General features: G+C 35.7%; 5 protein-coding genes and 1 long non-coding RNA gene across 12 annotated transcripts; 4 read left to right on the forward strand and 2 right to left on the reverse strand.

The window, feature by feature from the left end:
• The first annotated feature begins 1715 nt into the window (after positions 1 to 1715).
• Positions 1716 to 5178, forward strand: LOC109154848 (DNA topoisomerase 1-like). 3 transcript variants are annotated; one of them, XM_019302592.1, is made up of 5 exons: positions 1716 to 2019; positions 2913 to 2988; positions 3108 to 3176; positions 3265 to 3354; positions 5086 to 5178. In XM_019302592.1, exons 2-5 carry the CDS (start codon positions 2953 to 2955, stop codon positions 5161 to 5163), a joined length of 273 nt encoding a protein of 90 aa, XP_019158137.1. In that variant the 5' UTR covers positions 1716 to 2019; positions 2913 to 2952; the 3' UTR covers positions 5164 to 5178. The 3 variants fall into 3 exon arrangements, 2 of the variants coding, with proteins under 2 accessions (XP_019158137.1, XP_019158136.1); XM_019302591.1 differs by having other exon boundaries at positions 1716 to 2001; XR_002049804.1 differs by lacking the exon at positions 5086 to 5178 and adding an exon at positions 3549 to 4220 and having other exon boundaries at positions 1718 to 2001.
• Positions 5179 to 5246: 68 nt separating this feature from the next.
• LOC109154849 lies at positions 5247 to 19830 on the reverse strand. Of its 2 annotated transcripts, none has more exons than XR_002049806.1 (5): positions 19279 to 19830; positions 12416 to 13171; positions 8502 to 8910; positions 6870 to 8417; positions 5247 to 5982 (listed from the first exon to the last, which is right to left on the reverse strand). It is a non-coding gene; the product is annotated as an uncharacterized LOC109154849 (long non-coding RNA). The 2 variants fall into 2 exon arrangements; XR_002049805.1 differs by lacking the exon at positions 19279 to 19830 and adding an exon at positions 14415 to 14780.
• Positions 19831 to 23187: 3357 nt separating this feature from the next.
• On the forward strand, positions 23188 to 24234 carry LOC109154757. The gene has a single exon (XM_019302485.1). The coding sequence runs from the start codon at positions 23188 to 23190 to the stop codon at positions 24232 to 24234; it is 1047 nt and encodes a 348-aa protein (XP_019158030.1).
• Positions 24235 to 24341: 107 nt separating this feature from the next.
• LOC109154758 lies at positions 24342 to 25355 on the forward strand. Its single transcript, XM_019302486.1, has one exon. It carries the CDS (start codon positions 24342 to 24344, stop codon positions 25353 to 25355), a length of 1014 nt encoding a protein of 337 aa, XP_019158031.1.
• Positions 25356 to 34782: 9427 nt separating this feature from the next.
• On the forward strand, positions 34783 to 39207 carry LOC109154656 (pentatricopeptide repeat-containing protein At1g63400-like). 4 transcript variants are annotated; one of them, XM_019302390.1, is made up of 4 exons: positions 34783 to 36875; positions 38059 to 38228; positions 38364 to 38488; positions 38739 to 39207. In XM_019302390.1, exon 1 carries the CDS (start codon positions 34854 to 34856, stop codon positions 36459 to 36461), a length of 1608 nt encoding a protein of 535 aa, XP_019157935.1. In that variant the 5' UTR covers positions 34783 to 34853; the 3' UTR covers positions 36462 to 36875; positions 38059 to 38228; positions 38364 to 38488; positions 38739 to 39207. The 4 variants fall into 4 exon arrangements, with proteins under 4 accessions (XP_019157935.1, XP_019157934.1, XP_019157936.1 ...); XM_019302389.1 differs by lacking the exon at positions 38059 to 38228; XM_019302391.1 differs by lacking the exon at positions 38059 to 38228 and having other exon boundaries at positions 38891 to 39207.
• A 708-nt stretch (positions 39208 to 39915) lies between these two features.
• On the reverse strand, positions 39916 to 40454 carry LOC109154759 (uncharacterized mitochondrial protein AtMg00810-like). Its single transcript, XM_019302487.1, has 2 exons — positions 40305 to 40454; positions 39916 to 40215 (listed from the first exon to the last, which is right to left on the reverse strand). The coding sequence occupies exons 1-2, from the start codon at positions 40452 to 40454 to the stop codon at positions 39916 to 39918; spliced, it is 450 nt and encodes a 149-aa protein (XP_019158032.1).
• Between the last annotated feature and the right edge of the window lie 31635 nt (positions 40455 to 72089).

Here is a 72089-nt window from a genome sequence, read left to right on the forward strand (position 1 = left end):
GAATACTCTTTTTGTCAATAAATCCCCCAAATAGTTAATATAATTGGCTTAATTATATATATATATATATATATATATATATATATATATATATATATATATATATATATATATATATATAAACAATTATTATTATTATTATTATTATTATTATTATTATTATTATTATTATTATTATTATTATTATATGTATACCCTTAGGTCATTTTACATGTTAATCTAAACAACTAATTCTTTCAAATATCTTTTTACCAACCGTTGATATAATTTGCTGGTCAAATTCGTTAATGTAATCCGCTAACTGTTGATTGTCAAACAAGGACATTGCGAGGTAGTTATCACTTCAATTTGTTGTGTGATTTGAATATTCTCTTTGTCAACAAATCTCTCAAGTAGTTAATATGATTGACTTTATTACTTATATATTTTTTTAATATTTTCATGGTATTAATTAAATACTTGGTAAATAAATATATAGCATTATTTTGTATTATAACTTTGATATTTAATTAAAAAATAGTGCACAAAAAAGATAATAGACAATGTAGTGAATATAATCAATTGATGAATTTGAATGTAAAGAATTTTGTAATTGGAGAAATATAAAGACAATATAACAAATAACATTATTTCTCTTAATTAATTTATTGATAATGGATAATTTTTTTTAATAAAGACATTGTAGGGACAATGTAACGAATATAATCAATTGATGAATTTGAATGTAAAGAATTTTTATATTGGAGAAAAATAAATACAATATAACTAATGAAATTATTTCTCTTATTTAATTTATTGATAATGAATAATTTTTTTTTTTAATAAAGACATTGTAGACACATAATTCTAAATTAAAGAAATGCATATGTATTATTTTTTGTTGTAGCTACTAAATTATTATTTAATTTAATAAGAGTAAAATAGAGTAATAATTATGTCAACTTTAATTGGGATGTGGTTCGAACCTAAGACCTTTCTTATTAAAATCAATGAGTAAGTTAACGGTGAACTAACAGAAATTAACGAGAAAGATAATATTTAACAAAAAAGTTAACGGATAATCATATTCATTAAGGATAAATTAGAAAATCTCAAGGAAAAATTAAAATCTGATCAATCTGAGCCATTCATTTGATTAAAAAATTTGACCGCCATTTTTTCTACCGATTATAGGCCTAAAATCTCTTGGGCTCTTATTAGTATAGTAGATAATATAAATTATAAATAAATTATTTTGTATTTTAAAAATAATAAATTTACTTAATTTTTATTTTTATTTTTTTTTGAAAGGAAAAAAGGATTATATTAAAATCAAACTCGCAATACAATCAGGTGGGTGAGTAATCCACATCCCGAAGACAGAGGAAGAAACAGCAACCTGTGCAAGCACATGTACCACATGGTTCGCTGGCCTCTTAATATACACTAGTACAGAATTTAAATACAACGACAGACTTTTAACGTCGGCTATATATATAGCCGACGTTAAAAGTCTTTTAAAATTTTTTTTAAAAAAAAAAATATATAACGTCGGCTATTAGTTAATAACTGATGTTATATGTTATAAATAAAAAAAATAAAAAAATAAATACAATACAATGTCGGCTATTAAAATAATAGATGTCGTAAGTTATTTTACTTTATTTTTTTTTTTTAATTTGTTAAGCCTACGACATCGGCTATTAACTAATAGCCGACGTCGAAGGGATTTTAAAACCCTTCTTGTAAACGCAAATACGCAAATATATTCAGCGGACTTCATCTTCCCAGCCTCCAATGCGACATCATCCTTCACCGCCACTGCGCCCCTCGACACTGGACATCACCGCCACCGCTCACCGCGACACCGCCTAGCGTCACAGCCATCGCCACACCTCCCTCCGCCCAAGCCTTCGTTTCGACGCCTCGAGGTTCACCCGCACAGCCACAGCCACCCACCGCGCATCTCCGCCGCTTCCCGCCGCATCGAGACACCGCCGCCTGCCTTCCCGCATCTCCGAGGTTCGACGCATCTCCGGGGTTCGACGTCCTTTTTTTTTTTTTTTTTTTTTTTTTTTTTTTTAATTATTTATTTAAATTTAAATTTTCTAATTTCTAATTATTTTTTGAATTATAATAAATATATTTGAATTTATTTGGTAATTGTATTTCGAATTTTAGGAATTATTAGTATATATTTTGAATTTTATAAGTTATTGTTTATATATTTGGAATTTTAACGTTATTGTTTATATATTTGGAATTATTAGGTTGATATATTTTTTAGGATTTATTGATATGATATTAGGTTGATATATTTGAATTTTAGACATTATGGTTATATTTTGAATTATTGTTAGAATTGGAAGTGTTGTTTTGAATTTTGCACTTTGAAAGAAATGTTATTTATTACTACGAATATAAATCATTAATAAATATTTTGTAAGAATTGGAAGTCTTGTTAGGAATACTAGGACAAAATTCTAACAAGTTTGTAGGAATTACAAGGTGTTTGAGAGCAATGATTGATAGAAAAATGTTCTCATTACCAATTTTCCTTGAGTTGAAAATATAAAACGCTAAGCAAGGCTGCAATGGCGTGTCATTATTTCTTCGGTGATCTAATCCCTGTTTTCTTTCCTTTTTACTGAACTCTGAAGTGACCAAATTGACTTCTATTTATCATAAGTTGATAAAATGTCATCCACTGCATTTTAAATGTGAAAAAAAAAAAGAGAGTTAAACCAGCTCCAACTGTGGATTGGATACTGTTTGCTTGTATCTGCTTGTTCAGTCAATAGTCATTACACATGAATTTATTGCTAGTGTTCTTTATTTTGAGTTTACAATTGTCTTGTTGTTTATCATTATTATTTCTGTAATCTGTATCAAAAGCTGAACTCAACTAAAGCTTGAAAAGTACTCTTTTGCAGGATTTACAGGTGAAGGCTTCTCCACCTGTTCAAATAATCAATGATCCAGCTATTATTCCGGCAAGTAATGTGCAAGGTTGGAACTAAAAGAGAATGTCTTATCAATTAGTTGTCAACCATACTTGGACACTAGAATGCTGAAAGAACCAACCGGAGTTGATTTTTTCCCCTATTTAATTTGTACTCTTGATTCAGTTGGCTAGGCTCATAAAGGGGGGAGATGTTGCAGAGAAATACGCTGTATATCAATTTTCAAACAAGCAGGTAAAAACAATCCAAAGCCACATCTAAGGTATATTGCATTTGGTATATTGGGTGGAAGAACTTCAATAATTAGTATATTGTGCTGTAGGTGGCAGTGATTTGCAATCATCAATGCAGTGTTTCTAAGACGCACGCTTTACAAATTTCTCGCTTGAATGAGAAGATAGAAGAGTCAAAGGTAAATTTCATTCATCTTTATCTTATGTGCTGCATCAATGGAAGTTTAATTAGTTTTGTGGGAAAGGATAAGTAGGAAGGACCAGGTCTCTTTTTATATTTCGGACTACTGTGGCTGGTTAGGGTGGAAGTAAAAGAAAAGAACACGGAAGAATAATGTTTTTCGACATATTTATGTTTTATTCATTCCAATAGGCTCCAGGTCACCTCTTGAACTGGTAAAAAATGTAGCAACTGTACTTACAAAATGGGGAAAACTTCTGAAGTATTATTTGCCAAGCATTGATGAGGAGATTGAAGTGATATTGAAATTTGAAGAATTGTGCTTGGAATCTGCAAAGGAGCATTCTTCTTTATAAAAAAAAAAAAAAAAAGACATTATCCAAGAAGAGGCTATACTTAAGTGGGCTTCTGAGAAGGAAGAAGCAGATGAATCAGATAAGGTTTTTGTCAAGCAGTCGGAAAAGTTTATTCAGTGGCTCATAGAAGCATCTGAAGAGGAGGATTGAGATTCTTGTTAAGATTAAGATGTTCCCTGTAGACATGCATTTTATCTTACAATGCCAGCTGACTTCAAGGACTTGTACACGAGCGTGCCAGAATCCGCCGCCTTTGAGAGATGGTACAAATCATAGAGAACCAATTTTTTACTTGAAACCTTTCTCCATGTACTGTTGGCTATAACATAGGTCTGATCTTAGTATCTTTCATTAAAATCCCACCTGCATTTTTGTAGCTTTCAGTTTACTTGCTGAGTTGCTGTTGTATTATCATTTATATTTTCTATTGTCTGGAAGCCCAATTTGGTCAGGTGTTTCTCTTGTTGAGAATGGTTTTTTACTAGATAAGCAGCTATAGCTACCTGTACGAAGGTATACTTAATTTTCAATGGTTTTTAAAAAACAAAAAAAAAAAAACAAAAAAGGCTTCAGGTTTATGATCACGTTTCCAATAGGCTCCATGGTCAGACATACAAATTGAATTTGTATGTATATATTTTTTTAATAAGACTTTTAACGTCGGTTATTTCTGACGTGTATACTTATTTTTTTTTTTTTTAAATAAAATATACAACGTCGGTTATTTCGTAATAGCCGACGTTGTATATTTTATTTTTTTTAAAAAAATAAGTATACACGTCGGTTTTTAACCGACGTTAGAAGTCTTATTAAAAAAATAATAAAAAAAATATGTCAGTTTTAATTTAGCCGACGTTGTAGGTTTACTATACAACGTCGCCCAGAACAATGTCGCTTTTTAGCCGACGTTAAAGACCCTAAATAGCTGAAGTCGACGTTAAAGGCCTTCTAGTTTTTAGGTGATGTGATACTAGGATCATTTTTGAAAAAAGAAGAGGTAATTGCATGAATTGAGGATGAATATAGTTATTAATTGCAAATTTAGTGTTTTGGTATTTTGAAAGTGTGGCTGGGTGCTAGACTTTAACCCCATATAAGAGGATAAAGGCAGTTATATTTAGTGAAATAGTGAACAAAGATAATATAATATTTTTAACTATCAAATTAAAAGTCAACTAAAAATGGGGAATTCGTAGCAGCTAAAAATGGCCCAATCCGTTGTTTAAGTGATGTTCATCTAGTTGAAGCTCTCGCGGTGAAGGAAGCTTTATCTTGGGTTAAGGAGTTGGGTCTCACAAAGGTAATCATCTATTCTGATTGCAAGAATGTTTGTAGGCTGCTAAATGACACATCTCAGGATCTATCATATGCAGGTTGTGTTATTCGTGAGTGCCGAGCTTTCCAACGACACTTTGATTTATTGTCATTTCAATATGTATCAAGATCAGTGAATAGGTTTGCTCATGCTTTGACAAGAGCTACTCGTTCTCAGACTCATTCTTTTTGTTGGTTTAATGAAAGTTCCTTTGGTTTTCAAAAAAATAATAATAATAAAAGTCAACTTGTGATGTCCCTGTTAGTTATTGCACTTTCTGGTGACAGTTAAACTTAGAGTATATTATATGTTCAGCCCAATTTTCTCATGTTGATGGAGATCTGAATCCATCCCAGAGGTTCTTCCAGAAGCAGAACATGTCCTGAAGAAAACCAAGTAAACTCCATCCTCCTCCCACAGTAGTTGAGCTTGAAGTATGGTTGCCATTTACAACAGAAGAAGAAGAAGAAGAAGAAGAAGAAGAAGATCCAATAAACCTTGTCAACTTTTCTGACACAGATTGCTGCTTTTCCTCCAAAGATTCTTCAATGCCCCCATAATCGTCATCGTTTTCAAAAACTAAATGTATCCCACACTCCTTCAACTCAATCCCTTGAATGGGTAAGCCACTACTCATCCCTACCTGTATAGTATCTCCATCTTTTAGCTCAGAAACTAATGGCATAAATACAAGTTATCCTCAGCTTTTCTGGGAACCCCAACTAAGTACATTGCACTAGTATATACTGCTTCATTCACCCTCAGGATTTTAGCATGGATATTTGGTATAACAGGCAGCTCGTCCCTTAGATCATCTGGTATTTGATGGTTGACAGAAACAACAACACTCACAATCACACCTTTAATCCCAATGTTTCTTCGGCTCGAGAAGCGAACCTCACCTTGGGATTTCGCTTCCAGGAATGCTGAAACTGTACAGCTTCTTCACAGCATCCTGGTTTCCAAAATTATTTATTTAGCACATCAACATCATGCAAGAAACTGAGAAATTACTAACTCTAATCAGCAAATATCAATTTTGGTCTCACGAGTATTAGCAAAATGATAGTTTTGGTCAACATGTTTAATTCCTACCAATTTGCATCAACCCCGACTATTGTTTTAGTATCAATTTTCATCCCGACGTACTATTGTTTTAATACCAATTTTCATCCATGACTATTATTTTAGTACCAAAATTCATCACACCGGTCACTCCTTCATTTAAAATTTTAAGGGTATTTTCGTCATTTTCAACTTAAGATTTCAATTTGAGCATGAATAAAGGGATTTAAGCCCTAAAATCGATCCAAATTCGTAGTTCTCCTCATTCTACTTTAATTTGAGGAGGAGAACTGTGAATTGGGATAGACCTTAGGGCTTAAATCATTTTATTCACATGCTCAAATTGAGATTTTAATTTTAAAATGATGAAAATACCCTTAATAATTTCATATTTTGGCATGGGGTGACCGACGTGATGAATTTTGGCACTCAAACAATAGTCATTGATGAAAATTGGTAGGAATTAAACATGTGGATCAAAATTGTCATTTTGCTAATACTCGTGGGACCAAAATTAGTATTTGCTCTAACTCTATTAAAGGTCATTAGATGTTGGGCGGAGGCCGGTAAAGGACCAAGTCCAGGTGTCTAGGGGATTTCTAGGCAAAGGTCTGAAGGGTCTAAATCCAGCACCCAACCTCTCGAAAATGTGAAACTGGTATAAAAAAATTAAAGTTGTACCTTTGCTACTATCTATAGTTTTTGACTTAGTGATAAATGGTTGATCATAACTTACAAGTGGTATCATAACCAAGTCATTGTAACATTCAATATTACCTTATGAAGTTTGGTACCAATGAGAGAAGCGCAGGAAGTGCATCCACTCATATGCAACATTCTCAAGCTGTTCATATTTTCAATGCCCGGTACATCTACCAGTCTCTCGCAATTTGTGAGGTTAGATTCTGCAAATTCGAAAGATCAAATATGGTTTCTAATGCTATGCAGTTTGCAGCATTTAGCTCAACCAAACTCGAGGGAAGGGAAGGGAAGGGAGAGCTATTAGCAATTTGCAATGGGAGATAACAAGCTTTTTCAACACACAATTTCCTCTCATACTAGAAGGGAGGCCAGAAATATGATTGTGACTCAGATTCAGTGTCTCTAAGGATGACAATTGCCCAAACTCATCAGATATTCTCCATCCACCAGCATCGAATTCTTCAATTCCAAAAGGGAAAGCTTCGAGAAAGAAAACGAAAGGGTAGTAGTATTAGTGGTGTGAGATATTGGCTGAAAAGGTTTCTTCCCCATTTTCAATACCATTAAGTTTGAAAGCATCCCAAATGTCTTAGGTAGTGCTGCCACAGATGTGTGCTCCATTATGAGATGGCGTAAGTTTTTCAAATGCCCGATCGAGGATGGAAGGCTAGATAGCTGCTTACAATGGTTCAATCTCATGATAATAAGATTTTCTAGCATCCCCAACGATTCGGGCAACTCCGATCCTTTATAGCAGAACTGTACTTGTTATGAACAAGGTGTTGAGAGCCAACAAATTTCCAATTGATTCAGGAAGGAGGCAAAGATGCTTATAGTCTCTTATCTCAGAAGGAAGTCGAGGGATTTCTGTCTTATCTAGTTGAAGCTCAACCATGGAAGATAAGCCTTTGATGGAATCAGGCAAGTTGGTCGGATACCCACACGAGCCAACTTTTAAGGCCCTCAGGTAGTATAATGAACCAATTGATTCTGGCAGAAATTGTATTGCACTGCCATTAAGATAGAGATTTGCTAATGATTTAAGGTTGCCCACAGAACTGGGAATCACAGCCATTGATCTACACCACTGTAAATTCAGTGTGTCAAGATTGCCCAGAGAGCCTATAGAATCAGGTATTAACTCCACTCCAGAAGCATATATAAAGGGAGAGATATTCCAAAGAACACAGATTTCCTATGCATCTGGGTAGCTGTTTTAGTGAGTGGCAATTGGCTAAACTAAGCCTTTCAAGCTTCGTTAACCGAAAAATGCTTTCGGGTAACTTCTCTACAGCAGTCCCATCCACCAGAAGTTCTCTTAAAGCATTCATGCACCCAATGTTTCCAGGCAGACGTTTAAGTCTCGAGCAACCGGAGAGGATAAGAATTTCAAGATTTTTGAGCCCGGAGACATCAGCTGGAAATTCTATCAGCTCTGAACAGCGTTCTAGATTCAAATGGCGTAACGCCTTTAAGTCCCCGATTGATTTGTGGATGCTTTTCAAACAAGTACAAAGCTTAAGTATGTATGAGCTTTTCCAGTGCTTTATGGGCAGATAAATCAGGAAGTGCTGTTATGTTATAGCAACCGCGGAGATTCATAACCTTCAACCTATTCGTCTCCTGCCAAAAAATAGACACGACAATAACTGAGGAATTGAATCGACACTCGAATACGTATAACTAAAAGATCAAATATGTGTATACCTTTTTGCTATTCCAACTCCATTTCCAGTTCCCAACACTTAGTATTGGGCTTTCTGAGAGGTCCAGGACAGCAAGTTCCCTTGGATAAAAGTTAGAAGGAAAGGTTTTTAGGGGACAGTTTCTCCATTGAAGCCATCTTAGTGAGTTGGGTAATTTCCCAACATTTCCTTCGACTTTCACATCGCTAAACTGAAGAAGCCTTAGATTAACCATTGGATCAAATGATTCTGATCTTACTATCACATTGTTTGAATCATTTCTGAGGAAGCCCTGCTGCTTGTACATCTCTCTTAGGTATGTTAGAGCAGAAGTGAAGTTGGGTACTGGCAATCCTTTTGGCACTGCTGATCTTTGAGATTTTCTTCTTCTTCTCCAAGTCCAGGATGATCCCTTCGACTTCTCGAGTTCCCTGTAACAACATGTATACCGTTAGATCAAGTGTTTATCACTACATCAAAAGCTAATGATCCCTGCAATGTTAGGAATCTAGGACCAAGTTCTTATACCGCCATGCATGGCTCCTACCCTTCCAACCCGTGACCTGGTTCTAATACCACTTGTTAGGATCAAGGGTTTACGCTAGAGCCGTCAAAGCGGGTTTTGCCCGCTGGGCCAGACCATCCCCTTTTTTTTTTTTTTTTTTTAACCAACTGGAGAAAACTTCATTAAAACAAATGTTCAATACAAAGAGAAATGGTAGAAAATAACAAGACGAGCCAGTATGAGAATGTGCATCTCTCGCAAATAGCTGCCCGCCAAGGAGCGGGCTTTTTTTGCCCGCCCCGCCTAAGCCCACGGGCCTGGTGGGTCGCGGGATGCCCACCACTTATATATATATATATATATATATATATATATATATATATATATATATATATATATATATATACTAATAAGAGCCCAAGAGAGTTAGGCCTATAATGGGTAGAAAAAATGGCGGTCAAATTTTTTAATCAAATGAATGGTTCAGATTGATCAGATCTTAATTTTTCCTTGAGATTTCCTAATTTATCCTTAATGAATATGATTATCCATTAACTTTTCCGTTAAATATTATCTTTTCCGTTAATTTCTGTTAGTTCACCGTTAACTTACTCATTGATTTTAGGAATAAGGGTCAAATAGGCTACTCAACAGCACACCAAAGTGCAATTAGGCCATCAAACTCAAAAACAATGCAATTGGGTCCCTGAATTACACAAAATCATGCAATTAGGTCCAAAATGACTTGTTTACCTGAAATGCAGGTTACCAATTTTAAAAATAATTTATAAATATATTTTAAAATAAAATAATTAATTAAAATTATATAATTTAAAAAAAAAAAAAAAACTAAAACTAAAACTGCCGGAGACGAATCGTCTCCGGCAGTCTTTCGTCTCCATGGCCGGAGAAGAAAGCTTCGTCTCCGGCCATGGAGACGAAGAGCTTCGTCTCCATGGCCAGGAGACGAAGCTTCGTCTCCCTGGCCATGGAGACGAAGGCTTTGTTTCCATGGCCGGAGATGAAGCTTCGTCTCCGGCCATGGAGACGAAACCTGCCGGAGACGATTCGTCTCCGGCAGTTCTAGTTTTTTTTTTTTTTTTTTTTTTTTTTAAATAAATAATTTAATTTAATTAATTATTTTATTTAAAATTTATTTTTAAAATTGGTAACCGCCACATCAGCACAATTTCAAGTCAACAGGTCATTTTAGACCTAATTGCATGATTTTGTGTAGTTTAAGGACCCAATTGCATTATTTTTGAGTTTGATGGTCTAATTGCACTTTGGTGTGCAGTTCAGTGGCTTATTTGACCCTTATTCCTTGATTTTAATAAGAAATGTCTCAGGTTCGAACCCCATCCCAATTAAATTAAAGTTGGCATAATTGGTATTCTATTTTACTCTTATTAAATTAAATTAATAATTTAGTAGCTACAACAAAAAATAATACATATGCATTTCTTTAATTTAGAATTATGTGTCTACAATGTCTTTATTCAAAAAAATTATTCATTATCAATAAATTAAATAAGAGAAATAAGTATATGAACAGATACTACAATGTAATAGAGCTAGTAGCATTCAAAAAAAAAAAATAAGAGAAATAATTTCATTTTTTTTTTTATTACAAAGGAAGGGGGATACCCATATACTATCTACACCTACACCGAGGCTCAAACCTAAGAGGTCCCACATAAGGGGCCAATCGGATACCAGTGGACCACAAGCCACTTGGTAGAGAAATAATTTCATTAGTTATATTGTTTTTATTTTCACCAATATAAAAATTCTTTACATTCAAATTCATCAATTAATTATATTCGCTACATTGTCCATTCAATGTCCTTATTAAAAACAAATTAGTCATTATCAATAAATTAATTAAGAGAAATAATTTCATTAGTTATATTGTCTTTATTTTTCTCCAATGTAAAAATTCTTTACATTCAAATTCATCAATTAATTATATTCACTACATTATCTATTATCTTTTTTGTACACTATTTTTTAATTAAATATCAAAGTTAATACAAATTAATGCTATATATTTATTTACCAAGTATTTTATTAATACCATGAAAAAAATTAAAAAATTTAAAAATATAATTAATAAACTCAGTCATATTAACTACTTGAGGGATTTGTTGACAAAGAGAGTATTCAAATCACACAACAAATTGAAGTGAGAACTACCTCGCAATGTCCTTGTTTGATAATCAGCAGTTAGCAGTTAGCATTAGCGGATTTGACTGACGAATTATATCAACGGTTAGTAAAAAGATATTTTAAAAAAAAATTAGCCGTTTAAATTAACATGTAAAATTACCTAAGGGTATACATATAATAATAATAATAATAATAATAATAATAATAATAATAATAATAATAATAATAATAATAATAATAATTGTTATAAAAAAATATAATTAAGTCAATCATATTAACTACTTGGAGAAATTATTGACAAAAAGAGTATTCAAATCACACAACAAATCGAAGTGGGAAACTATCTCGCAATGTCCTTGTTGAGCAATCAGCAGTTAGCTCTTCAACATTAGTATATATTTAATATTTTATGCCCTAATTTTTATTTGCTCTCCCTTATGTCCCGTATTTGGTTTCAACCATACTCATACAATTATTTTATTGGCAATTATAATCAATCTTGACTATATTATCTTGCATTTGTAAACTTAGAATTACCTATTTAAATACGCAAATTTAACATTCAATTATCTATGCATGAACAATTCCAATATAATCTTACATTGATATATTTTATAGTACTTATTTAAAAAAAAAAAAAAAAAACATTGGGCATTATCCCAATCGCGCAATGCGCGTAAAAAAAATTAGTATATATATATATATATATATATATATATATATATATATATATATATATATATATATATATATATATATATATATATATATATATATATATATATGTATGTATGTATGTATATTAGACTGTACAAATGGTAAAATTTAATAAAGTAACAATTTAAGAGTTAAGAACAAAAAAAAATGTGGTGTGGCGGGGCTCACCTAGCCCGCGGGTTAGGGGCGGGGCGGTTTGGGCCAGTAAAGCCCAGGCCCGCCAAGGAGCGGGCTTTTTTGTCCCGCCCCGTCCCGTCAGTCCGTATTGACAACTCTATTTATCACTACGCCAAAAGTTAAAGCTAGTAGTGAAGGACATAACTTTTTTTCCTTATACCGCCACACATTTTTTAAATGCTGGGTTCTGGACTTGACCTTTTAAATCCTTTACCGACCTCCGTCTAACAATTTCGAGCCACTGAGTGTTAGATTTGGCCTTTACCGACCTCCACCCAACATATACAATCAAATATTTCATGCTAAATTTTCACATACTTCAAGTAAAGGCAAGCTAGGCTTCATGTGAAAGTTGCATTGATACATACCTTTCTATCCTGCAAGACACTCAAGACATCATCATGATCCCAAAGCCTACTGCGTTTACCTTGATCCGAAAGGCCTTGTTGAACAACAAGTTGCATTCCCATGTCTCTGATTGAATCATGCATCCACAGCTCATCATTCTCAACAACCTTAATCAAAGATCTTGTGGCTAAGGTTGTCAGTGCAACTTCACCTCTAAAACCACACCCCTTCATCACATCTATCACTTCCTCTTTCTTCATTTCTAGATCAAGAAACAAACACGCAACGTCAAGGAATATACACTTCTCCTCATCATCAAGCCCATCATAGCTTACTTTCAGGACGTTCTGAAGAGGGTCTAAACCAATCTGCTTCAGCTTTTCGACGGCATCTTTCCATTCATCCACTCTTCTCTTATCACACATACAGGAAAGAACCAAACACTTCTAGAGCCAACGGCAAGCCGCCCGTAACAGAAACAATCTGTTTGGAGAGAGCAAGAAAAGGCCCTGATGAAGGAGGCATTTCTCTTCTGAATGCATGGTGGCTGAAAAGTGTAAGTGAATCAGAAGAGCCCAATTCCCTTAACTCTTAGCTTTCACTCACAATCTCACTCTGCAAAATTTCTTTGTTTCTGGTAGTGATTATAACCCTGCTTCCTTCAAAAAACCACTCTCTATCACCAGCTAGCGACTTGAGTATGTTCATATCATCAACATCATCCAGGATCAGGAAAACACGCTTCTCTCGAAGCCTTCTCTTGATCTCTGCTACACCTGAACAATAGAACGATGCATTCTGTCTCAACAAAAAACTTAAACTAATAATAATAACAGACCGCATAAGACACATCAATATTGTAGAAGGTGCTAGGTCCTAGCTAATCGAGTGCCCGAGGGACGCCTAGCCCTAGAGTGCCTAGGCAGGAGACCCTCTGTCCCATTTTATCTATAATACTTACTTTTCATGTCAAACCAATTCTTTTTTTCTTTGAGTATTTTCATGTAATTTTTAAATTTGATTTTTTTGTGTTTATTATTATTATTTTTTTTAAAACAATGATTTTTGTGTTTAAATAATACTTTTAATGTAGTTTCTAAATATATAAAATTTACATACTAATTATAATTTTAATATTATAAAAAATTAAATTGCAAATAACTTGAGTCAAACCTCGAGTCGGACACTTAAATGGGATGGAGAGGGCAATAATAAAAAAATACATTGCACACCAAAAAAAAAAAAAAACACTTGTTAGTTGGTCGATTTGGACGCCTAGTCAGCTGACTCACACCCCGAGTTGATCGATTAATCGGTCGGCCGACTAATGCCCAAATAAAGGTAAAATCGCCTCAGGCTAGGGGGCCTAGCCCCTAATTAGCTCCTAGGTTGCCACCTAATCAGCCGATTTAGGTGTTGAGTTGGCAGACTAATGTCCACCTAAGGCCAAAATCGCTTAGGGCGAGGAGCGCCTAGCCCCTAGTAAGCTCCTAGGTTGCCACCAGTCGGCAGCCGCCTAGCCATTAATCAGGGCCTGGACCGATTTTTACAACAATGTTTCACATACGTACAATTATATATATATATATATATATATATATATATATATATATATATATATATATATATATATATATATATATATATATATATATATATATAAAATTACATTCATATAAAAACCGGGCTTAAAATACAAACGTGTGGACATTTCTGGATCATTGGATTTTGGATATCTAAGGTTGTGATTAGTTTATTTGATTTTGTGTGTTGTCCGCCACTGTGCACTGTCGTTCATGGACGTGTGCACACTGGCCAAATACTGTGAATTAACACGTACATATTACGGATGTGTGCACCGTATATGTCCACGGATGTGTGCACACTCGCATTTAGGTGTGTGCACGATATATGTCCACATGTTTGTATTTTAAGGGTGTTTGCATGTGAATGCAACCCTCTATATATATATATATATATATATATATATATATATATATATATATATTAGGGTCAAACCTGCAGTCATATCATCTATAGAAAGCTTTGGCTGGGAAAGATGGTGGACAAGTTTTTCCTGGAGGAACAAGACGCCGCCGTGCTTAGAAGCTGTTTCTCTAACGTTTTCAATGAAGATGCGATGCTCAAACTCCTTTGCTAGTTTATTCAAAACGGCCTTACTCAGAGTTGTCTTCCCAACCCCTCCAATGCCATGCAACACCAAAATCCGGATGCCATTTCCTTTAACATCTAATATCTCCATTATTTCCTTCATTCTAAAATCATGCCCAACAAGAAATGGAGTCACAGCCATTGGTGAATTGCTCACTTCTCTCAACACCTTTTTGACTAGTAATTCAATCAACTCTTGCTCCTCGCTATCACAAATCCAAATTAAGCCCACAGTTAGTTTAAGATAATAAGGTGACGATAATTTACCAACAAGTACGTGGAAATTATAAGTGATAATGTATGTAGTAACTAACATAGTAAGTGATAAATATTTGTTAGCTGATTGGGTTAATGAATTTTATTAGTTAATAACATTAACTGATTTGGTAAATATCAACTTTTTACCTATGAAAATATTTTTCATCAATAAAAATGTGTTGACCAATTCAGTTTTTTTTTTTTTTTTTTTTTTTTTTTTTTTTTTTTTTTTTTTTTAATTTAGTGGGCTATTTTAACTTAATAATATCAACCAGGAATATGTGATTTAATGGTACCCGGGTTGGACTTCCATTTGGAAGATTATGAGTTCGGGTCTCAGTGAAGTAATAGAGCCAGTAGCTTTCAAAAAAAAAAAAAAAAAACTTAATAATATCAATTACTTAAGAAGGTGCAAACTATTTCGTGGATCCGGGCCCACTTTGCAATATGTACCCGAGTCTAAATGTTTACAATTTATCCTTTAAAAATTCATAATTTGTATACTACTAACACACAATGTTAAGTGTTAACATATATGTAATTGATTACCTTGTTTTGTATTCACAAGTTCCTTTTAAATCATGCAGTTACACAATATTAACATATTAAGATTTGATGACCATGTATTGTATTCACAAATTCTCTTCTACAGTTGTTATTTGTTTTGACTTAAAAATACAATTTATATTGTAGAAGTTCACAATTCCAATACTAAAAATACACAATTTATACGTCGTTTAGGACCTGGGTCCACCTTGCAAGTTGGACCCTGGTTCATGGTATAACTACTCTTAAGAAGGGACGTTAAGAGATTAAAAAAATGAAGGAAAGTGAAGAAAAATTAAGATGCGTGATTTGTATACTTAAGATGTGTCAATTGTTGAAACTTAAGGTGCGCCATTTTAAAACTTTAGGTGTGTGATTTGTGTTCTTAAGGTGCTTTGTTTGTGTGCTTAAGGTGCTTTGTTTGTGTGTTTGAGATGCGTGATTTGTGTACTTAAGATGTGTCATTTTAATACTTAAGGTGCGTCAATTCCACGGGAAGTCATCTCCCCACCAAAACTCATCCATACTCATCCATATATATATATATATATATATATATATATATATATATGTTGGAATTTTTGCAAAACCATCATATATACTCTTTAAAACACAAAAACAAATTGTCACCACATTTTTTAGTCCATAAATTTGGACAAAGACAACCCCAATAATGGAGGTCCCACCATCCCAAAATTTGAACAAAAATGTAATAAATTAAAAAAAAAAAAAAGAAAAATTAAATACTTGGTAAATTTTTGGAGCAACTTTAAGGCGAGTGGACCTTATATAGCTACATTAGACCGAAAAAGAAAGCATTGTAATAAATATATATTACAGTATTGTGAGTTTAATTTTTATATTGATATTAGTCTTTTATATATGCGATGGGCAAAACTAAATGTTCAATATTGGTATTTAATGTTAAAATCATAATTATATTAAATATATATATATTTTAAAAATAGTATATAACATAAAATTCATAGTTGTGAACTCATACTAGATATGATAAATGATTAAATATAATTATGATAATATTTAATACTCCATATCTCTTATTTTATTTGTCCTACTTACTATTCATTGATCAAATCAATTATTATTTTTTGTTTATTTTCATTAGTATTTTTTAAAAATAATTTTTAAATTTGATTTTTGTTTAATTATATTTTTAATGTAGTTTCTAAATATATAAATTTTACATACTAATTTTAAACTTAATATTATGAAAAATTAAATTATAAATAACTTCAATCAAGCCTCGTTAACCGAACCCGACACATAATATGGAATGGAGGGAATATATACTAACAGAAGTTCAACATAGTAATTACTTTCTTAACCTGATGAAGCACACACAGTCAACAACGTCTCCACTGAGGCTCAATCTCATGACCTCCCACATAGAAGAGGTCACTAAATGTCATCTGAGCACAAGATGCTTGACCATCACATAACTTATGAATACAATAAATTCAATAATATGATCATTACTTTTGCTTGTCCAGGGTATCACGGTGACTTAGCTGTCCGGACTCATATTGTCTTTACCAATAATTTATTATTCAGAAGTAACTGAGATGTCTGTACAAGCTATATTTTATACTCATGGAACTAATTGACTAGGCCTTATACCGATAAACTAAGCTCACATAAATTAAAGGGGTAAAATAATAAAGGTAAAAATTGTAATATTGAATAGACTAAGAGTTAATTCCAGCAAAGGTCTTCCGACTATAGTGATTTTCCAGATTTAGTCCTTGTCTTTTAATTTGGACAAATTTGACACTTGACTATCAAATTTTTTTACCATTGGTCCTTCCGTCATCTCAGAGTTAGTTAGATGTTAATTTTAGGGGTAAAATTATCTTTTTATTACTTGGATTGTCTTCTTCCTCACCCTACAAGCCAGAACAACATGATAGTCGTGGACGTTGCTACTCCTCAAACTCCAGTCGAAGACACGACTTGGAGTCGCCGGCGGAGGACGGCGGGTGGCAGCAAGGCGAGGCAGCGACGGCATAGCTGGTTTTCCGGCGGAATTGGCGTCGGCGACTGCTGTATTATGGGAACCGAAGATGAAAGAACAGTCGCCTGGCAAGGTTAGGATTTCTTTTTGGGTTTTCTTTAATTTTGAACATTTCTAGTTGATTAACGAAAATCCTGTGCTTTGATGATCTTGTTTAAGGGTACGGTTGACATCCTTCAAAAGTATCTTGTCCCAAATTGCGACATATGGTTCATCAAGTTTGCATGCGATTTCCAATTCAAAGCTACAGCAGCTATAAGTAAAATGAAAACATTCTTTTTCAATTTGACGTTACCATTATCTCTGCCTGCAATTGGTTAATGAATCATTTCGCCAAGTAAACTTTTTGTTATCGAGTTTCTCCTTAAATACGTACATGTGCGAATCTTTTCCTTTGATTTTCAATCTACTAGGGAATAGGGAAGGGAAGATTTACCTTTGGGATCTGCAAACCAGCCCGCCTGTTCTAATTGCGAGGTTTGTCTTCTCTACCCCTGTCTATTACTCGCAAAACTTGTGCTATATGCTTCTCGTTTTATATCTCGGTTGGGAAGCAGCGCCGTTCACCACTATTTTCCGAGACCCCCCTCATCCCTCTGCCTTCTCTCTCAGCCAAACCATTGTTGTCGTCGACGCCAATTCCGCTGGAAAACCAGCTACGCCGTCACTACCTCGCCTTGCTGTCACCCACCGTCCGCCGCCCACGACTCCAAGTCGCGTCGTCGACTAGAGTTTGAGGAGTAGCAACGTCGACTGCTATCATGTTGTTTTGGCTTGTATGGTGAGGAAGAAGACAATCCAAGTAATGAAAAGACAATTTTACCCCTAAAATTAACATCTAAATAACGCTGAGATGACAGAAGGATCAATGGTGGAAAGATTTTGATAGTCAAGTGTCAAATTTATCCAAATTAAAAGAGAAGGACTAAATCTGGAAAATCACTATAGTCGGAGGACCTTCGCTGGAATTAACTCAATAGATTAATGTAAGAATACTACAAGGATAGATCTGGTAGGAATAAAACATGATTTGTCTAAGTTAGGACAAACATTTTGGAAAGAAGAAAAGTCTAACAGAGAACGGGACCTTAGGGTTGGGGTTCAACATTTTGGAAAGAAGAAAAGTCTAACAAACTTAGCTAAAATCACGGTGGACCGCGAGAACGGGTCAAAGCCTACAGATTGTCCTCAGGAAAATTATTATTTGAACCATAAAAAAGTAAACTATTTGTGTATTGAATGTACATTATACAAAATAACATATTTTTCAATACTCAAATAAAGTACTCTCTCTGAATACAATATATATTTTAATATATTAAAAATACATTATTTGATAATATACAAAATAATATACTTTCAGTCTTTTAAATTAAATAATGTACTTTTATATATACAAATAATATATTTTTATTTATGATTCAAACAAGTTTACGGACCATTGTCCACCGCACACAATAATGATTGCTTAGTTCAAACCCACCATTCCGGCCCTCCATCGAGAGAGACTACAGGACGATAATGGTTGGGTGTCCCGAATTGGCCCTGGCTCACATACTATACATTGGTCAGAATTTCCATGGTCTAGAGTCTAGACCAAGGGACCACCTTAGTCCAGGTCGTCTTCTTTAGGCTCGGGTCACCTTTTTCGGCAGGTTATATTCCAATATTTCCAATACATACTATACGTTCGTTTGCTAAATAAGTGAAAGGATGACATGAATTGAAGAGGTGGTAGATTGTTATATAGGATGAGAGGATGATTTTAAGATGGAGATGGTGAAGAGAAAAAGGATGAGAAGATATATATACCAAATAAACAAAATGCTTCCACGAGAAAAAAAAGTAAAAAGTTAAAAAGCTTAAAGGTTTTACCTATCATGGAAGACCCAACCCTTAGTTCCGCCAACTCTTTCCATGGCCTTTCTCCATCTCTCCACATTTTCCACTCCAAACCTTCCTTCATGCTTTTTAAAACCCTCCTCGAACGATCCCCTCTGTCGCCGCACGTCCGACGGATCGACCCGGGAGAACCAGTCGCCGGAGCTCACAAACCCTAGCCAGCTCCTCCAAGCACCACCGCGAAGAAGCGTAGTTGGGCGATAAGATCACAATCGTCGCCGCCGAGTCCTCGATCGCCTCCACCAGTCCCGGCGCTATCTCGTCTTCCTGATTCAATCCGTCGTTGTCCCGGAAAACTCGGACGCCGGCGGAGTAGAGGGCGGTGTAGAGGTGATCGGTGATGTTATCCCGCGTGTCTTCGCCTCTGAAGCTTAGGAACACGTCCCACTTCAGCCTCAGCGCCGGCGCCGGAGCCGACACTGTTACTTCGTCTCCGATTTCCTCCATTGTCAGATAGATTCTCACGCTAGATAAGATGTTCTCTCTCCTTGTCGGTTACCTTAGCTTTTCGCGATTTCATGTCTAATCACGTACACAATGGGTAATGAGTGCTAGCATGAATTATAACTAAAAGAAAAATAACACAAATTGCCCCTATACTTTCTTATAATTCCATATTCATCCATGATAGGATTTGTAGCTATGTAAATAGTTATACTCTTTTATTTACAAGAAAGTCTGTAATTTTTATTCAAATGCACACTCTGAGTAAAATTCGACTAATAGACATCTCCCCATAACCTACGATTCAAATTTAGAACCTTTACCACCTAGGCTTGTCATTATTGGAGTTATAATGAAACGGATTAATTTGGCACGTACTGTTAGCCATATTATTAGTAGGTATATGCCTAAACTTGGAAACATCATTGGTTATTGGGAGACAATTAAGTTAATTCTTTGTATTTGGGGTGTCAAGAGAGTGAGCATTTAGTTATCGGATGGATTCAGATTATGTTGGTGATAATGATAATAGGCTTTCGATCTACAATATAATAGGGCGTTTGGTTGGAGGGGAGAATTATGTGGGAAAGGAATTGTAATTCTATGGGAGTTGAATTACTAGGAATAAAGTGGAAATTTAAATTCCAGGGTTTGGTTGACAAGAATAGAATTACTGGGAATTTCAATTCCAATGTTTGGTATACATGGAAATTGTAAGGGAATAAGTAGTATAAAGTCAAAAATGTTCATTATTGTTGTTAGACATTAATTTTAGGTTAAAAAATAAAGGGTAATTTTGACTCATCACTATTTTTTTTTCCCAGGAATTAAAATCCCAGGGGGACATGCGATTTTAATTCCATGAAAATGTGGGAATTGCAATTCCATGGAATTGCAATTTCCTCCAACCAAACTACGGAATTTAATGGCCTTTGGAATTAGGTGGGAATTAAGTGGGAAGGAAATTTAAAATCCCTCCAACCAAACGCCCTGTAATAGGGTATATATCGCTTTGCTCTAGTGGTGGTCTTATTTGCTGAAGATCATCGGTTCAACTTATTATAGTTTTGTCTACCACTAAAACACAATATATGGGTGTGACTGTGGTAGTTAAAGAGAGTTTGTGGCTTTCAATTAAGTTTAAGAGCAAATTACACTTTTAGTCCTATGACTATAGGGGGCGTGTTAATTTCAGTACTTGACTTTAAAAACTAACAATTTAGTCCCGCAACTATGCAATTTTTAACACATTTGGTCCTCCCGGCCAAATTAACAACCAAATGTCACCGGAAAAATATAAACTATTTTTAATTATTTAATCATGGGGGTAAATCTGTCATTTCAAGCCTTCTTCTTCCTTCCCCTCTGGACGCTTCGTCCATCATCTTAGTTTGTGTTTATTCAGGCAAGCTCCTTAACTGTGGATCCAAACCGACTGACCTCACCAGCTCAACTTACACAGATCTCCTTCATCAACCTCTTTGGGGAATATCAACAAACAGTTTGTGGGCACAACTAAAACAATCCAGTAGAACAGATCTCGTGCAGCCTATTTGCCGCCGATTGGTCCACCGAATACTGGAATTACCGAAATTCCAAATTGGGTAACACAAAATAAAAGGCATCACAACCAAAACGCATGCCAACACCTAAATATCTAATGAACTAATACGAACACTGTGCAGTTTCTGAGTTTGATTAACCCTTGCTTCCACTGGAAATGGAGAAGAAAATTCAATGGAATTAATTTTTCATTTTCTGGGTCATAATGGCAAAACTAGAAAAAAACTGAGCGGTGAGTCGGGCAGCGACTACGAGCATACGTGGACGACGGCAGAGGATGGTGTTCTGTGCTGCAGGATGTCACTGGCGACGACGGGAAGCTTTGGCTTACAGCGAGGTTATCCGACGGAGGATTGTGTTCTGTGCTGTACGATTTCGACCAGATAATTTTTTTTTATTTATTTTTTTAAACGTCAATTGACCATTTTGCCCCTATGAATAAATAAATGAAAATGGTTTACATTTTTCCGACGACATTTGACCGGTGATTTGGCCGGAAGGACCAAATGTGTTAAAAATTACATAGTTACGGGGTTAAATTGTTAGTTTTTAAAGTCAAGTACTGAAATTAACACGCTCCCTATAGTCATAGGACCAAAACTGTAATTAGCTCTTAAGTTTAATTATAAAGAATTGAGTATTAAGCAAGATGGAGTTTAGTTACATTGTGACAGCAATTAAAGTGTCATCTTTTTAGATAAAAATCAAGTATATCATGTCAGAACTAAACATATTCTGTAAGACTTTGCCATACAGGCCTTAATTATATGGTGCGTGAGATAAGGAAAGTTTTGTCCTGGATGGTATGCTTTAATCATACAATTATCTTTAATTTACCAAATATTTATTTGCTTTTATTTAATTTTATACATATTAATTTTGATAAATGATAATTATTTGGTTTAATATTGTCATATTAATACTAAGGACCTTGTGGTCCATTGATATTCAGCTGCTTCCTTATGTGGGAGATTTTGGGTTTGAGCTTCAGTGTTGGCGTAGATTGTATATGTGGGTATCCCCATTCCTTTGTAATAAAAAAGAATATATTACCTTAATTAATATTGTATATACTTTTAGTAAATGTATGGTAATTGCTTGTTTTGGAATATTGATACCATTTAGTTTCCTCTTAATTTTTGACATTAAATTCATAATTAAATTACTATTTAATTATGGGCAAATATTAAGTTTTAAATTTGCTATTTGAATTTTAATTTAATATTGAGGTGCATATTAAATTGCCTTAATTATTGTAATTTATTTAGGATTTATGAGTTAATATTATATTAATATGCAAAATCCAAGCATGCTCTGTATATTCATAAATTATTTTATTATAATTATACATTCATAAAAGCGTACATTAAAGTTGGATTAACATATTATTAACTCATATATAGTCTATATTAAATATCATTCAACCTTGGATCCTTAGGTCAATTTTTGACATTATGACCTATTAAGACAGCTTATTTGGTTTCTATTTAATTTTGAGCATATTTTAGTCTTATATTTCACTTTATGACTTTAAAACCTATTTTGAATAAGCTATTTGGGACCTATATTGAGTCATTAAAGTTTGAATCCCACCATTATTGAGTGATATTTTAATGATAATTATAACTATTTTATCTTTACTTATAATAACATGCTTATTATGGTAATAATATTAATTATTATGCATAACATGTTCATTAAGTTAAACAAAATTCTCTCTCTAGGGTAAAACTAGGGTTTCGGCATTCTCTCTAGGGAAACCTAGTTTTCTTGCGTTTTCCAGTCGATTTTCTACGGCGAGTGGCGTCGGATCTCTGTGACGAGGGGCGCTGGCCTTTTCCTGATGTAGAGCGAGGCAGACAGAACGCAGCAGGCATGGCGGAGGAAAACAGTGACGTCGAGAAGTTGACAGCGCGGTGGGAGGGTTTTGATTTGGAGGATGAACAGGATGAGTTTGTGCCGGTAGGGGAAGGAGTCGGTGCACTCCAGGTGGATGACGAGGAGACGTGGGATGTTGTCGGCAGGTTCCTAACTACGAAGCTGGTTAAATTGGAGTTCATGAAGCAGGTTATGGCATCCGTATGGCAACCGGTGAGGGGGGTGCAGGTTACGGAGATTCAACCGGGACTTTTCTTGTTTGTCTTTTATCATAAGACGGACATAGACTACGTCTTGGATGGGGGTCCATGGGGTTTCGAGAATAATACCTTGGTATGCCGGGAGGTGGTGGCCGGAGCGGTGCCGGGGGAGGTCGAGCTGAATTCAATTGATATATGGGTTCAGTTGCATGGATTGCCGATGGGATATACGTCGGATACAGTACTTGAGCAGGTTGGGAACTTTATAGGCAAGTTTGTGAAACATGATGAGAGGTTCGCGGGGGCACCATGGCTCACGTTCTACCGAATCCGTGTGTCTATTGTGGTAGGGAAGCCGTTGAGGCGTGGCATGAAGTTGGTGAAACGAGATAAGTCGGTAAGTTGGATAACTTTTCAGTATGAACGTCTGCACAAACACTGTTCGTTTTGTGGGATGTTGGGTCATGTTCACATGTTCTGTCTGAAAGCACGTGAGAGGCCGACACCGGTTGAGAAGCACCCGTTTGTAGGGTTACGGGCGGGAGGAAGTAGGGGAGCGCCGAGGGCGGTGGGAGAAAATTGGCTAGTGCCGGTTGGGGGGAAACCGAAACCTAAGGTGAGGGAGGAGGTGGGGGAGGGTGTGGATGGTGGCGGTGCAGGGGGGCGGGAAGAGGGGGAGATAACAGAGGGTAGTATGGGGGTTGGGGAGAGGGTGGAGGGAGTGGTGGCAACTGTCAAGCGCCGCCGAGGGGCTGAGGGTGAAGGAGAGGATGTGGCTATGACCGATGTGTCAAAAAACTTGCGACCGGCGGGAACTGGAGCCCAGTCCCGCCCATCATCATGAGTACGATAAGTTGGAACTGTCGTGGCTTGGGCAATCCACGTACAGTTCGAGAGATTGTGGACCTTATGTCCGGTAAGAAGCCTGACTTTGTATTTCTAATGGAAACAATGGTGAAACGAGATCATGCGGAGAGGCTCCGTGTCAGGATAGGTTTTGAAGGTTTGTTCTATGTGGATAATGTGAGGAATGGTGGGGGTCTGGCTTTGTTGTGGAAGAGGAATAATACAGCTACGCTTCTGGGCTATTCAAAAAACCATGTGGATATTGAGGTCCGTATGACATCAGGTGAGACATGGCGTATGACGTGTTTCTATGGCTTCCCTAAGAGTAGTCAAAGGCGAGAATCATGGGAGTTGCTAAAATCATTGGTGGGGAAATCTCCGCTTCCGTGGGTTGTAATAGGAGATTTTAATGATCTCTTATTCCAGCATGAGAAAAGGGGAACCAATCCACATCCAGATAACTTTCTCCGGGGTTTTAGTGAAGTTGTGGATGAGTGTGGATTGCATCAGTTGCCTATGAGGGGATATCAGTTCACATGGGAGAAATATAGTGGAACGGATCAATGGTTGGAGGAGAGATTAGATAAGGTGCTGACAACGATGGAGTGGTGTGATGTGCATGGAGGGGCGGGTGTGGAGAACATAATTACTAGTAACTCGGATCATTCAGCTCTGTTTCTTGATATGAATGCACGAAGAAGGGGAGGAAGAAGGGTTCCGAGGAGTTTCAGGTTTGAAATGGCGTGGCTGCTGGATGAGGGGTGTAGAGAAGTGGTGGAAACTGCCTGGCAAGGGGGGAGGACAGAGGGGTTGTTGAATTGTCAGCAACAATGTGGGGATAGACTCATGCGCTGGGGCGGTGACCATTTTCATAAGTTTGGAGAGCATATCCGGCGACTCCGCAAGGAGCAGGGGCGGATCCGTGGTAGGAGGGATCCGGCATCTTTGGCTCAGTTCCAGCTGTTGAATAATCAGATCTCCCAGTTAGAAGCCCAGGAAGATGTCTTTTGGAGGCAGAGAGCGAAGCAGCATTGGCTTCGTGGAGCAGATGCGAATACGAAGTATTATCACAGGTATGCTTCTGCTAGAAAGAAAAGAATTTTATTTCTAAGCTGTTGAATGAGAATGGGGTATGGGTGGAGGGATAGGATATGAATAATGTAGTAATCAACTATTTCAGTACAATTTTTGCTACTAGTAATCCTGTGTGTGTGGACCCTTTATTTGATGAGTTTGGGCCCCGTGTGACGACTGACCAGAATGAGGCATTGTTGTGTCCCTATGATGTGGTCGAGGTCAAACTGCTATATTTGCCATGTATCCTGACAAGGCACCGGGACCGGATGGAATGAATCCGGGATTTTATAAGCTTTTTTGGGATATAGTTGGGGAGGATGTGTCTGCTTTTGTTGTTAATTGCTTGAATTTAGGCGAAATTCCGAGTGATTTGAATGCTACCAATATTGTTTTGATCCCGAAGAAGAATGATCCTACAACTGTGGCGGATTTGAGGCCTATTGCCCTGAGCAATGTCTTGTATAGGATTATGGCAAAAATGATTGCCAACAGGTTGAAACCTATGTTGGGGGATCTAATCTCAGAATCCCAGAGTGCCTTCATCCCAGGTAGGCTTATAACGGATAATATACTTGTGGCGGCGGAGGTGGGCCATTTTTTGAATCGTAAACAATGTGGAATGGCTGGGTGGGGAGCGCTTAAACTGGATATGGCGAAAGCCTATGATAGAATGGAGTGGCCATTCTTGAAAAGGATGTTGGAGGTAATGGGTTTTGATGAAAGGTGGATTAAGCTGATAATGACATGTGTTACCACTGTATCATACAGTGTTATGGTGAATGGCGTGAGTGGAGGCCAGGTGCAACCAACAAGGGGTCTCAAACAGGGAGATCCACTTTCGCCTTTCTTATTTATTATTTGTGCTGAAGGTTTATCCATGCTTTTACAGAAGGAGCAGGCAGTAAGTTCTATTCACGGTTGTAGAGTGGCTAGGGGAGCCCCCCCCCCCCCCCCAATATCACACCTCTTTTTTGCTGATGATAGTTTGTTGTTCTTTAAAGCAAATGTCCAGGAAGCTATGGTGGTCAAGCAGTGTTTGGAAAGGTATGGGGAGTTATCTGGTCAGTTGGTAAACTATCATAAGTCTAATATATGTTATAGTAAGAACATTGGGGAACAAATGAGAGAGGAAGTAGCGGACTGTCTGGGCGTGGAACGGGCGAGGAATTTTGGAAAATATCTGGGGCTACCCTCTTTTATAGGGAGAAATAAAAGGGCTGTTTTCTCTTATATAGAAGACAAAATCAGACAAAGAGTTTTCTCGTGGAACAAGAAATTGTTATCACAGGCTGGTAAAGAAGTGCTCTTGAAAAGTGTGGCTCAGTCTATGCCCACATTTTCAATGAGTGTTTTTTTGCTCCCTGAATCAGTTTGCGAGTCAATACAAAGGGCCATGAATAGGTATTGGTGGGGGAAAGGGCCAGACGGAGGAATCCACTGGAAAGCATGGAATAAATTGTGTATCCCTAAAAAGTTTGGTGGATTGGGGTTTAAAGATCTGAGGAATTTTAATCTTGCGATGTTGGGTAAACAGGCATGGCGTTTCTTAACAAATCCGGGATCTCTGGCAGCACGAGTGTATAAAGCAAGATATTACCCTAAAACTTCTTTTGTTGATGCAACGGTGGGAAATAATCCCAGTTTTGTTGGCGAAGTATTATGGCTGCTCATGAGTTTGTTATTGCCCACGTCCGCAGGAGAATTGGAAATGGCCAGGAAACTTTGATATGGGGTCATCCGTGGTTGCAGGATAATCCTAGTCCACTTGTTCAAACAGTGATGCCTGAACCATTAAGGGATGCAGTTGTGGCAGGTTTAATAGATCAGCAAACAAAAACATGGGACCCTCATATTTTAACAGATCTATTTGAACCTGAGGATGTGGATCGTATTTTGAAAATACCTGTGAGCCCAGACTATAAAGACACATGGTATTGGCATAATGACTCAAATGGTTGCTACACTGTAAAAGATGCTTATAGGCGTCTAATGGGGGAGTTTAGTCACACTTTGGGGGAGTTTAATAGATGGATTACATTGTGGAAGTTGAAAGTCCCACCCAAATAGAAAACTTTTATATGGAGAGCGGTGTGTGATATACTCCCAACCACAACAAATTTGATTATGAAGAGGGTAGAGGTGAACCCAACATGCATGTTGTGTGGTCTTACAAATGAGAATGTTATGCATTCATTAGTTTTATGTGATTATTCTAGAGACGTATGGAATATTTCAGGGTTGCCTATTATGAATATTTTTTCTACGTCTTTCCCGGAGTGGCTTATGACTGTTATGGATATGCTCACAGGCGAACAGGTCAGACGCGTTGTGGGGGTCCTCTATTTTTTATGGATGGCCAGAAACGAGGCGGTCTGGGAACATGCGGTACGGAGGCCGGAGGTGGTGTGGCGCTGTGTAGCGGTGGGGGAGGCGAGCTACACGGCACTCCATTCTCGTCCAGCGGCGACACTGGCCGGCGGGGTGCAGGCAGTGGCAGCCGGGCGGTCGACATGCCACGTCGATGCCGGATACGATCCGAGAACTGGAAATGCAACCTATGGGGCTGTCTTAATCGGTCCGAATGATTTGTTCAAAGCAGCGGCAAACGGAAGGCTCCCGGGGTGTTTAACCCCTCTTATGGCAGAAGCACTAGCATGCAAGGAAGCCTTGTCTTGGCTTAAAGACCGAAACGAGAACGAGGTGGATATTCTTACAGATTGTCTTGTCTTAAGGAATGCGGTTCATGCAGTTACTACACCGAACTTATCTTATGTTGGAATTGTGGTGGAGCAGTGCAGGACAGCTATTAGTAGTTTCGTTCACTGTTCGCTTAGTTTTATTCCGAGAACTTTAAATTTACATGCGCATACTCTTGCTAGTTTAGCCTATGATCAGGAACATTCTATGTACTGGGATTTAATCCCTCCTGACTCTATCATTCAATTTCTGAATTAATATACTAGTACGCCATATTTCAAAAAAAAAAAATGTTCATTAAGTCTTAATTATTACTGACTATCGTATTTTATTAATGATATTTATTGTTGGTAATAATATTATGTTTGGATATATTTCAATACTAGACCATTTTATATCCATGTCATAGATTTTAGGTTGTGCAAGCTGGGCTACCGCACAGGGCCCCCAATTTTAGAGGGGCCCCAAATTTTAGAGGTCCAATATTTAATATTACCTAACTAGTTTAGAAATAAAGATTAAAAGTTTTAAAATAAACTTAAAAGGTTCCATGAAGAGATGGCAAGAATGTTTATTTATTGTATTTTTACTTGGAGGTCAAAGGTTCAAAACTTACATGTATTGATTTTAAAAATTGTAATTTTGATAGGGTCACATTTATTTACAAGAACAGGGCCACACAAACTTAAAATACGGCCCTGGACTCATTAGGGTTTATGGGTCTAATTGGAGTGATTAAGTGCTATAATTATAGTTTTGGTCCTATTTATGAGCCATTAAAGATTTGAGGATTATAGTTGTTATTTTGGCGTTTAAGAATTATAACTATTGTTTAAGTTGATTACGTTTTTTAATCTATCAATAGTTTTCAGGGCCTTAATAATAATAATAAGTCTTTAAGTTTATGGCAAAAGTAATATAGTTGGTAGGGAAAATGACACTTTTTACCCCTGAGTTATATACCTATAGCATTTTTTCCCCCTCAATTATTTAGGTAAGCACATTAGCCCCCTCAATTATTCTAAAAGTGGTGCTTTTTCCCCCCCTGATATATTAAATTGACATTTATACCCTTAAAGTAAACATTTTATTTATTTTACTACTCCAACAAATTATTGCGTATACGTAGGGATGACCACGGTTCGGTTTGAATTGAACCGGATACTAAAGCAATCGAATTAATAGTTTACGGTTATAATTCAGATCTAGAACCCAATATTTAAATGTCAATTTATTAAACTTATGTATCAAAAAAATTGAATCTTGAACCGTGAACCGGCGGTTCCGGATCTGATTCGCGATTTTGAACCGTCTTTATTTTAAAATTGTATTTTTTATTTTAAAATTGTCTAAATTCAACAATAAATGTATTTTATTTTTTCAGTTCGGAACATGAACCGTCCGTTCCGGTTCACGATTTTAACAAACTCTGAATATCGAATTTCGATTCTAAATTGTAATTGGAATATTTCGGTTTGATTGCTATAGTGTTTGTTTAGTTTGAACCAAATTATGGTCATAATTTGTTGGAGAAAAAAAATAAATTAAATATTTAGTTTAAGGGTAAATATGTCCAATTAACATTTCAGGGGGAAAAACAACCACTTCAATCATTTAGGGGGAAAAAATGCTATAGGTATATAACTCAGGGGGAAAAAGTGCCATTTTCCCTAGTTGGTATATTGACTTTGAAATGGTAATTTGGTTATTACCTTAATTTTAGTCTCCCTAAAAGACATTATATTCTTGGTTAATTATTATGTGGTAATATGAGATTGGCATTCGGTATCCCCTTAATTATAGTTTTACCTTTTTATTACAGTTAATAAATGACATTATTAATTACTGTTATTAAATTTAGGGGCTAATCTCATTTATTACCTTTCATAATAATAATTATTGCTTGGTAATCTATTATGTTTGAAAAGATTACCTATTTGGTGGTTATTGTTACGTACCATTGGACGTTGCATTAAGGTTACTAACGGTGAAGATGGGAGAGTTTTAGCACTATGGGAGATGCGATTTGCATCATTATGGTAAGTCATTAAGTTTTATCATTATTTTTGGTAATTAGTGCTACAGTTATAGTTTGATTGCTATATTTTGAAATTGCCACATTTTATTTCTTTATTTAAGAAAAATAGAAACATTAAGAAGGTGTATTACCATATTTTGGTTGTTATTATTAAATGCTAATGGTGATTACAAGGTTACTTATTACCATTAATACTTTAATGATAGCATTATTATGATTTTATTTATGAATCTTGAACTGTTTTTAATTGTGTTAATGTGGCAATGTTTCAGATAATTTTTTTTTTTAAAAGGCAACTGACTATTGTCATTACTGTACATTTATTCCATAATTCATTTAGTCTTTGAATTATGATTAATGTTTCTGCCCATATTTAGTTAAGTATGAATAAATGAATATTTGGTGTATTTTAATACTCTTTAGATTGTTTTGTGCATTTGATTACATTAAGTGCATAATATTGAGTTTAATTATGCAATTAGGTTTTGTGAGAATTTTGAATTAAAATGATAGCATATCCTTTTGCTTGATATTGTTATAATTTTTGAATTCAGATATTTCTCATAAATTTGATCTTTATGCATTAAAATATTTTGTCATGGGCTTACAGTTTAAAATTCAAAGTATATCCATTACATCATTATTCAAAATGCTGGGTCCCTTTTGGTTTGAACTCATTAGTGTTTGAATATTAAGTTTATACTTTGAAATCTCATATTGTAAATTTGTAATACCCCACTTTTCTTAACACTAAACCACAGTTACTTAACTTTCAAAGATAAACTTAACGAGATTAAATCTATAAATAAAACATCCGACAAGGGTGTTATCGTCACAGTCACTACCCACAGTGACTGCACATGCTACAAAAAGAGAATATAACTGGAGTCAAGCTCTTATTGAGGTGCTACATAATGTATATCCAGGTGTGTATGTTTCCAATGTATATATTAATGGATGCCCTCTGTAAGGAGGGGAAGTTGGAAAGTGCAGAAACTATTATTCAGATCATGATTCAAAGGAAGATTTATACTGATGTCATCACATACAACACTCTTATTGAGGGGTATTGTTTGCAAGGACGGATGGATGAAGCGAGGAAAGCTTTTGGTTGGGTGGTAGAAAGTGGCCTCCAACCTAATGTTAGAACCTATTAACATATTAATTAATGGATACTGTAAAATAAAAGAAATGGATGAGGCCATTCATCTGTTTTGTGAAATGACTTAACAAGGGTTTCATCCTGATGTTATTACGTATACCACAATGTTGCATGGAAAATGAAAATTCAAAAGAAAGGAAAAGGAAAAACAGAAAAGGAAGGAATAGAATGGAAAAAGAGGTTAAAAAAAGGAAAGTTTAGAAAGCTGGAATGGTGATGGTGCCTTGGCTCATCGCTCTAGGTGGGGCACAAAAGGGTTTTCCCGAGAAAATACAAAGCTCTGTACGGGCTTGACTTGCCTTTACCTAGAGGGTGGGTTCCTTTGTTTTTATTGCCCTTGGCTCTAGTATAAAGGGTTCCTCTGATTTAAAACACAGTACGCTATGCAGGGGGGCTTTCTTTAGCCTTGGGGGTAGTTCCCATTGCTTAGGTTGAGGACAAAATGGGCTCTCCGGCAAAATGTAGTTCGCTACACGGGGATGCCTATCATTATTGGCCTAAGGGTGGGGGTAAGGGATCAAAAGTGGATCTCTATAGGACTTTGCCATTTTGAAGTGTGGGATGGACCATTGTGGGAAGAGTTGAAGGATCGGGGGTAATGTAATTGCTTGACTAACAGATTTGGAGGGTGGCAACTACCTATAGTGACTTGCATATGTGAGATCCGAGGTCAATGGTGAAAAGCATGGAGCACTGGTTTAGACTAGGTCTCACCTCTTGGATGACTTAATTGGGGGCTACGACATTGTGGGTGGAGCATAGTGACGCTATGGCAATGGAGTAACATGGGTTGATGCATGCTAGGGCCGGTTGTGAGACTATGTGGAGCAGCTAAGGTGGAAGCAATAGCCATAGAAAGTTGATTTTTTGACCATTTGATTGTATAGTCAAATAACTTAGATTGGTAGTTCTAAAACTCTAGATCACTTTTGGATCTAGAGTCTTGCATGACATTCTTTTGGTGTGAAATAAATGATACTTTTCCTTTTAAAAAAAATAATAAGTACTTCAAAGTATATCAATGCAATATTATATAGGAGATTTTCTTGCATAGGTAATTGAATGTTGACTTTGTTTAAAGTATATAAATGCAAATAAATGTTTGCAACTTTGTAATAACGCTAGTCTAAATATTGATATTTGGTAGTGGTAGTTTTTCCCTACATGTTTCTTGTGTTGTGAGATGTATGTCATAGATTATCATGTGAAAGTATTAAACAAAATATTAATATTTATTATATTTCTATAAAATACTTAGTAAATAAATATATAACATATTTTGTAGTATAATTTTGATATTTAATTACAAGATAATGTAAAAAGAAGACAATGGACAATGTAGTGAATATAATTAATTAATGAATTTGAATTGAAGGTAAGAAATCTTTGAATTGTAGAAAATAAATATTTTTTTTTGAAGGTTGTAGAAAATAAATATAATATAACTAATGAAATTATATCTCTTTTTAAATTGTTTATAATGAATACATTTTTTTTTTAATAATGACATTATAGACATCTAATTCTAAATTAATTAAATGCATATGTATTTTTTTTTGTAGCTACCAATTTATTTAATTTAATAAGAGTAATAAAGTGGCGTACATACTTTTCATCAACAACATTAAAGTCATTAATTTTTTTAATTTACATTCGTTGTTGAGATAAATTGTTTTGGAAGTTTGTCAGTGAAAATTGCTACAATTGCTGTCAATAGATGATGATAATAAATAATTCAAAATATATTGTTACAATAGATATCGTTATAATGATATAATAAAAATTAACTTACAGATTTTTTTTAGAAGCTTTCATACATGGATAAAATTCTAAGAATGATGTGTAAACTTGTTCAATTTGAGCTAGTGAGATGTAACATTGTCAATTATTTAGAAAGTTGTCTTATCATTTTAGAGTCCAGGTGTAATTGTATTTCTGATCAACAACTTTGTAATTAGGTCGCGCATGTCTGGCAATGACGTAAGAACAATTTTGTCCGATAAAAAAATAATATTTAATATTTGTAAAGTAATGTACAATTGTACCGTTATAAAAAGACATACAAAAAAATATTAATACCATAATGAGCTAAATCATTTCAATAATACAAAATGCATAATTGAAATATTGAGTTTTGTTCTAAATAATCAAACGAAGATTAATTAAACGAAAAAAAAAAATTTAACCTAAATTTGTTTGTTTGTTTTTTTTTAATGCAAGAAAATGATTTTTAAAGTTCATGATTTATAATATTTGATGCTCAACTTTACTTTGAATATTTTGTATTTAGTCGGGTTAATTATTTGACCAAAGTCTATGTTAAATTTTATATTGTACTTAGTTTTTTAATACTCCTGTATATTTTAACATATTCGTAGTATATATTTAACAATTATGCCAACTCTGATTGGGATGAGGTTCAAACCTAAGACCTCTCTTATAGAAACTAATGAGTAAGTTAAGAATAATAAATAGTTAACGTAATATTCCGTTACTAAAGTTTATACTAACGAAATCCAGGATTATTTAATGGAAGAAAATAATATAATAGATGGTAAATAAGGGAGAATCATAAAAAAAAAATACTAAAATTAAAATAATATGAACCAATCATTTCAAGAAACAATTACACTTACATTTTTTTGTTCCAGTTAAAAGCCTAATATTATTGGCTCTTATTATATTTGTATGTAGATATAAATTCAAATATTTTTAAAATATTATAATAAATTCATTCCGTGCACGTGTGAAAATACTAGTTAGATATTAAGAACAAAATCAATAAAGCTCCTTTACTCAAAGTCGGGGTCCGTTTACTAATAGAAAACTGTTCTCTGTTTTCTATTTTCTAATTTTTCAATTTTCATTCTCTGTTTTCTCTTGAAAACTTGTTTACTAACCGAAAACTGTTCTCTATTTTCTGTTTTTTAATTTTTCAGTTTTCACATAAAATTTAGTTTAGATAATATTAATATTTTTTGAGCTAATATTTAAAATATTTTTTGGATATATTCATTTGAATGGCATGTATATGAATATATAACTTTTACTTTAAATTCTAATATATGTGAGATTTCAATATCCGATATCTGAACCGAACTTGTATTACGATGTAACATAATTAAAAAATATTCGAACTAATAATCTATTGAGTTTAATCAAAATCTAAAACATTATATAGAGTTTAATTTTTAATTTTGATAATGTAAATAATGTCTAACTTTAAAGTGTAAGCAAATAAGTTATGTTTAAATAAGTAAAGTAAGTAGAAAAGATAGAAGATAATGATAAGTAAAATAAGATAATAATGAATGTAATCATATTAATGTTATTATAGTGACATGTAACTAAATAGAAGATAAATGGTAGATGATAGATGATAGATGATAGATGATTATGTTTTCTATTTAGAAAACAGTTTTTAAGAGTATTCTAATTTTTCACAAACTTTTAGAAATTATTTTCAGTTTTCAAAATAAAAAATTGTACTTAGTAAACTTGTTTTTGTTTTCTATTTTCCAGTCTCAACAAATTTCCAGTCTTAACTTTCTGAGTTTCTTCTTCTTCTTCTTCTCTGTTGGATGGAAACAATTTTCTTTCTTTACTCAAAGCCCTAACTTTCATTTCATTTTCATTCTTGAAAATGAAAACAAAGAGAAATGCTTTGTCTTGGTTCTTCACTAACCTGAGTTGGAGGAGAGTAAGAACAGCAAGCTCTACTCCCATTTCGCCCAATTTTGCGGCGGAAACAGAGGCAGGTACGGTTTCTTCAAATCATAATAACTCAGTTTCTTCGAATCAATCCAAATTCAAAAAAAGCTCTAATGATTTAGACGATGCCCTAAAGTTATTCCGTCAAATGGCTCATACCAGGCCCTTGCCCTCTGTTATTCAGTTCAACAAACTGCTTTGTAGAATTCTGAAATTGAAGCATTATTCCGTAGTTGTTTCCCTCTTTCAAGAAATGCGCATTAAGGGCATCCCCATCGATGTGTATACCATTAGCATTCTGATGGATGTGTACTGTCGCTCAAGTCGAGTAGATTGCGGGTTTTGTGTACTTGGTGTGGTCTTCAAGTGTGGATTTGAGTTTGGTGTGGTCACATTCAACACTCTGATTAATGGCCTCGTTCTGGATAATAACATTGCGGAGGCTGTAGGGCTATTCAAGAAGTTGGTGAGGGAAAATGTGTGCAAAGTTGATCAAATTACTTATGGTATTCTTGTAAATGGGCTTTGCAAGGCAGGTCATACACAAATTGCTCTTGATTTACTTGTAGTAATGCAAAAGGAGGGACCTAAGCCTAATACTATATCCTATAACACTGTAATTGCTTCTCTATGCAAAGACAGAATGGTTGATCAGGCTCTTGGCCTTCTCTCTGAGATGATTGAGGGAGGAGTTCCCCCGAATATCATCACATACACTTCTCTGATTCAAGGCCTTTGCAATTTTAGCCGATGGAAAGGGGTTACCAAGTTAATGAATGAGATGGTTCTACATAATGTATATCCAAATGTGTATGTTTTCAATGTATTAATGGATGCCCTCTGTAAGGAGGGGAAGTTGGAAAGTGCAGAAACTATTATTCAGATCATGATTCAAAGGAAGATTTATCCTGATGTCATCACATACAACACTCTTATTGAGGGGTACTGTTTGCAAGGACGGATGGATGAAGCGAGGAAAGCTTTTGGTCGGGTGGTAGAAAGTGGCCTTCAACCTAATGTTAGAACCTATAGCATATTAATTAATGGATACTTTAAAATAAGAGAAATGGATGAGGCCATGCATCTGTTTTGTGAAATTCCTCAAAAAGGGTTTCATCCTGATGTTATTACTTATACCACAATGTTGAAGGGGTTATTTCTGGTGGGTAGAAGTTCTGCTGCACGCGATGTATTCAATGACCTCATCTCTACAGGGCAACACCTAGATGTGGTTACATACAATGTAATGATATATGGGCTTTGTCGAGAAGGATTTTTAGATGAAGCCTTAGAGTTGTTAAGGAAAATGGAGAAGAATGACTGCTTACCAGATACTGTGACTTATAATGCTATTTTGCAAGAATTTGTTAGACAGGAAAAATGTCACGAGGCAAATCTACTTTTGGGTGAAATGGTTGGTAAGGGTATTTCTCCAAATGAGCACACATTGGTCTTCATAAACGACTTACTTGCACTTAACAGTGGAGATGAGACAGTACTAAAGGTGATGCAGAAATTTGCAGCAAATTGTGTAAAGTAACTACATATTTGGAATGTTTTAGCTTCTCTGCTTGTTCATGGATTGCTACTTTTGGAGGAATGTTTTCAGAGATTTCACTCCCAGTTCATTTAGCACTGTACCTCATAGATTCCACAAGTTTGGGTCTCAGCATCTATGCTTTTAACAACATAATAGTTCTTGATGTTAAAAGAGTATGATGAAGTAAAAAATAATTTAATTACATGAGAAGGAAGAGGTGCTCTGCAGATAAGGAGCTTTGGTGCATCTTTGCTGATTTGATGTAGGGAGCTCTGTTATGTAAAAATTTAGAAGTGTCTCATAGACTAGCTAAAGGCAGAGGGACATAATGTTTCTTGGAACCCCAGTGGGGTTATTTGGACAAACATTTTCTTATTATATTTGTGCAGCTAAGTCACCGTGATTGATGGACTGGTAAATCTTTTGTACCCTGCAACAGAACCACTCCATTTAAGAACAATGACATACTGATATCTTCAGTTATTTTATATCGTTCTTTTCTTTGCTTAGTATACGGAATTCCATTGTTGTCACACTGCATATATTTCCCTTTCACTTAATGTGATGCATGATGATCCATTGTCTTATATTATAGTAAAAATAATATACCATCCTGTAGGAAGTAGCAGTAGCTTTCAGATATTTAGTTGTGGGAAAGTAAGGTTCAAATGGCATTCTCTGCAGGTCAAAATAATCCCCTTAAGTTAGTAGTTGAGAAAGCAGTATCTTTCATAAAAGGTTTGTGTTCCATCTTCTTGTTCAAATGTGTGCATATTTCTTGAGTCAAGTCTGTTAGTTGCAATAGTACATTAGTGAAATATTCTGTTGTGTTTAACTAAAGTGTTTTGAATATTTTTTCCAGCCTTTTCAAGAATACAGTAGTCAAATTTTATAATCTACTATTTCTTCTTAAATAAAATGTTTCATTAGTTTTTTCTTTTCTGAAAATTTTATAGTCAAGTCTGTTAGTTGCAATAGTACATTAGTGAAAATGTTTCATTACTTTTCCAGCCTTTTCAAGAATACAGGACATTTCTTTGACATTTCCATTTCATCATTCTTGTATTTTGTCATCCTCAACTGCTGCATTTTGTTTTCTTGAGGTTCATTGCAAGTATTATTTGCTTAAGCACTCTTAATCTACAGTTAAAAAACGCCAAGTAGGCAGCTAGGGCTCTGCGTTAATGATAGTCTATTTCTTTTAATGATTTTAAAGGATTGGAAATATTCATCCACCGTCATTTTAAAGCTTCAGCTAAATCATCATCATTTTGAAAATAAATTGTTAGTACATGTACACTAATGTTGATTTGCTCTCAATGTTATGTATAATTGTATATATTATACTGGCAATTTTTCCCCTTTCATTTCCTTTTGTCGGGAAAATAGTATCCCTGCAAACTGGGAGGAGCTGCAGTGTTACTTTGATCCTAAAAAACCAGTGTAAAATTCTTCAAAGATGTATATGTGTATACATATTGCCATTTCTTAAGTTTTCCTTCTGCTGCCTGCTGTTGATTGGGGAATCGTGGGCATGGCCAAAAGGCATGTCTTGTTTCATAAAATTACTATTCTGCACAAAAATCTCCTTTTGCAGTTTCATCGAAGTCACTTTTGCGAAGACCAATAGCCGGCTCCCAACTTCCAAGTGCCATTTTGTCCCTTAGAAAAGCGATTGTCAGACAGTTGGTCATGTATTGAAGCAGCTACTTTCAAAGTTCGAGGAGAGAACTATTTTCGATAAGCAATTGCACCCATCTTATTAATGTAATCATGTGTGAGAATTTTGGTTGTCTGTGTGTATAAGAATCTGCATCCATCTGCTCCCTAGTAATATCATTTATGCCTGCCTGTCTTGCTTTGCAATTCCATTTTTTCCCATTTATCTATATTCTGTTGCAGGCATAAAAAGATGGATTTTGCTCCAAAAAACGCAGCATATTACCCCTTTGGTGATGATGTATTTTTATATCTCAGCTTGTGGAACTTCTGGGAGGCTTCCACCTATAATTGACGTGAATCTTAAGGTATCACTTATTTCATACACTGCCCTTCTTTATTTGTAAGTTTGTTCTCTCAACACTACGATGAGCTGTGAAGATTAATGACACCAGTCTTTTTATAAATTTAATATTAATGACAATAACATGGCAAAGATGATCTATTTCCTTCAGATATTTTAAGGAATGCTATGCTAATGCTTTCTGATACTCCAAAAACTTTAATCTACATAACTGCCACCCGTGATAATGCTAATTTGGTTTCTGGTTTGTCTAGGAAGGGATTTCTTAGATAGGCTAAAGCTTTGCATCTTGGATTTTGGGCTCACAATTCAGACAAGCTTTTATGTTCATTCTTTGCAATTGAAACCAATGCTTCTGCCATTCTTGCTGATCAAAGCTTCTGCTGTTGTGAATGAAATGAAGCAGGGTAACAAGTCTGAAGAATTGCCAGAGCAGATGTTATGTTCTGTGAGACAATGAAATTGATTACTGAAATTATTAGTAGCTATGTGGTCTATTAGTCTACTCTTCAGCCCAACTAGAATCTGCGTAGTTCTAGGTCTCGGTTGTCATGTTTTCTGAAGTGCAACCCAAGACCTGGTGTCATTTTGAGGTACCTTGGAATACGATAAACAACTTTCAAGTGACATTCAATGTATGATAAACTCTTTTTATGGCTGGGGAGTAACATTTGTACCCCTTTTGAGTACTAGAATACCCACCTAGTGAAGATGCACTTATGAGATTTGGGGACATGCTTTGTTTTTTTTTTTGTTTTGTTTTTTTTTTTTTTTGTTCATAGATATGGACAAAAGAAATACATCTGAAGAGTTTGGGGTCATGGTTTGTTCTTTTGTGATCATTTCCAGAAATTTTGAGTGGCAATTATAAAGAAAAAACTAAGAGATGCAGGAATGCTTGTATTAACAGAGTTCATGGTGTTTTGAACCTTATAAGTGACTAGGCATATAGTTTATGAGGTGAGTGACAATAGATACAACATAATTTGAAAATATGATGCATCGAGAGACTTCAAGGAGGTGCTTATTTTTTCTTTCAACGATGAGGTTTGAAGTCTATGTTGATTATTCACAATACATCGTACAAGAGAATATACAAGACATAAAGAAGAGTTCTAACACATCTCAACAGGGTTGAGGAGTAGCCCCCTTCCAAGCACAAGGTTGAGGAGCAGCAACATTGAGCTTGCTACGAAGAAAGGTAAAACGTGAGCCCGAGAGAGGCTTAGTAAAAATATTAGCTAACTAATCTTAGGTCAAAATAAAATGAATCTGCAACTCCTTTTTAGCTACCTTGTCACGAACAAAGTGGTAGTCAATTTCAACGTGCTTGATCCGTGCATGAAATACCAAATTATCACACTGGGTAGTCAATTTCAACGTGCTTGGTCCGAGCATGAAATACCGGATTACCACACAGGTACGTAACGCCTAGGTTATCACACCAAAGCCTGCGCGGAGAGGCAGGAGCCATACCTCAGTGAACAACGAGACCAACCACGTAACCTCAGCAGAAAAATCAGCCAATGCCTTGTACTCAGCCTCAGTCGAAGAGCGGGCAACAGTACGCTGTTTCCGACACACCCACGAAACCAAATTCTGGCCTAAGAACATCGCCAAGCCACTAGTAGATTTCCTGTCAACCGGATCACCGGCCCAATCGGAATCTGAAAAAGCATGAATGGCAACAGAAGTAGACTTACAAAAACACAGACCAAGATGAATAGTCCCCTGAATATAACGCATAACCCGCTTAAGCATAGCCCAGTGCTTAGTAGTCGGCGCATGCATATGCTGGCATAGTGACATAACCTATTCACCACAAACGAAAGATCAGGCCTCGTAATAGTAAGATACTGTAGAGCCCCTGCAAGACTCCGATACGGTGTGGGATCAGCATAGGGAATCGGATCATCACGACCTACACGAGTCAAAGAAACCAACGTGGCAAGTGCCTTGCAATCCACCATACCTGCGCGTTTCAAAATGTCCCTCATGTACCGCTGGTGCGATAAAACCAGAGCATTTGGAATATGAACCGTCTCAATACCAAGAAAGAGGCACATCCATATCACGGATCTTGAACTTAGCACCCATTTTAGACACAAGAGCATACACATGAGCTGAGTCAGACCCCATAACCAGGATATCATCCACGTAGACCCGTATATACAACTGAACAGACTCACAAGTATAAATAAATAAATAACGACACAACCATTTTGACAAGTAATTCAATCAACTCTTGGTCCTCACTATCACAAATCCTAAGCCCATAGTAATTAGTTTAAGATAATAAGGTGATTGTGTTGCTATTTGTACCACCTTAGGGTGTAAATAATCTTAAAATTCTAAAAAGGTAACAAAATCAACAATTTTATAGATGATGAAAATAGCAATTTGAGTGTAAATATGGCTATTTACACCATCCTAGTCAAATCAAATTTAATTACACAAAAAAATAAGGATTGAAATTAGAGTTTCAAAAAAAATATTGAAATTAGAAATATTATTTTTATAAATTTAAATTAAATAATTAAATTTAAAAATTAAAACATAAAAAAAATTGAAGAAGAAGAAGAAGAAGAAGAAGAAGAAGAAGAAGAAGGGGTTATTTGTGTTTATGTTTTTGTTTTTTTTTTTTGTTTTTTTTTAAATGTTTTTATTTTTAAATTTTTAAATAATTATTTAATTTGAATTTATCAAGATAATATTTCTAATTTAATATTTTTTTTTGAAAACTCTAATTCTAATATTTAAATCTATACTATATATAAAAACGAAATAATGAACTTTAACTTCCCGCCCAATTCCTAAAAAATCTCGCTTTTTAATAAAATATATTGTTTTCTACTTTCCTATTTGTACTATAATTCTATGTTAAAATTCATATTCTAATATTATAAAATAGTGTAATACAATTCCTATTAGAATATATTGTTTTTACTTTCCTATTCGTACTATAATTCTACATTAAAAGAACATGAACCACAGAGGCTAGACCTTTGCTTACTGCGCACAAGAAGCCCCCCTCACTCTCTATGACTCGTTGAGCTTTCCAGACTAAAATTCCTATTCGTAATACAATACAATTCCTAATTGAAAAATTATAAAAATACTCCGTATAAGATAATAATAGTATAACTCAGGCTCGCGTCGCCGCCCAGTGCAGAGAAGCTTCGTTGCTCACTTGTTCTCCTCCACCTCTCCGGTCCGGTTCCCGGGTTGGGCTCTCCTCCATCTCTCCGGTCCGGTTCCCGGGTTGGTTTCGACTCCATCTCTCCGGTCCGGTTCCCGGGTTGGTTTCGACACTCAGGTAATAAAGCTTCTGTCTTTAGTTAAATTTTGTTCTTTTATGTTAGTTTTTAGGGTTTCTAAAAAAATCATGTTTTTAATGGCTTGATTGATCTGGAACCTAGATTCTTATTATTCGTTAACATTTTTTGTAATCTTTTTGGATTATTTTGAAGATATGATGTCTAAAAATTTCTCGTGAGTATCAATTATTCTGATATACTAAGCAAAATTTATTTGGTGACAGAAAATTTTCAATTTAGATTTGGAAGTGGATTGATTTGGTGACCAATCGTTATGTTGTGCATCCGTGTGCAACATGCATGATGCATACGGATGCAAAAACGACGTCGTTTTGATTAAAAACGCGCGTCCCACTTAAAAAAAAATTAAAAATTCAGTTTCGATTCCCCTCAACAGTATTATGTTGTTCATTCATTCTGGATTTTTAGTTCATAGACTCTGGATTTTTAGTTCATAGATTCTGGATTTTTAGTTCATTGATTCTGGATTTTTAGTTCGTTGATTCTGGATTTTTAGTTCATTGATTCTAGATTTTTAGTTCATTGATTCTGGATTTTTAGTTCGTTGATTCTGGATTTTTAGTTCATTGATTCTGGATATTTAGATGGAAATCGAGATTGACTTTTTTTTCCATTCATACTGGATATTTTTAGTTCATTCATTCTGAATTTTTAGTTCATTGATTCTGGATTTTTAGTTCATTGATTCTGGATTTTTAGTTCATTGATTCTGGATATATAGTTCAAATTATGCACAACATAATGCTGTTGCCGGGAATCGAACCTGATTTTTTTTTTTTTTTTTTTTTTTTTTTAAGTGGGACGGGCTTTTTTAGTCAGAACGACGTCGTATTTGCATCCGTATGCACCATGCATGGTGCACACGGATGCAAAACATAATTTTCCTTTGGTGACAACAAATGAACACAAGGAGGTAAACTAGTCTTGGTTGTCCAAACAAAATCATCCATTTTAACTTCTCGCTCAAAACAGTCCTATACTATTTTTTATCAATTTTTTTAATCGTTCTTTCTGATCAACATTTTTTCTTCTGTTACATTGAATGAGTTGTAAAATACCGTCAGATAGAATTGGTTACTATATGATGTGAAAATTCTTCCAAAATAGGTCGTTGACCTAATTTTGAAACCAAATAAGCAAGCTGGTTGAGCTGAGATTTGGAAGGGAGGCTGTCATACAAGCTTTGAAGTTCTTTGATGGCAATGAAGGCTTCCCATATTTTTTGGGGGTTGATCACCATTCAAATTTGATTAGCAATTAATATACATTTTTCACTTCTGTAACTCTTATTATTTTAGACCCACATTCATAAGTTGCACCAGAGCTGTGGGATTGGTTGGGAGACGAGGTGCATCATACACATTATTGTTTTTTCCATTTTATAATTACATTTCAAAAAAAAAAAAAATTAAAATAGTGTAATATAATATATTGTTTATTACTTTCCTATTCGTACTACAATTCTATATTAAAATTCCTATTCATAATACAATATAACAATATTAAAATTATCATGTAACTATATTAGATTGAAAATGTTATAGAGTATAAAATATTGTAAAAACATTTTACATGTCGATCATTATAAATTAGAAGGCATGATAACATTTTTTTTTTTGTAAATAAAATAATAAAATTATTCCGTCACTACTCCAATTCAACAATATTATTCTTATTTTTAATCGTACTACAGTCTATCTATATTATTATTAAAAACAAAAGTCTCCTTCCTTGCATTCCCGTCCAATTAATAGAAAAGGAAAAAAATTACTAATTAATAATACTAATCTATACTATTAATAAAAACAAAGTCCTCAATTTTAACTTCTCACGCAAAACATTTCTATACTATTAAGGTTTGCGTAACATTGTAAAATAGGGTAATATAATTCATAATAGAATATATTATTTCCTCCATTTTAACTTCCCGTCTAAAAGACTCCTATACTATTAGGTTTGCATAAAATTGTAAAATATGGTAATACAATTCCTATACGTACTGCAATTGTATATTAAAATATGGTAATACAATTCCTATTACAATTTTTTTTTTTTTATACTTCCCTATCCCTAACACAATTCTAGATTACGATAATTGACTTGGAATAAATAATCTCACAGAAATTAAGCTAATTGGAAAATGAAATTAATGTTAATACTTGATTACAAATTAAAAATGATCTCAAATTGACTCAAATGAGAAAAAGAAATACTCATATCGCCCAAAAAAATAGTATAGATAAATTGAAAAATGCATCTGTTATTAATAATTGACTGAAAATATTAAAAAAATAATATGTTAGTAATAATTAACTAATTGATATGTAGTAACTAACAAAATAATAATAATTGACTGAGATTAAAAATGACACGGAAATTAGGTCAATTAAAAAAAGGAAATGAATATTAATAATTGACTGAAAATTAAAAATGATCCCCGATTAACTATTTCGAATAAGAAACCAATTAACTATAGTATATGTATTATATGAGATACATATGGATCTGAGCTCATTGATTTCCCGGAGAAAATAGTTATGCAATGGGCATGCTATTTTGAGAACACTTTGCACAGAGAAGATTGATACTACGTTATTGCTTGACTATGTTAATTATATGTCAATTGAAAAAGGAAATACATATTAATAATTGACTAAAAATTAAAAATTATCCCGATTAACTATTTCGAAAAAGAAGCGACTTAACAATAGTATAGGTAAATTGAAAAAGGAATTTATTATTAATAATTGACTGGAAATATTAAAAAATAATCTGTTATTAATAATTAATTAATTTATATGTATTAAAAAAAATTGATTGAAATTAAAAAATGATTTGAAAATTAGGCTAATTGAAAAGGGAAATGAATATTACTATTTGACTCAAAATTCTAAATGTTCCCCGACTAACTATTTCGAAAAGGAAACGTATTAACTATAGTATATGTATTATATGGGATACATATGGATCCGAGCTCATTGATTTTCCAGATAAAATAGTCATGACATGGGCAAAGTATTTTGAAAATACTTTGCACAGAGAAGATTGTTACTACGTTATTGAATGACTATGTTAATTATATGGCAATTGAAAAAAGGAAATGAATAATAATAATTGACTGAAAATTAAAAATGATCATTGAACTATTTCAAAAAGGAAACAGATTAACTATAGTATAGGTAAATTGGAAAATATATCTGTTATTAATAATTGACTGGAAATATAACCCGCAATTATATTAATAATTATAGTATAAACTAATTGATATGTATTAAATAAATTTTTTTAAATAAATAAAAACATTTGACTGAGAATAAAAATGGAACGAAAATTAGGCCAATTGAAAATGAAAATAAATATTAATAATTGGCGCAAAATTAAAAATAATCCCAGGATATAACTCACTGAATATAAAACGATCACAAACTCACTGATTTTCTACCATTATATAGTTTTGATTTTTCTCTGCTATTTCTCAACTTTTTCTTTATTGTTAGTCATGTAGTCAAATTTTACTGCATGTGATCTATCTCCAGGACAATGAAAAGTTCTATAAGGCTCTGGTTATTTGTCCAGGAAATGTCAATGCACAATCGTCAACCACAAAACACTGATTTCATGACTCTAAGGTAAATATTGCATTTTTACATTTTTTAAACAGTATTGTATTTTAGTGATATTAGATTAATATCAATTAATATTAATATTTATGTTGTATGTTGTATGTTAAACAGTCATACTTCAATATACATCACATAATGAATTTGTTCTCCATAAAATATAATTACAAAAAAAAAAAAAATTTGTTACTCACAGAATATAAAATTTATATTATTTATTTATTAATATTAGAGTAATACTATAGTTTAGACTCATACTATAATTTAAACTCATACTCATATTATATTGGTTGAATATTTTATTTTAGAACACTGAATTTATGCTTTATGTTGTATTTTAGTCATACTTCAATACTGAAATTGCACCGTGATACTTTAAAAATAAAAGCAATGTGTTTTTACTCGTTAATTAAGTTATGCACCAGTTTCGTTAATTAATTAGACTTGTTTAAGCAAGTGTAAATAATAACCTCAGAAAGCATAAAGTAAATTAAAAACACAAAGAAATTGTTACGCAGTTCGGAGCTCCTTCTCCTACGTCTGCGGGGCAACCCACGTCTACCCAATCCACTATAGATGTTCACCAAAAGGAGTATTACAAGAGGTAAATGAAGATGACCTCCAGCCTTTACCACTACCACTCTTTCTAACACCTATCCAGGACTGACACACGAACACCCGAACAATCTTCACAAAATACTTCAGCAGTACCACGTACTGATCATGTAGTACAGATTAAATATTCTTAAGAATTAAATAATAAACCACATTAACAATAATAGCTTTGAAAATCAGTATAGCTCTCGTAAATGATAATCTCAAATTGGCAATGTCTTCTTTCGAACAGCACCTTTTTATAGCACATAATGAGCTTCCTTTGTGATCCTTGAATGTAGTCCTTTTCCTTGCTTTTCCTTGTTCGAATAAACCACAGCCACATACTTTTATTTCTTTGAAACCTTCATACGTAGACTTCATTCTCCAAGGCATGCCATCCACACATTTAAATATCACATGGTCCAAAATAGAATTAACACTAATAACTCTAATTAAATTCTTTAATTAAAAACTAATAAAGCTACTACTAAATAAAATAGCCAATAAGTTTAATGTGTAAATAATTTTACACTTACAATCTCCCCCTTTGGCATTTTATTTGGTAAAACTTGAGTATCAAATACTTTGGGCAAGAATCAATTAAATTTTATTAATAGCACTTAGTATAGGTACTGAACAAGACACAAGGATATAATAACGAAAAAGAAAAACCTTAATTCCTTTTTGGACCATTTGTGAATAGTGTACCTGATTAGAATTCTTCAAGCCTTGGATCACAACCAGTAGAATTGAATACACAGCAGACCACATCATAATTCAACTTGTTCATGTGAGTAGTAGCGTAAAAGAAACATCCATTCAAAACATCCATTCAAATTGTTAAGAGCACCAAAGAACCTACTACTCCCCCTAACAAATATAGTCCTATTATTTCCATAATTAGGGATGGCAACGGGGTGGGGCGGGGGCGGGGAGTATACTCCCCGTCCCCGTCCCCGACGGGGAATTGAAAATATTCCCCATCCCCGTCCCCACGGGAAATTAGGCGGGGACGGGAATTCCCCATTCCCCGTCAACTATTAATCAAAATGTTAAACAATTGTAATTTTTAATAAAAAATAAATAAAATCTAAGTTCTAGTTTCAAAAATTAAAGTACCAAGTCAACAAAGTATATATATATATATATATATATATATATATATATATAGTATACTGTAGCTCATTACAGTGTTACAGTGTTATATATATAGCTCATTACAGTGTTAATGCACTGTACAGTATATATACTATATATATATATATATATATATATATATATATATATATATATATATATAAAATTATTCGGGGACAGGGCGGAGGGAATCACACGTATTCCCCGTCCCCGTCCCTGTTTCCCGAAAATTTTTCACATTCCCGTCTTTGTCGGGGCGGGGATCGGGGATCCCCGTCGGGGACGGGGCACATTGCCATCCCTATCCATAATGTCGGAAACTTCCAAAAACATACCATACTCCCCCTTACTCCAAAAACTCTCCCTTTTTGCCAAATAAATGACAAAGGAAGGTGAACATCATAAAAGTGGATTACCGTGCAGACGGGGTGCCCGAGTCTGAGTCGTCGTTAGTATCATCAGTTTCATTGGTAGTAGCGCCAGTATCAGTCTTCATATTTACTTGCTGGGTTACACCCATGTATAATAATTTTTTTTTCATATCCAATCTTGCATCATACTGATCAGTATCAAATATCATATAACAAGAAGATAAAGCCTCATAAGCAATCCCATCCAAAATATTCCTCATAAATAATCTCATCAAGTAGATAATCCAGAAGAATCCAAATAAGGTGATGATTATAGAATGAGACCCCAGAGATTATGATGAGCCAAAAAAAAAAAAAACGATAACCCAACGAGATAATCCAAAAACTGATAGAGTCCAGTAAGAGAATCCATATATTTCCAAGAAAACCAATATAACCGAAAATACCCAATAAATACCCAAATGGAATTTGTTCATAAGAGATTAAGAAGAACTCCCCCTCAAAATGTACATCATGATTGTTTCCTTTGACCAAAAATTTCACATTAGCTTGAAGCTGTAATTGGGACTCCATAATAAGTTATTTGCTTTGTTTGAACCTGCAGAAGATTTAAAAACAACGAGAGCCCTAGAGCCATGCACACGCAACTTGCAAACAACTCAGCAAAACACATGAGAAAGAAAAAAATCAGGAATTTTCAATTTTCAATTCGAGTCAAACAGATTAGCAAATAAAACAGTAAGCACATTCATGTAAAGCAAGCCAAAGATTCAAAATAAATCAAATTCAGACATAGACACATATATACCAAATTTAGGCACAGATTCAGACCAGATATCACGAAAAACACACACATAAACAATTTAGGCACAGATAGCGCGGGAAACACATAAAAAAATACGGTCATGACCGGACCAAACAAAACACAAGCACATAAACATAAAGTAACACAAGAGAATAAACACATTAATCAAATTGCACCAAACTAAACGAACAAAAAGGAACACTTTAATCCATGCAAATTAAACGAGCACTTTAAAGAGTAACCCAGGCAAATTAAACGTAAAAAGGACATGTAGTGAACATACAGAAACAGCTAATAACAAAACATAAAAAGTAACCCAGGCAAATTAAACGAACACTTTAAAGATAAAAATTAAACGAACAAGTAAAGAGAACGAATCCAGAATGATCAAATGTACCTGATGTGTGAATAAATTCAGAGATACACAAATATAGGAGTTGGAATGGATAATTCATGTTCAATTTTAAAGCCACTCACATAAAATAAAAGACAAAATTCATCTTAGGCACATTTAAAAAAACAGAGGAAAAAAAAATATAAATGGCAAACGAAGACTGCGAAAGAAGATTGCCAGTAAAAAATTGTAACTCATTAGGATTCTCAAACTCAGGTATTGAGGTAATACCAATTAAAGGAGGAGAGTTAGAGTGTGTACCAACTTCCTGAGTGTTTGAAGCTTTCAAAGTACTGAGGAATTGTTCTTCGTTAAAGTCTTCTTCCTTCGTTAGTTTTGCGGGGCCCCTTTGATTTTGAGCCGGATGGAACTGGTATAGTTGGTGATTCAGTTAGGGCTCGTGACCGAGTGAGTCTGGGTGAAAGAGTGGAACCCCTCCTTTGATGCTTACGGTCAGATTGAGTTTCCACATCATCTAAATGAGACACCTTCCTCTTTTCTGCAGTACCTAAAACAGACAGTTTCTCCTTTCCCTTTTGGGAAGTTTTAGACAGAGATACAGTGATAATGGGAACCGAGTCTTGGTTAGGTGAAACAGAAATGTGCGCATGTTCAGACTGAGTTTTAGAAGCAGAAATAGTAATGGGGATTGAAAAGGCCGAACAAGACACGGATAGAACATAATCAGAGAAATGCTGGGCAATATTGCAAATAGCAAAGGTAGAAGGCAAGGAATTCACCAAATCAGACAAAGCTACTAAATTTTCAGTACTTCTAGGTAAATTGTGAGTTAAAGGATCATATGGATCACCAGGTAAAGGCAGATTCTGTACGCCAAAATTATCATGAGATACGGTAGACACAAATTGATCAGGCAAAGAAACACAAAAAACAATTTGTCTAGAGGAAGATAGATACGACACAGTGTCTAAAGAAGCAGAAGAGACGGGAAATACCATATTGTGAGAAGATGCGAGAGACACAGGTTCGGGTAGAGGAGAAACCGGAGCAGCGGCTGTCACAGGTGGGATTGTCCAGGGTGTAGCGGTGATGTGCCGAGCCAGTGCAAGCATTTGTCTATGTTCTTTGGCTGTGAGCCCTTCAAGGAGAAACACATCCGATTTGATAGTGGCAAGAACCCTATCCGTAGCTTCAGGGGATAAGGGAGAATCGACATCAATTATCTTGCGAAAAAGAGTTGCCCTTTCGGATTGAGATACGAAGGAGAAAAAGATTTTCCATTTGAGAAGCTTTAGGGAATAACAATGGTGGAAGATGACGGGTTGGAAAGGATGATGGTGATGATCTCGGCTTAGTGGAGACAAAGTAATAAATGTGTGATGTGATGTTTCCCTTGAAAAGACGTGTGGATTTGATGGCTACAACACATAGATGTGAATATTAATAGGTAGGTAGTTGAGTGTAAGAAGGAGAAGATGTTGGTGTTTGACTTGAATGGGTCTTCTAGGAGTAACATGAAACGTGAAAAAAAAGAAGCTTATAAGAGAGAACAAAACGGCCAATTAAGTTCGAAGGTTATGTCAACAACAGTTTTGTCCCTGCAAGACATACTTACGTAACACAAAAAATAAACTGTTAGATCACAAAAAAATTTAAAAAAAAAATACCTGCTTGAGGGAATTAGACAGTAAGAGTGCCTACGCCAGTCACCTGACCTTTGACACCGTCACCAAAGGTAACTTCACCTTTACTGGTATTTACGTTGTTCAGGAATTTGACATTTCCTGTCATGTGACGGGAACACCCGCTGTCAAAATACCATTTCACTTCTCTTCCTGCACTTTTAGAATGAAACGAAACAAACGATATATAATCAGTCTTTTTAACCCAAATTTGTTTTGTGAAAGGTTGTATGTTCTTGTGCCTGAACTTCTCGATTCTTTGATCCTTGTAGAAATAGTAGCATTCAGGTCTGGTATGACCGCGTAACCTGCAATAGTGGCAAACAGGATTATATAGTTTATAATGCATCTTATTTGCGCTTACTTTACCATAGGGGCGTTTCATAGTGCTAGATTCAGGGATGTCGTCTAGATCAGGTCCGGATGCTTTGACAAATATAGTCTTATCTTTGGAGTTAATTCCAGTGAAGCCCAAACCAAATTTTGCAGAAGACTTTCTGCTAGAATCAAGAATCTTATCAAGTGTTGAAGTGGTATCCATCATTTGGATTTGTCGTTTGTAGGTGCTGAGCTCCTGTTTCAAGGTCTGTACTTCTTGCTGGAGTTTTTCTTCTCGGCCAGCGCTTCTTTAAGCAATACATTCCTATCAGCTACTTGATTTTGATATACTTTATTTGCATTGGTTACAATATCTATTTCACTAGCTAGTTTGCAGTTCATTTTTCTTAATGCTTCCCATTTGGGGTACAATTTGTTAAACTCAGCTTCAAAAGATAAAGTATTTAGTTCCACATCTTCTGCAGAGACATATTCACCACCTTCTGAGTCTTCAACGGGTTCTGAACTACCAATAACTCGTGCCGTAAATGCAACAAAATTACCCGAGATTTCTTCGACATCCGATCCAGTTGGTTCAACGTCAGGCTCGTCATCACTCCAGGTAATAGCTGACATAGATTTTTTGCGTCGAAGATAGGTGGCACACTCAGCTTGTACTTGTCCAAAGCCCTCGCACTCATAACACTTGATTCCTTTATTGTTGGACTTTTCTTTGGACTGTCCTGGACGTGAGACAGACCGTTTGAAGTTTGACGCCCCTGTCCTAGGCGCAGTTTTGAACGACGTTGCTCCCTTTTGTGAATTCCTGTTGCGTGTGTTATTTCTGTTTGAGTCCACTCAGTCTCAGGCTTAGCTATTTCTGTTTCGTCAGTGCTGGAACTGGGCTTGGTGGGATGTGTCCAACCTGCCACCACAGACCGCCACACAGCTTCACCTTGAGCTTTTAGATGCGTACGGGTGCGAGCCTTCCAATATGCGTAGTTGTCGCCGGTCAACTGGGGAATGACTTTAGTACGATCCATTCTGTAACACTTAACACCCCGTGAGATCAAACAAATAAGCAATAAACAGATAAATAAAAATAGCCGCTGAAGAAATGAATTCAAGATGCACGGATTCGCCTGATCGATAGACTAATAGATTAAGTCTACAGGCTCTGATACCAATTGAAATTGCACCGTGATACTTGAAAAATAAAAGCAATGTGTTTTTACTCGTTAATTAAGTTATGCACCAGTTTCGTTAATTAATTAGACTTGTTTAAGCAAGTGTAAATAATAACCGCAGAAAGCATAAAGTAAATTAAAAACACAAAGAAATTGTTACGCAGTTCGGAGCTCCTTCTCCTACGTCTGTGGGGCAACCCACGTCTGCCCAATCCACTATAGATGTTCACCAAAAGGAGTATTACAAGAGGTAAATGAAGATGTCCTCCAGCCTTTACCACTACCACTCTTTTTAACACCTATCCAGGACTGACACACGAACACCCGAACAATCTTCACAAAATACTTCAGCAGTACCACGTACTGATCATGTAGTACAGATTAAATATTCTTAAGAATTAAATATAAACCACATTAACAATAATAGCTTTGTAAATCAGTATAGCTCTCGTAAATGATAATCTCAAATTGGCAATGTCTTCTTTCGAACAGCACCTTTTTATAGCACATAATGAGCTTCCTTTGTGATCCTTGAATGTAGCCCTTTTCCTTGCTTTTCCTTGTTCGAATAAACCACAGCCACATTCTTTTATTTCTTTGAAACCTTCATACGTAGACTTCATTCTCCAAGGCATGCCATCCACACATTTAAATATCACATGGTCCAAAATAGAATTAACACTAATAACTCTAATTAAATTCTTTAATTAAAAACTAATAAAGCTACTACTAAATAAAATAGCCAATAAGTTTTAATGTGTAAATAATTTTACACTTACAAATACACATCACAAAATATACTTACAGAATAGATTTGTTATCTATAGAATATATTCATAAAATGAATTTGTTACTTAAAATTTTTTATTATATATTTATTAATATTTATTTATGGGTGGCGGTGCATAAGGGGTATCGTTCCAGTGAAGGAAGTTCTCCGGCAACGACATGTGTGGATCGGCGGAGGTTATGCACTCTGCGACTGTCACTTCGAGACGGCGGAGCACGTTTTCTGTGAGTGTGTGATAGCTAAGCATCTCTGGGCAGATGATGATGTGTTACGAGGAGGTGCAGTACCGGATTTGTGGGAGTCTCTTCTCAATAGCGCTTCTAAGCATCAAGTGATCCGTGCGGCTGCCATTTTCTGGGTGCTATGGAAGGCCAGGAATGATAAAGTGTGGCGGGAAATTTCAATCTCCTCAGCCTCTTTGATGATTCAGGTACAGACTTTTCAAGCCATGTGGACTTCGTCCAGGCGTTCGTCTGGGGAGGTTCATGTTACTACAACGTCAAGCGCTCTTTGGTCTCCACCTCCACTTAACTGGTTGAAGTGTAATGTGGATGCAGCCTTATTCACGGATGGAGTAGGCTTTGGTGCCGTTGTTTTTAGTCACGATGGTCGTTTCGTCGCGGCTAAAGGAGGCAGGCTTGGATGCATTCACGATCCGCTATTGGCAGAAGCTTCGGCAGTTGAGCAAGCTCTGGTTTGGTTACGTAGTTTAGACTTAAATAATATCATTATTGAGACTGATTGTTTACTTTTTTCTTCAGCTTTTAATTCTCGTCATTCTGATTTTTCGTATGTTGGTTCGATTGTAAAGCAATGTATTCAACTTGCTAGTGACATAGGGACCGTTCAGGTCCGCCATGTCAAGAGGTCAGGGAATCACGTAGCTCACGTTCTTGCACGGGCGACGGATTCGTCATCTGTCCTAGGGTCGTGGTTAACAAACCCGCCTTCGTGTATTGCTGCTCTTATGAGCTATTAATGGAAGTTTAGTTGGTTTTCAAAAAAAAAAAATGTATTTATGGGTGATTCCCTTAGAGAATTTGCATCCATTTACATATATCAAAAGAATTTATCAAAAAATTCAACAAACTCTTAAAGGAATGAGAAACACATTCCCAAGCGCGAGATATGACAAGCTTGATGAGTCGCACCTAGAAGGTCGAGCGATTCTCTCACCGACTTTAGATGTTGTTAATTAAATTAATCAGTACGTGTGCGACATGAACACTGTATAAGGTCGAACATATTTAAGTTGCGACTCTTTGTGTAAGGCAGAATCAAATGGCGAAAATCTATCAGAAGTACACACTCCTATATTCTTAAATAGTTTGAGATTGACTGATCTTCCTAATCATTCATTGACATTAAAGGTTGGTGCACCTGTTATGTACTTATGTTATTGCGGAACATAGACCACTCTTGTGACACCCCAAAATCCGAATTCGATTAAGGGATTAATTAAGTAATTAATCCTATTTCAATTTGTAATTTAATTCCTTAAATTCCTGAAATTCAATAGTTGGGGACTAGTAATTGACTAGTCAACCCCAAAGTCAAAGTTGTACCTTAAGCTTTGTAAGGAGTTCCCTTGTTCCTTACACTTCCTTATGTTAGTAAGGGTATTCTTGACCTTTCACTTGGTGTTAGTATTGTAACCTAACTTAGTAGACCATCTTCATTCTTTCCTTACACTTTCTAAAAATCTAGCTCCACCTTCTCTCTAAAAAGGTAGATAGCCTTTCTTCCAAGCCAAGTTGGAGCCTTGCCAAAACTTCAAGAGTTGCTTCCAAGATTCAACCTTTCACATATTTGGGCATCTAGGAGGTAAGATCTAGGTTCATCTTGTGTTTTTGGTTTTATCTAAGGTGTCTTTTCTTAAAGATGGGATCTTTATGATCTTTTGGTATGTTCTTGAAGTGGGTTTGGAAGGTGAGCCTTGAGAGGAGCTTGTTGAGGTGTAAAGTGAAGTTTTTAGTCTACAAGAGGTAACCCATGCTCTACAAAATCTATTTTGCTTACCTATATGTGATTTCTTGGATTCTACATGTGTTTTGCTATGAAATGTGAGTGTTTATGCATTGTCTTGTGAAAATGCATATCTAGAGCTTGTGTTTAGGGTTCTTTTATGCCATTGCTTGGCTATTCCTTTGATTCAAGTCATTTTGTTGTATTGGGTGAGATTTGGCATGTTTTGGACTTGAATTTGAGCTTGGAGTTGAAAATCCCCGAAGGGATTATTTGTGCAGGTATACGTACCCGCGGGCGGAATGACGGGTAGAGGTCCAACCCGCCGCCCACCCGCGGGGTACAAGGGCCGGTGGGTAGTGTACCCGCGGGCGGAACCACGGGTGGGAGCCTACCCGTGGGTCCACCCGCGCGGGAACACTGTGGTGTTGTTGAGGGATTTGTTCCCCGTGATTCTTTTGACTCGGTATTTGGTCTTTTGACTTCCCGATGTTCTTTTGTGGAACTATTTGAGTGTCTTCTTGATGTTTCGTATGTCTAGAACTATATGGTAGGAATCCATGTAGGTTTTGGTGTCGAGAATCGTGCTAAGTGTGCAACATTGTGATTCGTTGAACCGTGATGAGTCTTGTGTGTTCTTCGGAACTACGTTTGATTTACCCGTTTGATAAGCATTCTAGTTCGGTATTTAAATGCTAGCGTGTGTGTTGTTTGTACCTTCTTAATGGTTGATGATAACTTGTGTTATTCATCGTTGTTGTTGTTGGGCTGTGACCCATTCCTTGATTGAGTATGGTTTCATATCTTCGTTGTGATCCGTTGATTGATTCCTGTTGAGGTGTGATGTGTGTGTGGCTTTACCTGGATTGCACGATTAGTGGTATGGAACACTAGTCACCAAGGTATTGCAGTGGTCTTCGTGGTGGCCGTGACGTGATTATGGAGTTATGACCTTTGTGTAAGGTTCACGTAATTCTTGGGTGGCATGTGTTGCCGTGTGTGTGTATGGTACCCTCGTGTACTATGAAATTGGTGGTCTCGTTGGTGGTCGTTGGTGGGGGACGACGGTCCCAGGAGGGAAAAGGTTGGACTTTGTTGTACAGGGGTCCTGGAGGTAATGGTTGGAAGAAGAAATAAGGTTGGGAGTAGCCATAAGGTTGGAACCGGGCATAAGGAAGGCATATCAACTCGTGATGGGTGATGTCACGAGGGCTCGTGTAGCCGTTGTTGTGAGTTCTTCTCTTGTGACATGTGTAGTCACAAAGGCAAGTGTTGCCTTGGCATGTGTTGTCGTGGGTGAGTCTTATTCCTTTGCGTTGTGCATGTCGGGTTTTGATCTATTGTGTGATGATAGATCATGCCTTGAGCCGTTCTTGTGCGTCGTGTTGTTCTTTGTGGTCTTGGGATGTGTTCCCGTGTTGTTGTTGAGAGTGGTGAGTCTTGTGTTGACTATTACTCTTGGTTTTGTACTTATATACTTATGTATTCCGTTTCGAAAATGGCTTTACAACTTATATCTTATCTATGTATGTTATTTCACATGTATTGGTGGGTTACCAGCATTATTCGCTGACCAGGCGTCGTCCAATGTTTTATTGTGTTCTTTCAGGTGATGTCTAGGCGAGTGCGCGGTCTAGTACTTGCTAGTTTAGCTTCTCCCTAATGTTTTGTGGCCTGTGTGCCAGTTTAGATGTAGAACTTTGAGACTATGGGTTTAGATGTAAACATTGCAGATGTTGCCTGTGCGTTCATCCTTTTGGTGAACGTGGCATAGCACCCCGTGTTCCAGATTATATATATCTATCTATCTTTCAGTCTTCCGCTGTGATTGTTGTTTGGTTTAGTTATCTGCATGTTTAAGGCTTTTATATAGCATGTTTTCAGGGGGTGTTACAACTCTCTTGGTATTTGCAATGGTATGTGTCTCATTGTCACAATATTGACAGATCAAATTGTCAAAACAAGAATAGTTAATGGGACACAGGAAGGAACCAAACTTCTTATCCCCCGAATATCTCTCACTCCTTCTTATACAAGATTTCCCTTCAAGTTCCAGCGTAAACAATTCCCACTGACGCTTGCATATGCCATGCCTATCAACAAAAGCTAGGGCCAAACACTAACTCACGTTGGGTTATTGTTGAAAAAATCGGTCTTTAATCACAGTCAATTGTATATGGTTTTTTGCCGAGACACTCATCCTGGTGGCCTGAAGGTGTTAGCTCTAGACGAGGATGGACAAGATTCTATTGCTACTACCAATATCGTCTACAAAGATGTTTTCAATAATGTGTAATTCCAATAAGTGATATTATGTTTTTTTTATGCACAGATGACAAAATTGGAATATATATCTATACATAAAATATACATTCCATACAAATAAATTAGGATAGCAAATGATTTCTATAACTGAGTTGCTAGATAACGAGCAAATTTGCCCAACTAATACAAATCCACTTATATATAAAATCTCTAAAGTTTCAGCACCGGATGCATACATCTACACAGGTTATTAATTGGGCAATTATTTGCTCGACTTCAAAAAATGATAACAACAGAAAATACAATCGATCAAACTCAATTCTTCAATCGTATTATACAATATTCGATATTATAATTTATATAATTGTATATCGATCTAAATATTCTTAAAATATTATAACAAATCAATTCCATGCATCGCATGTGTGAAAATATTAGTTTCGTGTATTTGGTAATTTGTGGGCAGGGGCGGAGCTACAGTGGGGGTAGCTGCCCCCTCCCCCGCCTCCAACCCCACCCCCCACCCCATATATAACCCTTATATATATATATATATATATATATATATATATATATATATATATATATATATATATATATATATATATATATATATATATATATATATATATAATTGCACTCTTGTGCGAATATGCGAATCCCTGATATCCGTCCACGTGTCCAGATCTAATGGATGAGAAACACTGATTTTTTTAAAAAAATGCGGTGGCATATTCGTAGATAATTGAACATCGAAGTGCAAGTAAAATGTATTACAAGTGCATGTAAAATGTATTATAGGTGCAAGTAAAATTTACACTGAGCATCAATACTAAGTGCATCTATAGTTATAAGTAGTTACACCTATAGTTATAAGTAGTTGCACCTAGGTGCATGAATGTTTGCGGGTGGTTATCACGGGTACTACTACCCGCAAGAACAAAAACGATGTCAAACAGAACGAACTCAGATCAATGAATGTTAACATGGCAAAATTACATGCACTTGCAGGCAAAAGTAGGTGCACTTGTAGGAGAAAGTAGGTGAACCCTATCAATGAATGCAGGCAAAAACTACATGCACTTGCAGGCAAAAGTAGGTGCACCCGATCAATGAATGCTGACACGTGGCGCGCGCTGATTCATTCGCATTTCTCTCCTGAACACCTATCCGCAACTGAACGCGACCCTATATATATATATATATATATATATATATATATATATATATATATATATATATATATATATATATATATATATATATATATATATATATATATAGAGAGAGAGAGAGAGAGAGAGAGAGAGAGAGTTAGGTTCAAGTGTGGCGGGGTCCTCCCGTGCGGCGGTGCGGCGTCACCAACAGTTGAGCGATTATACATCATCAACGTTATGGAATGCACCGCAAAACACACAAAAATTAGGTACATATCACAAAAACACACCATTAGGTGTGAGTAAACGCACTGTTCGGAAATGCATTTCATTGTGGTGTATTTTCTTACACTGTTAGTGCATGTTGTTAGCACTGTTGATGTATTTCTGGAACCCCCGCCGCATATGAGCGCTAATATAGTTGGCAAAGGAAGTGTTTAATCGTAAAGCCAGGGTTCAACATAGCTTTTGTACAACTTTTCTTTTGAACACAGACACACAATTTCAGCGTTTCTTTTGAACACAGACACAGTTTCATTATGACTTTTAAAACACGCACAGGGTTCAACATAGCTTTTGTACAGCTTTTCTTTTGAACACAGACACATAGTTTCTTTATGACTTTTAAAACACACACACACACATATAACCTTCTTTTATATTAATAATGAGATGCGTAATTTATTATAATATATTTTCTATTACAATTATTTTATCAAATTAATTTTGTTTTATATTTTATTATGAATATTTTTATAAAGTTTTGATGTGTTTTATTTTTCGCCCATATCTAATAATATTTATGACTATACTTCTTAAGTGTTTCATATTTACCGTTCCGATCTAGCCCACCACCTTGGTACAAGCATGTAGCAATTGCCCTTGGTTACGTTAATAATAATCATTATTGAAAAAGTGCCGTGAATCTTGAATTCAATTATACCTTTAATGTTCTACTTGTTTTTAGAAGAGATATTACATTATCAATTAATTAGGTTATTTAATGAACATAAATAACGAAATATAAATGCATAAAAATAAAACAAGTACTCAGAGATTGATCACGCAGTTCGGAGCGCTTCTCCCACGTCTGCGGGGCAACCCACGTCTGCCCAATCCACTATAGATGTTCACCCAGGAGTATTACAAGAGGTAAGTACAATTGACCCTCAGCCTCAATTTAGTATATAGAAATCCGTTCTTGAAAATAATAACCTGGAAAGCCGTGGGCTTCATTGAGATGTGAAGCTTTCCTTTTATAGCACATTCCTTTAACAAACTTTCCAAATCAAAGCCAGAAAATACTCTTTAAACGAACTGCCATCCACTCATTATTTTAGCCATGCTTCAAATGCCATCCACTCATTATTTTAACCATGCGTAATACCATATCAAATCTTTTGATTTGTCAACCATGAATTCCTCAAATATAGCTTTGATTTCATAAACCCATTGACTGCCATAATAAACAATTTCTCACATGTAAAAAGCTCTTCAATTAACACCACTTGATCCATGAATATGTTGACTTAATTTCCAAGAGAATAAATCATGCATTTGATAGGAGACGGTCCATGGTCTATATGTTAATTTCAAATAAATGCTCTAATTATTTTGTCAATTAAATTAGCCAATATAAACGGGTTTAATGTGTATCATTTGTACACTTACAATCTCCCCATTTGACAATTTAATTGGCAAAATCTAAGACATCTATACTTTGGGCAAATAGAAAGAAATAAACAACATTTTTATTTATAAAGAGCCCATAGTATATCAGTTTGACAAAACACTAAGCATTAGAGTTATTTGAATTACCATGACCAATGAATCGTAGCTCCATCCAAATAAGTCCCTTTCAATTCACTGTAAGAGGAGTCAAAACTGTAGACTGTGTAGGCTGTTTCATCCAAAGATAATCCCAGTATAGTCCATCATAATATTATTAGAAATCCATTATAGTAGATAATCCAATCCATAATGCAACCGAGACCCTTATACCAAAACAGAATCCATAATCCATTCACGCCAAATACTAAATTAAACATAACAGATTCCATATCCCAGAATTAACCAAAGCTCCCCCTTATTCCAACCATACTCCCCCTTAGTATATACTCCCCCCTTTTGCCAATAAATTGACAAAGGTGAACATCTATATTAGTGGATTGAGACTGACAGAGCGCCCGATAGAATTGAACCTGCATAAAAAGATTAGAAACAACAAGAAAAGTAAAACGTGATAACAATTTTAACAAATAACATATAAGCACAAGTCAAGTTGTAGCAGATTAAGTAGATAACACATACCAAGTAACAAACGCATTCAAGCACAAATTCGTAGCAAATAACACAAAATGCACACAATTGGGTCATTCAAGAAAACAGATTGGTAAATAAGACAGTAAGCACATTCTTTTTTGTTTTTTTTTTTCCTGGTTCATACTCAATCATTCTTTCTTAGCACCGACCGCAGTGTCTCCCAGATCCACTCGGTTGCTACACTTTTCGGTCATTCTTTACCGCAGTGACCACTCGAATGTTCGACCTTTGATGCGTCCAGGATTTTTTAGGACTTTTTTCTAGGACCCAGGACCGGTTTCTTATTATGATCCATGTTCAAGGGTTCAAGGCTCAGCAGGGTCAAAGGCTCAAGGCACAAGGCAGGCTCATGGCTTTCGACTGGGTTAGGCTCAAGGCTTTGGGGTTTGGCTTGTGGTACAGACCCGAGGTAATGGGGAGGCTCATGTTACAAGGAGACCCGAGGTGTTGGGGAGGCTCATGGTACAAGGTATGATACAACCCAAGGTACCGGGGAGGCTCATGGCTCAGGGCGAGCTCAAGGCTCGGGCTTCGACCCAGGGCTTGGGGTGGCTTCGACCCAGGGCTCGGGGTGGGAGGGGTGGCTTCGACCCAAGACTCGAGGGTTCGACCCCGGGCTAGGGGGTGGGGCTCGGCCCGGGGCTCAGGGCACAAGGCTTAGGACCCAGGGCTCAGGGTTTAGGATCATTATTTCACCTTATTCCGACCCATGCTTGGGCTGGGAATCGATCCTGGGACCATCCATTTGAAAGTCCATACCGGATACCATCAGACCACAAGGGAGATGGTACAGTAAGCACATTCAGATAAAGCACATTTACACAGATTCATATAAAGCCAAGTCAAGCACAGATTCATACCAGATAGCACGGTAAAACACACAAACAAAACAAGCACGGTCATGTAAAGCATATTCAGCCAGAGATTCAAATAGATCAAAATCAGGCACAAATTCATATAAATCAACTTCAGGCAAGAATTCATAACAATTAGCACAATAAGTACACAAGCAAACACAGATACGGTCATGACCGGACCAACAAAAAAAACATTCACATAGTAACACAGGAGAATACAAATATTACACAAATTGCATCAACTTTTCATTCAAGTAACCACAGAGAATTCAAAGATTCAACACAAGAAACACCAATAAAATAACCTAAGCAAAAATAGGTTTATCAGTTCAAAAGCACTCAAAACAACGCAAGGAGTACATTTAGTAACCACATAGAAAACAGTCAAGAACAAAACGCAAAGAATTAACCCGCAGTTTAGTAAACACATAGAGTAGTAGGCAACGAAAAGGACTAATTGCGAGAAAATTAAAACAATAAAATAGAGGGAAAATCAATCATAGACACACTCCAAAAAAAAAGACATAGATGCAATGTGAGAGCATGTAGGAACAGAACCATTAATTCAAAAGATAAAATCCCTGATCCTAAAACAGATCATATCACAGATGCAGAATATTACACTAGCAAAGATAAAGAATTGTCAAGATTTGATGAATGCAAGGATATTGAAGTAGAGAGCACCAAATTAGGTAAAGGAACACATAAAAACTCAGCTTTAGACATAGGAAAATTTGCAGGTATTTCACAGGACACATTAGACAATGACACCCTAAAATATTCATGAAATCAACAAGAGGAATTAGAGAGTAATGAACATTTAGGTCTTATCACCAAAGATGATGGCAAAATTAATTTTGAAGATGAATGATCTATTGTGGATGCGTGTTGGAATGTCAATGTCGTCTTGATCAGTATCAGATTCTGATTCTGGTTCTGGGTCAGGAGTTTCAGAACGATTTGCATCAGGTTCTGTCACTGACTCAGGTTGTGAAAACTTCAACAATATCATTTGGTTGATCATCAATTACAACATTTGTAGACTCCATGATGGTCTTGGTCACTTTGTTGTATACACGATATGCACTGTTGTTCGTTGAATAACCGGGAAAGATCCCCTCGTCGCTTTTTGGTTCAAATTTTGCAACAGGATTTCTATCCTTCAAAATAAAACATCGTGAGCCAAAAATGTGAAAGTATTTAATATTCGGTTTCTTACCTTTCCATAATTCATACGGTGTTTAACTTGTGTCTGGCCGAAGATAGACTCGGTTGGGGATGTGACATGCGGTGTTTACAGCTTCTGTCCAGAATTTTTGAGGTAATCCTTTGGCGTTGAGCAGGACTCGTCCCATTTCTTGAATGGTGCGGTTTTTTTTTTATTTTTTTATTTTTTTATTTTTTTATTTTTTATTCAACGACTCCGTTTTGTTGAGGTGTCTTTGGTGCTGAATACTCGTATGTAATTCCTGATTGATTGCAAAAGGCATCGAACAAGTTGTTGTCGAATTTCCGTCCGTGATCACTTTGAATTCGAATAATAGGTTCATTTCTTTCCTTTTGGAGTTTCAGTCCAGTGTTTTGAAAGCTTCATGTGCTTCGGATTTTTCCCTGAAAAAGATTACCCACGAAAAACGTGAAAAAACATCAACACATACTAGTATGTATTTCTTACCTCCAAACCTCTCTGTTTGAGTAGGACCAATGAGATCCATGTGGATCAGTTCTAGGCAGTGACTCGTGTTTATGGTATGTTGAGCTGGATGAAATGATTTAGTTTGTTTCCCAGCTTGGCAGGCACCACAAATGGTTGATTCGACTTTCGTCTTAGGTAAACCACGAACACCTTCTATCTTCATTAGTTTATCAAGTAGTCTGTAACTCAGATACCCCAGTTTTTGGTGCCATAGCTCAGCTTCATCTATGCTGGTCCTGCAACAGAAGATATGTTAGTTAGAATATAGCAATTGTCAATTGACCTTTTACCTTCCATAACGCATTGATTTGTTTTGTCCAGGACACTGCAGTTATTTTTGGTGAAGCACACGTTCTAGTTTTGGTCACATAGTTGATTTATACTTATGAGATTTGCGTGAAGTCCACTGACTAGCAATACTTTTTCTAGTTTTGGTAGGCCAACTACATTTAGCGTGCCTATGCCAGTGACCTGACCTTTAATACCGTCACCAAAGGTAACTTCACCTTTGCTTGCATTTACGTTACTTAGAAATTTGGCATTTCCTGTCATGTGACAAGAACACCCGCTGTCAAAGTACCATTTCTCTTCTCTTCTTGCACTTTTAAAGTGAAAAGAGACAAACAAAATATAGTCAATCTTTTTAACCCAAATCTGTTTTGTAAAGGGTTGAATGTTCTTGTGCCTGAACTTCTCGATTCTTTGATCCTTGTAGTAGTAGTAGCATTCAGGTCTGGTATGGCCATGTAACCTGCAATAATGACATATGGGATTATAGAGTTTGTATTGTTGCTTGTTTGACCTTACTGTAACACTGTTATGTTTCGTTGAGCTAGATTCAGGAATGTCTCCTGGATCAGGTCCAGACGCTTTGACGAATACCGTTTTATCCTTTGAGTTGCTTCCTGTGAAACCCAAACCGAATTTTGCGGAAGTTTTTCTTCCGGAATCAAGGATTTTGTCAAGTGTTGAAGTGGTGTCCATCATTTGGATTTGTCGTTTGTAGGTGCTTAGCTCCTGCTTCAAGGTCTGTACTTCTTGTTGTAGTTTTTCTTCTCGGTCGACCGCTTCCTTAAGCAGTACATTCCCAGTCTGTACTTCGTTTTGTAGTTTTTCTTCTCGGTCAGCTGCCTCTTTAAGTAGTACATTCCTATCAGCTATTTGAGTTTGATATACTTTGCTAGCATTTGTTACAATCTCTATCTCACTAGCTAGTTTACGATTTGCTTTTCGTAGGGCTTCCCATTTGGGATACAACTTATTAAATTCCACTTCAAAAGACAAAGCATTTAGTTCTAAATCTTCCGCGGAGACATATTCACCACCCTCTGAGTCAGCTCCTTCAACAGATTCAGAATAGCCAGTGACACGTGCAGTAAACGCGACAAAGTTACCCGAGATTTCTTCGACATTAGATCCGGTTGCTTCAACGTCAGGCTCGTCGTCACTCCAGGTAATGTCTGACGTAGACTTTTTGCGTCAAAAGTAGGTGGCACACTCTGTACAAAGCCTTCACATTCATAACACTTGATTCCTTTATTGTTAGGTTTTTTTTTGGACTGTCTTGGACGTGAGACAGACTGTTTGAAGTTTGACGAACCTGTCCTAGGACCAACTTTGGATGATGTTACTCCTCTTTGTGGATTTTTGTTGCGTGAATTTTTGGATACCTGTTTCAAAATTTTAGAAAACTGTTTAGTCAAAAAGACAACTGTATCATCACCTGTTTCGTCTGAATCAGATACAACATTATTTTCTTCAGCGGCAAATGCTACATTTTTTTATTTTTTCGTTTTTGTGTGATCAGTTAAAATTTCCATTTCATAGGTTCTAAGATTTCCCATTAATTGAGTAACAGTTTTGTTCTCCCAGCCGTCGTGTTCCTGAATAGCCGTGACTTTTATTCTGAACCTCGGGGGTAAGGATCTCAGTATTTTCTTAACAAGCTTTGCTTGCGAGAACGGTTCACCAAGGACCATTGCACGATTCGCCAGTTTTTGTACACGTGTGTGAAAGTTGATGATAGTCTCATCCTCATTCATTCGAAGCTCTTCGAAATCGGACTGGACTAGCTGCAGCTTTGATTGTTTCACCGACGTAATTCCTTCGTAAGTTGACTCAAGAGCTTCTCAAGCACCTTTAGCTGAAGCAATACCTGCAACTATAGAAAACTTACTTTCATGCATAAGAGAGTAAATCGTATCTAAGGCCTTATCATTGTTTCCACCGTTAGTTATCTCGGTTTGAGACCACTCAGTCTCAGGTTTAGCTACTTCCGTTCCGTCAGTGCTAGTACGGGATTTGGTGGGATGAGTCCAACCTGTCACCACAGACCGCCACACCGCTTCATATTGAGCTTTTAGGTGTGTACGAGTGTGAGCCTTCCAATAGGCATAGTTGTCGCCAGTCAGCTGGGGAAGAATTTTAACACGATCCATTCTGTAACACTCAACAACCCGTGAGATTGAACAAATTAACAGAATAAAGAAAAGCAATAAAAGCCGCTGAAAGCTTGAGTTCAAGAGGCACGGAATAGCCAGATCGACAGACTAATAAATTAAGTCTGCAGGCTCTGATACCAATTGAAAAAGTGCCATAAATCTTGAATTCAATTATACCTTTAATGTTCTACTTGTTTTTAGAAGAGATATTACATTATCAATTAATTAGGTTATTTAATGAACATAAATAACGAAATATAAATGCATAAAAATAAAACAAGTACTCAGAGATTGATCACGCAGTTTGGAGCGCTTCTCCTACGTCTGCGGGGCAACCCACGTGACAAACATTATTTTTATTATTATTTTAAATAATCTTTAATAGTTAAGTTGTAATAATTTATTTATTTTATATCAATTTTATTTATTAATTTTATATTTTTTTAGCTTTACTAATATTGTTTAATTTTGGGTTGTTTTTGGTTATTAAGTTTGTTTTATTATTATAATTGTCAGTTTAATAGTTTATTGCCTGTAGATTATTATTATTATTATTATTATTATTATTATTATTATTATTATTATTTAATAGATAGATTGTATTAGCTAGTCAATTCCTACGAGAGAAAGGCGCAGAGCTCCTAGAAGACCAGAATCATATTTTGCAAATCAATTCTTCCGGCGATCCGAATGAATAGCGGAAGATCGGAAGAAATCGTTGAGTCCAGACAATATAAATAGAAGCAATTCCGAAGAAGCCAGGGGATCACCGACCTACACAAAATTCATTCGTCATCATCACCATTCTTCATCATCAATCATCACGAACCGGACACCATCTTGACACCCAGAACCAGTCCTTCATCACCATTTTCTTTCACAAAATCCACTCCGGAATAGTACCGGCTGGCGTTGTTTTGGCGATCAGAAATTTCTCTACGGTGGTGGCGAGATTTCCGGGCGAAGAATCTTGGTTGCTAGGATTTATTTGCTCTCGGCGGTGGTGCAGTCGTTCTCATAGCAGCGTACGGCATCAATTTATTTTTGGCAATATAATTTTCACTCTCCAGGTTCTAGAATTGATGTGTAATTTGGCAGTTGTATTTATCTATTAGTTTATGAAATTAAAGTCTGTGCTTTGGGTTGTCTGCTTAGGGATTCATGAGGTTATTGTTTCATCTTAGCAGTAGTGTTAATTAGTTAATATAATCAAATTGCTAGGTGGCTAATTCTTCTGTCTAGTAATATGATATAATAACTATGAAGATTTTGCATTAATATGTGTTTTTACCAATTAATTAAGCTTTTATCTTACGGTTTTGTATTGATCGATTAATTAAGTTGAATCTGTCCAATTTAGCGTCTATTAGTCTATTTGAGAGAAGTATTAAGTAAACACCATACCCTCTTAATTCCATGTTCCTTAGGCTTTGTTCAATTTGATTGTTAATTTGATAGTGTGATTGCTGGTTATTTCTCCGTTTACTTTTCTTAGTCTTGATTCAATTACATGCATTTAAGTTGATCTTAATTATTAATCCTTGTCTTTGAGCACTTTTTAAATTGTCAAGATCGTTATTTTAATTTGATATTCCCTTGATGCTATTTCATTTCGTTGTTCTTATCTTTTCTGCCTATATTTTCTACTTGCATTCTGCTTTTGTTAAGTACATTTTGACTCTTAATTAGCTTTGAACCGTTAATTTGTCAAATTTGTCATTTTATTTTCAAGATTAGAAATTGCATATTATCAACTCCTCTTGGGTTCGACCCTTGCTATTGCACCATATTACTACAGTGACTCGTGCACTTGCGAGGACATAAATATTAAAATTGTCCAACAATTTTTGGCGCCGTTACCGGGGAGTTGTTTATTTTGCAATTTATTTTCTGTTCTACCTCATTTTTCTTATTCTGCGATTTGTTTATTTGGTTTATTTTCCTTTGCTTAATACTACTTTAACATTTATTTCTAATTTGTTTTTTTGCTTTACATATCTTGCTTATCTTGTTTCTTTATTTGCTAGCTTATTTTATTTAGTCAAATTATTAATTTATTAATTTGTTTTTGCTATTTTATTCGTTCATTCATTTATCTATTTATTTTATGCATGGTCGCCGTTCTTTACAGCCTGAACTATTGCCTGTAGACGATCGCATCAATAGAAAAAAGAAAAATAGTTTACCTTTTGAAACAACCACAACCATGGCTGAACTTCCTCTACCCGAACCTAATCCGAACCTAGGTTGATGAAAGACTTTGGTAGGCCCCAAGTAGGAACTTCACCTTCTTGTATAGTGCTTACCAATGCAGCCAGAAATTATGAGCTGAAAACGATCCATTACAATCAGTTGCCATCTTTTCATGGTTTAGCAACCGAGGATGCCCTTACCTTCGTCCGGGATTTTTACGGGGTAGTCCAAAACTTTCCATTGAATGACCTGCCAGAAGATGAACTATGGAAGAGGTGTTTCCCGTACACTTTAAAAGATGCAGCAAAACAATGGTTCATGTCTCTAACACCTGGATCCCTTCGGACATGGCCGGAGGTTTACAATAAGTTCATAGGTAAGTTTTATTCTCATGCTAAAACTTCTGAATTACGGAGAAAAATTGCGAATTTCTCGCAAGCTGAAGGCGAACCGTTCCATGAGGCATGGGAAAGGTTCAAAATGTTGCTCATTCAATGCCCCCACCATGGCTACCCATTGGAGCTGCAAAATCAAACCTTTTATGATGGTTTGACCCAAACCAGCCAATCAATTGTTGATAATGCGGCTGGAGGTGCCATGGGGGAAAAAACTGCGGAGGAGACCTTAGCATTGTATGAAATGCTAGGAGCGAACTCCCAACAAAAAAGCATAAGGGGACAGACATCAGGTATGTATGAAGTTAATTCAATTACTGATTTGAAGATTCAAATGTCTGCGATGGATGAAAAAATGAATAACTTGTGTTCTATGCTGGCTACGAAACAAAGTACTGCATGTATGATTGGAGAAAATGATAGTTTCGAACAGGCTAATGCGATGAACAATTTTAATCAAAGGCCTAGAAACGACCCGTATTCTAACTCTTATAATCCGGGTTGGAGGAATCACCCTAACTTTTCTTGGGGTAATAATCAAAATAATTTTCAACCAATTGCTCCACCTCAACCAAAAAAACCATCTTTGGAGGATACATTGCAAAATTATATACAGGTTTGCAATAAACGGTCGGAGGCAGATGAGAAACGGTTCCAACAAAATGAGGCTTCACTTGCAAGAAATGAGGTTTCCTTAAGAAAATTGGAAGTTCAAGTGGGGCAACTCGCAGAAGCTATGCAAGGTCATGTGCCAGGTAAGTTACCTAGTCAACCTGAAGAAGCTAAAGTTATGATTGTTTTAAGAAGTGGTAAAGTTATTGAAAAAAGTGTGAAAGCAAATACCACTTCTACACCAATTGAAATAGTTGAGAACTTGCATGTTGACGATGATGTTAATAAGGATGAACCCAAGTTGCATAAATCTGATAATCCTTATGTGCCCCCTAAGCCTTATGTTCCTCCAGTTCCATTTCCTGGTAGATTGCAAAATTCAAAATTTGATAAATCATTTTCTGAAATTTATGATTTGTTGTCAAAAGTGCATGTGAATTTGCCTTTGTTAGACATGATTAAAAATATGCCTGCCTATGCTTAGTTTTTGAAAGAACTGAACACTAGAAAACGTAAGTATGAACATAATGAAAAAGTTTTCATGTCTAAAACTGTGAGTGCTGTTTTGCAAACTGACTTGCCCCCAAAATTAGAAGACCCCGGTAGTTTCATAATAACTATTACTGTGGGGAATTCTAAGAAAGAAAAGGCAATGCTTGATTTAGGGGCCAGCATTAACTTGATGCCATATTCTGTCTACTTACAATTAGGTCTAGATAAATTGGAATCTACTACAATGTCCCTCGAGCTTGCTGATCGCTCTGTTAGATATCCTAGGGGCATTGTAGAAGATGTTTTGGTCCAAGTTGATAAATTAATAATTCCTGCTGATTTTGTTGTGTTAGACATAAATAAAAAGTGTAATCATGAGCAGGACATGCCTATTTTGCTTGGCCGACCTTTCATGGCCACAACAAAAACAATGATTGATGTCCAGAATGGAAAATTAACTATGACTGTGCTTGACGAAACTGTTGAGTTTTCCATTCTGAAATCAATGAGATTGCCTGGAAACGATAATAGTTGTTTTGCTGTAGATGTTTTAGATTCAATAATTTCTGCTGAGTTGTTAGATGAATATCTGTTGAAGGTCGAAGAGATTGAGGCTGATGAAGTGGAATCCAGCCAAAGCACAATAAAAGAGGGGAGTGGTGAAGGAGGTTCAGTTACAGGCTGTTTGAAGCAAATTAAGGAAAAACTCCATCCTTCAATTGAAGCTGAAGTTCCACCCAAGCTTGAACTAAAACCCCTTCCTAATTCTTTAAAATATGCTTTTTTAGGTCCGAATAATACTTATCCTGTAATAATTGCTTCTAACCTTTCACATGAGCAAGAAACAAGCCTACTAGTGGTATTAAAAAAATATAAAAGTGCAATTGGTTGGACAGTAGACGATATTAAAGGAATAAGTCCAACGGTTTGTATGCACCGGATCCTACTTGATGAAGGGGCAACTCCTGTCCGCCAACCTCAACGTAGGTTAAATCCAAATATGAAGGAGGTTGTACGTGCAGAAGTCCTAAAGTTGCTTGACTCAGGTATTATTTACCCAATTTCTGATAGTAAGTGGGTAAGTCCAGTTCATGTAGTGCCAAAAAAATCTGGGATCACTGTGGTTACTAATGACAAAAATGAATTAATCCCAACTAGAACAGTAACGGGGTGCCGAATGTGCATAGATTATAGAAAATTAAATGCCGCCACTAAAAAAGATCATTTTCCTTTGCCCTTTATTGACCAAATGTTAGAAAGATTAGCTGGACATGCTTATTATTGTTTCCTTGATGGCTTTCAAGGTTATTTTCAGATTCCTATTGCACCTGAAGATCAAGAAAAAACGACATTTACATGCCCTTTTGGCACGTTTGCTTACCGCAGAATGTCATTTGGGTTGTGTAATGCACCTGCGACTTTTCAAAGGTGTATGATGTCAATATTTTCTGATATGAGTGAACGATATGTTGAGGTGTTTATGGATGGTTTTTCTCTGTTCGGTGATTCTTTTGATGATTGTCTTGCTCATTTATCTTCTGTGCTTGAAAGATGTGTTAAAATGAACTTAACCTTGAGTTGGGAAAAAAAGTAATTTCATGGTTAAAGAGGGCATTGTTTTGGGGCATATAATTTCTGACAGGGGAGTAGAGGTAGATAAGGCTAAAATTGAAGTTATTTCTAAATTACCTCCCCCTACATCTGTGAAAGAAGTGCGAAGTTTTCTTGGTCATGCAGGTTTTTACAGGCGCTTTATAAAAGATTTCTCAAAAATTTGCAGGCCTTTATGCAACTTGCTAGGAAAAGATGTTGTTTTCAAATTTGATGATGATTGCCTTTCTGCTTTTAAGTTTTTGAAAGAAAAATTAACTGCTGCTCCCATTCTTGCGGCACCTAATTGGGAGTTTCTTTTTGAAATAATGTGTGATGCATCTGATTATGCCGTAGGTGCTGTGTTAGGACAAAGAATTAATAAAATGCCTTATGTGATTCATTATGCAAGTAGAACTTTGGATAGTGCTCAGGCTAACTATACAACTACTGAAAAGGAGTTGTTGGCTATAGTCTTTGCATTAGAAAAATTTCGTTCTTACTTAATTGGTTCTAAGGTGATTGTTTATTCTGATCATTCTGCTCTGAAATTTTTGTTGGCTAAAAAAGATGCAAAACCTAGACTAATAAGATGGATTTTGTTGTTGCAAGAATTTGATTTAACAATCAAGGATAAAAAAGGGTGCGAGAATGTGGTAGCTGACCATTTGTCTCGTTTACCCGAAGTAGCTAATAATTGTCATGATGTTAATATTCCTATCAATGACAGGTTTCCGGGTGAACAGTTGCTCTCCTTACATAATAAAGAGCCTTGGTATGCAGATATTGTGAATTATTTAGTCTCGGGTCAATTTCACCCAGGCTTAAATTCACAAAGAAAACAACATTTTCTCTCCAAAGCAAAACATTTCTTTTGGGATGAACCTTACTTGTTTAAAATTTGTCCTGATCAAATAATTAGAAGATGTATCCCTGAGTTTGAACAGCAAAATATTTTGAATCACAGTCACACTTTAAATTGCGAAGGACATTTTAGTGGGAAGAAAACTGCATTAAAAGTTTTGCAATCTGGTTTTTATTGGCCTACTTTGTTCAAGGATGCATTTGAATTTTGTGCTAAGTGTGATAGGTGCCAGAGGACTGGTAATATAAGTAAGCGTCATGAAATGCCCCTTTCGAATATTTTGGTTGTTGATCTCTTTGATGTTTGGGGAATTGATTTCATGGGGCCTTTTCCTACATCCTTTGATTTTAATTACATTCTTGTGGCTGTTGATTATGTGTCAAAATGGGTTGAAGCTGTAGCCACTAGGACAAATGACAGTAAGGTTGTTTTGAAATTCTTAAAAGATATTTTTGCCAGGTTTGGGACACCCAGAGCTATTATTAGCGATGAAGGTACCCACTTCTGTAATAAACTTTTTGCAGGTCTTCTAAAAAAATATGGCATTACTCATAA

The sequence above is a fragment of the Ipomoea nil genome, unplaced genomic scaffold (assembly GCF_001879475.1).
Source record: "Ipomoea nil cultivar Tokyo-kokei standard unplaced genomic scaffold, Asagao_1.1 scaffold2653, whole genome shotgun sequence".
In the NCBI taxonomy this organism is placed as follows: Eukaryota; Viridiplantae; Streptophyta; class Magnoliopsida; order Solanales; family Convolvulaceae; genus Ipomoea; species Ipomoea nil.

Excerpts from the sequence above, each read along its gene's own strand:
- LOC109154848 (XM_019302592.1), top strand. The coding sequence starts at position 2,953 with ATGATCCAGCTATTATTCCGGCAAGTAATGTGCAAG. Across the intron at positions 2,989-3,107 it reads TCCGGCAAGTAATGTGCAAG|TTGGCTAGGCTCATAAAGGG; the intron begins GTTGGAACTAAA and ends CTCTTGATTCAG. Across the intron at positions 3,177-3,264 it reads ATCAATTTTCAAACAAGCAG|GTGGCAGTGATTTGCAATCA; the intron begins GTAAAAACAATC and ends ATTGTGCTGTAG.
- LOC109154757 (XM_019302485.1), top strand. The coding sequence starts at position 23,188 with ATGGCGGAGGAAAACAGTGACGTCGAGAAGTTGACAGCGCGGTGGGAG.
- LOC109154758 (XM_019302486.1), top strand. The coding sequence starts at position 24,342 with ATGGTGAAACGAGATCATGCGGAGAGGCTCCGTGTCAGGATAGGTTTT.
- LOC109154656 (XM_019302390.1), top strand. The coding sequence starts at position 34,854 with ATGAAAACAAAGAGAAATGCTTTGTCTTGGTTCTTCACTAACCTGAGT.
- LOC109154759 (XM_019302487.1), bottom strand. The coding sequence starts at position 40,454 with ATGGTGGATTGCAAGGCACTTGCCACGTTGGTTTCTTTGACTCGTGTA. Across the intron at positions 40,216-40,304 it reads GGCCTGATCTTTCGTTTGTG|GGGACTATTCATCTTGGTCT; the intron begins GTGAATAGGTTA and ends CGTTATATTCAG.